At 45.1% G+C, this 72,089-nt stretch overlaps 1 protein-coding gene across 1 annotated transcript; it reads left to right on the top strand.

Annotated features, from left to right (window-relative positions):
• The first annotated feature begins 12,736 nt into the window (after nucleotides 1-12,736).
• Nucleotides 12,737-61,011, top strand: UNC45A (unc-45 myosin chaperone A). The gene is made up of 20 exons (XM_082253222.1): nucleotides 12,737-12,885; nucleotides 20,355-20,513; nucleotides 23,293-23,329; nucleotides 24,127-24,302; nucleotides 30,233-30,325; nucleotides 34,608-34,775; nucleotides 35,242-35,410; nucleotides 35,494-35,664; nucleotides 38,715-38,886; nucleotides 43,238-43,538; nucleotides 43,647-43,741; nucleotides 43,854-43,995; nucleotides 46,968-47,108; nucleotides 47,406-47,533; nucleotides 50,294-50,360; nucleotides 52,796-52,909; nucleotides 56,629-56,744; nucleotides 57,453-57,570; nucleotides 59,258-59,413; nucleotides 60,592-61,011. The coding sequence occupies exons 1-20, from the start codon at nucleotides 12,862-12,864 to the stop codon at nucleotides 60,865-60,867; spliced, it is 2,823 nt and encodes a 940-aa protein (XP_082109348.1). The 5' UTR covers nucleotides 12,737-12,861; the 3' UTR covers nucleotides 60,868-61,011.
• The last annotated feature ends 11,078 nt before the right edge of the window (nucleotides 61,012-72,089 follow it).

Raw genomic sequence — 72,089 nt, 5'->3', positions numbered from 1 at the left:
TCCTTGGGGACCCCCAGGTCACCAGAACTAGTGTCCCCATTGGAAGACTTCATCACACCCATAGACTTGCTCTGGACATGAGGATGTTAGGAACAGCCCACCACTGGACTGTTGAGAGCATTTTTGACTTTTGGTTTGACCTTACCAGCAATTTATGTTGCTTTATGGGCAATGCCCTTAAGGTAAATTCTGGGGTCTAATGCCTGGCTGGCACTGATAGTAAGGACAGGCCTCTTAGAATATGTGGATTTATGTTATTCGCATGCTCACTGTATAACTGTGAGGGTCCATTCGAACTAGCGCGACTTGTCAGGCGACTTGGTCGCCTGACAAGTCGCGGTCGGTCGCTCGCCATTGAATAGTACGGTACCCGTTCTAATAGGAGCGACACAAGTCGCTCCGACTTAGAAAAAGGGTCCTGTACTACTTTGGGGCGACCTGGAGGCGACTTGCATTGACTTCAATTATATGAAGTCCCTGCAAGTCGCGCCGAGGTCACGGTGAATGCTGTGCACCGCGACTTCACAGGTCGCCCCAGCAAGTCGTGTCGCGCCAGTGTGAATGGACCCTTACTGGTATTGCTGTTTGGTACATTTGTAAAGTTGTTACATTTGGAAAGTTCTATAAAGCTCCAACTTAATCAGCTCCCGTATCTTTTTGGGGCAGCAAGGTTTTGCTTATTAGTAGGTCATAAATGAGCATATGCTTCTCAGTAGTCAAGACCGCACGTTACAAAGTACTCTCTGCAACACTCAGTGGCAGCTTGGCATGACATCAACATTTCACATGCCTCCCTTCTGTTTCTGTGGATGGGGGGGCATTGGGAGCCAAATACTGTCCCACTCCCAGGGGGCACCTAGCACCAGACTGCCCAGGTACTGAATCATTGCAGAAGTGTTCAAGATTGCATCACTTTCCTGGAGGATCCAGCAAATTTAGCAATTTTGCCACACCCAATATGCTGTGCTGTATTCTGCATACTCTTGGCCACACTACTGTATATATGCTGTGCTGTGCATTGCAATCCCTGGACAACCACACTCTATATGCTGGGTTGTATGCGGCAATTACAGGACAGCCACACTCTATATGTTGTGCTATATGTTGCATACCCTGAAAAGCCACGCTCTATATGATGTGCTGTATGTTGCATACCTTGGAAAGCCATGTGCTGTATGATGTGTTGTATGTTGCATACCCTGGACAGCCACACTCTATACCACATATGTCAAACAAAAGGCCTGCAGGCCAAATACGAATCTTGCCATCTGGTCCTCACACCCAATTTTGCAGCTGGAATGTGGCGGAACTCCATTCTGCCACCTCCAACTTTCAACCTCAGCTTCCACTGCAAGGTGAAGTAAAGGGAGGTACTAGAGCCAGGCAAGGTAAGAGAGAGATGAAAGGAAGCTTCAGGGAGGGGGTTGGGGTTGCACACTGTGCATAGTGCACCCCTAAACCCTACACTCTGTACACAGCACACCCCTGAACTTTGTACGTAACGCACTCCTGAACCCTGCAATCTATGCATAGCGCATTCCTGAACCCTGCACTCTTTACACAGTGCACTCCTGAGCTTTGCACTCTGTACAAAGCATAATCCTGAGTTCTGCACTCTGTACGTAACGTACTCCTAAACCCAGCACTTTTTACGTATCGCACCCCAGATACAACCGGCCCTTCTTGGGCAACCATACTGCTAATGCGGCCCACGATTAAATGGATTTTGACACCCCTGCTCAATACTCTGCGCTATGTTGCATAACCTGTGTGGCCATACTCTATATGCTGTGTTGTGCATTGTAATCCCTGGACAGCCACACTCTATATGCTGGTCTGTGTGTGCAATCCTTGGACAGCCACACTCTATATGCTGGGCTGTGTGTGCAATCCTTGGACAGCCACACTCTATATGTTGAGCTGTGCATTGCAATCTCTGGACAACCACACTCTATATGCTGTGCTGTACCTTGCATAACCTGGAAGGCCACGCTCTATATGATGTGCTGTATGTTGCATACCCTGGACAGCCACACTCTATACCCTGCACTAGGTTGCATAACCTAGATGGCCACACTCTATATGCTGCAAGAAATGGGCAATTTGGGACTTTATGTGAGAACTGGCGAGCAATGCTCAGTGTCTCCATCCCTGTGAATAGTCAATTGAAAAGCAAGATGGGATAAATGAAGGTGTGTGAAAAACAGCCGGTCCCTAGTTTGAAATACTTACCCACCAGTCTGCTTACAAACCAAAATAAACCTGTCTAACAATAAAAGTTAAAAGCAGGAGTTTAGTTAACACATATTTGCAAATGCATGCGGAAGCTGCAAGGCCGACGACAAGGCATCCTGCGTTACTGGCAGAACCTAACACTAAATAACACTACTCAACCTGAGTGTCCAAGTGTCTTCACAAAGGGAAGTACATGCTTGCTAATAGATGGATGGGACTATTCACAGGGATGGAGACACTGAGCAGTGCTCGCCAGTTCTCACATAAAGTCCCAAATTGCCCATTTCTTGTATCTTACTAGGGATGGAGACGCTTGCTTTACAGGCGGGTGTCTCACTCAAAGTCCCCATTTGCCTATAACATCTTCATTAAAGGGATGGGGGTGTGTGTCTCCCAGCTGATCACATTTAGTTTGCACCCCATGATTTTTTTATACAGCCATGCGTTTTTCATTGCCAGTCATGGATTGGAGCAGGTGGGGGAGGATTGGGCGGTCTCCAATCCCATCTGTTTCCCATCCATCTATTAGCAAGCATGTACTTCCCTTTGTGAAGACACTTGGACACTCAGGTTGAGTAGTGTTATTTAGTGTTAGGTTCTGCAAGTAACGCAGGATGCCTGTAACGCTCCTGCGTTTTATGTATGTTGTGGATTTACAGCTGCAGAAATATTCCACATCGGTAGTCATGTAGAGAAACGCTGAGACACCAATCCCAACTCCCAAAGACTCATCATGTGTGGATGATCTCAATTCAGCAAGTAAATACACACACACTCAATAAGATGTTCCTAGAGTGACTTATGTATATAGTAACTCAGTGATGATAGGCTGAAGAGACAGGTTGGGTAGAGATGGTAGATGACAGACACTTGAAAGGAAATGTTCTTGAAAGTAAGATAGTAGCAGATGGGATGCAGATAGGTTAGCAATCATGTATGGTAGCAGATGATAGAGTAGCAGGTGAACATACAGGAGAGACCAACCCAGTGCAAGAGCAGATGGTAGTAGGCTCAAGAGCTAGCAATCTTAGATAATGCAGATGTAATAATAGTCCTTAGTATGCAGAGCTAGATAGTGTAAGCTTTAGTATGAAGGTTATAGAGGTTTCCCCTGTGGGGTACTTATCACTAGTAGCAATGTAGCAGAGGAGAGGTTCGGCAAGAGCAGATGATCCGGTAGCGGGATACAGGGATCAGCGCAGCGTGGTTCCGACAGCGAGGTATGCTTGCAAGCATGAGAGCTTCAAGACAGGTTAGCATCAAGGCACAAAGCAGGTTGAACGAACACATGTGAGTGAAAGCTGCTGATTTAAATAGCTGTTCAGTCCGGCGCCTCATGATGATGTCAGCACTCTTAAAGGGAAACACACCTATATGTGCTTCATCTATCTAGGTAGATGGAACGCACCCGGAAATGATGTGATAGGAGGCACTGAGAGTGCCAGAACCTTACAGTACCCCCCCGTAAGGCCGGCTCCGGAAGGCCTCTAAGGCTGGTTGTCGATATAAGAATCGGAAAAAGCTGGTTGCCGATGTGAGAATCGAAAAAGACTGGTTGCCGATACGAGAATCGGATAACACTGGTTGCCGATACGAGAATCGGATAATACTGGTTGCCGATACGAGAATCGGATAAGACTGGTTGCCCATACGAGAATCGGATAAGACTGGTTGCCGATACGAGAATCGGATAAGACTGGTTGCCGATACGAGAATCGGATAAGACTGGTTGCCGATACGAGAATCGGATAAGGCTGGTTGCCGATACGAGAATCGGATAAGGCTGGTTGCCGATACGAGAATCGGATAAGACTGGTTGCCGATACGAGAATCGGATAAGATTGGTTGCCGATATGAGAATCGGATAGGACTTGTTGCCGATATGAAAATCGGATCAGGTTGGTAACCGATGCGAGAATCGGATCACTTGTTACCGATACAAGAATCGGATCAGGTTGGTAACCGATGTGAGAATCGGATCACTTGCTGCCGATATGAGAATCGGATCAGGTTGGTAACCGATGCGAGAATCGGATCACTTGTTGCCGATACGAGAATCGGATCAGGTTGGTAACCGATGTGAGAATCCGATCACTTGTTGCCGATATGAAAATCGGATCAGGTTGGTAACCGATGTGAGAATCCGATCACTTGTTGCCGATATGAAAATCGGATCAGGTTGGTAACCGATGTGAGAATCGGATCACTTGTTGCCGATATGAGAATCGGATCACTTGTTGTTAGGGTGTCTGCTACATGAACCCCTCACTAGAATCGGACGCATAACCATCCGAAGTAATCCTAGCAACCAATGCTTCTTCAAACATCCTCAGATCCTTCCTACATACCACCGTGCCATTAGAAGCGCGTACGCAGTCAGGTGCAAGAATCTCAATGTTTTCATTGGAAGCTAGAAATGTACTTGCAAAAATAGGAGTATCTATACCAACATCTGCCAATTTCTGGGTGTCCTTTTCTGATATAGAACGGGGACAGGGCTGGCAACAGCCTTGGTAATTTCCAGGCTGTTTTTCAGGGAAGACAGTTCGGATTCGCCTGGCCTCCATTGGGAGAGCCTTAGGCCTATGGGGTCGGGTTGGGCAGGATGTAATGAAATGTCCCCCTTCTCCACAATAAAAACAAAGGCCACAGATTCTCCTGTGATCTTTTTTTTTTTTGTAAGGACAACTTAGTATGTACGGCACCAATCTCCATAGGCTCCTCATCCATCTCTGTAGGATCAGGGTTCAAATGAGATGTGTCAGAGTGACAAGGCTGACTGTTTAAGGCAGGCTTGGACCATGACCAGGCAGGATCACCATATTCATTTGGTTTCCTTTTTTCCCTAGGTAGCCGGGGTCTGCGGTTACCTGGAGCAGGTTTAGGAGTAGATTTTTGGGAGGGGAGACACTGGGAGTGCATCGCAATTGCAAATGATTCCCAATTGTCTAGGAATCTGACTTTTTTCTTGCAGTTTCTGGTATGCCCACGTTTTCATTTTGCCAGAAAGCAAATTAATGGCAGCATGCACTTTAATAAAGTCATTATGATAGGTCCTAGGCTTAAGGATAAATAGGAGCTCACAATCCATACGAAAAAAAAGAAAAGAGGAACGGGAACCATCAAACCTGTCTGGTAGAAGGACAAGAGGTTCTGGGGGTTGAGCAGCAGTAGGCTGTGTCAGTCTGGCCACCTGCTGCGTCAGAGCCTGATTGTCTTCTTTTAATTCAGTAAGTGCGTGTATTAACGCAGTTACTTGTTGTGTTAACTGTGTCACCTGAGTGGTCATTTCTGCTGAATCCATTTTATCTGGTTCGTTCAATCTGTACCGCTCCTGCGTTTTATGTATGATGTGGATTTACAGCTGCAGAAATATTCCACTTCAGTAGTCATGTAGAGAAACGCTGAGACACCAATCCCAACTCCCAAAGACTCATCATGTGTGGATGATCTCAATTCAGCAAGTAAATACACACACTCAATAAGATGTTCCTAGAGTGACTTATGTATATAGTAACTCAGTGATGATAGGCTGAAGAGACAGGTTGGGTAGAGATGGTAGCTGACAGACACTTGAAAGGAAATGTTCTTGAAAGTAAGATAGTAGCAGATGGGATGCAGATAGGTTAGCAATCATGTATGGTAGCAGATGATAGAGTAGCAGGTGAACATACAGGAGAGACCAACCCAGTGCAAGAGCAGATGGTAGTAGGCTCAAGAGCTAGCAATCTTAGATAATGCAGATGTAATAATAGTCCTTAGTATGTAGAGCTAGATAGTGTAAGCTTTAGTATGAAGGTTATAGAGGTTTCCCCTGTGGGGTACTTATCACTAGTAGCAATGTAGCAGAGGAGAGGTTCGGCAAGAGCGGATGATCCGGTAGCGGGATACAGGGATCAGCGCAGCGTGGTTCCGACAGCGAGGTATGCTTGCAAGCATGAGAGCTTCAAGACAGGTTAGCATCAAGGCACAAAGCAGGTTGAACGAACACATGTGAGTGAAAGCTGCTGATTTAAATAGCTGTTCAGTCCGGCGCCTCATGATGATGTCAGCACTCTTAAAGGGAAACACACCTATATGTGCTTCATCTATCTAGGTAGATGGAACGCACCCGGAAATGATGTGATAGGAGGCACTGAGAGTGCCAGAACCTTACAATGCCTTGTCGTCGGCCTTGCAGCTTCCGCATGCATTTGCAAATATGTGTTAACTAAACTCCTGCTTTTAACTTTTATTGTTAGACAGGTTTATTTTGGTTTGTTAGCAGACTGGTGGGTAAGTATTTCAAACTAGGGACCGGCTGTTTTTCACACACCTTCATTTATCCCATCTTGCTTTTCAATTGATACTCTATATGCTGTGCTGTATGTTGCATACTCTGAAAGGCCACGCTCTATATGATGTGCCATATGTTGCATACCCTGGATAGCCACACTCTATACCACATGTCAAACACAAGACCCGCGGGCCAAATCCAGCCCTTCAGGCCTTCTCATGTGGCCCTCACACCTAGTTATCCTGCGCAGTACATTGCATATTCTGGATGGCCAACTTTACATGCTGTGCTGTATGTTGCATGCTTTGCAAGGCCTACTCTATATGCTGTGCTGTACCTTGTATACCCTGGATGGCCCACTCAATACTATACTATATGTCACATGCCCCGGACAGCCACTGTTATATGCTGTGCTGTATGTTGTAATCTTTGGGTGCCCGCAATAGACAACAAATAGGCTTGGCGTTTTCCCCACCCTAGGAGACACAGATGCTGCTTAACAGCTTGCCATACAAGTTAATGGCTGTACATGGCCAAACTCCTGTAAACACCAATGCTCCTGGGCATGGGCATCTATCCATGCATGAGCATACGACGCAAAACATCCGTATGCAGAAAATACATTGTACACGCATGCACAGAGGGACACCGAAGCATCGCATTTACAAGAGTACAGCCATGTACAGCTGTAGGCTGTATGCTGCGCCTGCAGCTCCTCGGGTACTAGAAAATGCCTTTCATGCCCGCACTGTCCATGTTTATGAGGCCTGCATTGTTATCAACTAGATTTGGGACAACTTCCTGTTCAGGGTGCTCATTCACATGTGTGTAGTGTGTATGTTCTGCACATTCTTGCTGGCAGACCTAGTAGAAGATCCACGCACCTAAAGTACTTGCATTGAGATGCACCCAATTCTTCTAAAGGCTCACACCCGTGTGAGGGCTGTTTTAGCCGCATAGGATGTGTAATAGAACCGCGACCCACACTGTACTTGTGGACTTCCGTCAGTATACGGCTTCCTTCAGTCTTGAACGTAGATATCAAATATTCCAACCGCCCCCATACAAAGCTAGCCGACAACTTAGCTTGTTCTGTAACCTTCTCCTTTATTGAACAGTAACACAGAATTTATATACAGCATGGACATCCCCCTCCTGATCAGATTACCCCATCAGGTCAGGGGTTACTTTATCATATGCAGATGAAATTGTATACAGAAATAGAATTAACCTGAACTTATTTTTTAGCCATCTGGATGGAAATAATATGGGAGTTCATTAACAATTAACAATGGGACAGACAGGCTTAACAGAATACACATCACACCTCAATACACAGACAATAGGAGGAGCCTGCCAGTGACAGATTGTCTATCTCTGACATTGAAGTACAATACACATTATCAGAAGTGTAAACACAGAACCCATTTGAAGCAATCCAAACCATATTCTCAGTTATCCATTAACATAGTTGCCAACATTTGAAAACAATTTCCAGGGACACTTTGCAGCACAGCTATCAATTACCACACCCACTTCCCTAAAGCTCCACCCACTCCACATAATCCCCGCCTACTTATCAGATTATAGGGTCTATTCAATATAGAGAGAATTACAGGAAACTATTTAGCAGAGCTTAAAATAAAAGGAAAAAGCAACCAATTTAAAAAATAGAATGTGTTTCCTCTGTATCTTTAAAAAAAAAAAAAAAAAAAACTTCTTAATAAAAAAGCTTAATCTGATTATATGGTCTTTTTAACCCCTTCACAACCTCCCGCGTCAGATTTAATGCGGCAGGCAGCGGCTCCTGGGCAAACCAACGTAGCTCTACGTCGCTCGCTCTCAGGAGGCTAGGTAACGTCGGTCGGGTCCGTAGGTGCTAAGCAGCAGGCGACTGAAAAGGCTGGTGCTGAGTGCGTGCCGGTGACGGTCTGATAATGCGAGGGCGGGGCCCGGCTCCAAACCGACAACCACGCATGCGCCACCCACGCTACGCTACTGGACAGGCACAGAGGCCAACCCCCGTCATGTTCGCCCAATCACAGGGTGCCATCCTGAGCCTGAAGATCATGGCGGCTGAAGCGCAGGGAGACATTAGGAAATAAAAAGGTCAGACGGCCCCTCCAGCCTCCCCCATGCTCCCCCACTGGCCAGGACAAGTCCCGGCACAGTAAGTTAGCCGGGACAAGGTCCTATTTGGCGGGACTGTCCTGTAAAAAAGGAGACAGTTGGCAGCTATGAAATATACGGTGGGCGGTCCGGAAGTGGTTAACAATAAATGTCTCTAGCTTGCTTCCTTTTGTTGTATCTGTGTGATAAGAGCAAAAAATACTCCTTGATCCTGCCAGAAATCCAGATCTGTCCTGTGCAGTGTTATTTCAAGCAATATTATCAGTCCTACCTCTGTGAATTGCAGAACAGATTTTCCCCTGTGTTATGGTGATGAGGAGATAGGGAGGTGTTCTATAGTTCTGTTCAACATTGCTCTTCCATACCAGGAAAAAAAAATAAAGAATTAAAATTAAAAAAAAAAAAAAAAAAAGAAGAAATGCAGACACCTTTCTTCCTCTTCCTCCCCCTGCGGCCGCGGCCCGCGCCGTCACTTCCTCCTTGCATTGATTCCTGGGAGCTGAACGTCATCGCTCTCAAGAAGCAAATGCACTGCACTGCAGCTGTGCAGGGATGACGCGCCTGCCCCGGAAGTGATGAGCGGGGCCGGTGCAGTGCATTGTGGGACCGAAAAGGATGCAGAAGCAGACGCGCTGGATTCAGCTGCCCACACCTGAGATGGCAGTGCTGGAGAAGAAATTTTCAAGGTAAGTATTTCTTCTAAAAGGTAAGTGTGACCTGGGACAGTTCAGAGGCTATCCATTGTGGAATGTACTAGCCCTGACTGTCCCGGGGGTATTTTTATTAAAAAATCATTTCCGAGGCCGGAACTCCGCTTTAAGTTTACAAACACTGCTAAATAGTATAGGAATTGCAAAGTGGCCACAGCGTGCCCCCTTCAATACAGAGCGCCCACAGCATGCCCCCTTCAATACAGAGATGCCCACAGTGTGCCCCCTTCAATGCAGAGACGCCCACAGCGTGCCCCCTTCAATGCAGAGTGACCACAGCGTGCCCCCTTCAATGCAGAGCGCCCACAGTGTGCCCCTTCAATGCAGAGCGCCCACAGCATGCCCCCTTCAATGCAGAGCGCCCACAGCGTGCCCCCCTTCAATGCAGAGACACCCACAGCGTGCCCCCTTCAATGCAGAGATGCCCACAGCGTGCCCCCTCCAATGCAGAGTGCCCACAGCGTGCCCCCTTTAATGCAGAGCGCCCACAGCGTGCCCCCCTCAATGCAGAGCACCCACAGCGTGCCCCCTTCAATGCAGAGCACCCACAGCATGCCCCCTTCAATGCAGAGATGCTCACAGCGTGCCCCCATCAATGTAGAGTGTCCACAACGTGTCCCCTTCGATGCAGAGCGCCCACAGCGTGCCCCCTTCAATGCAGAGCACCCAAAGCATGCCCCCTTCAATGCAGAGATGCCCACAGCGTGCCCCCATCAATGTAGAGTGCCCACAGCGTGCCCCCTTCAATGCAGAGATGCCCACAGCATGCCCCATCAATGTAGAGTGCTCACAGCGTGCCCCCTTCAATGCAGAACACCCACAGTGTGCCCCCTTCAATGCAGAGCGCCCACAGCGTGCCCCCTTCAATGCAGAGATGCCCACAGCGTGCCCCCATCAATGTAGAGTGCCCACAGCGTGCCCCCTTCAATGCAGAGATGCCCCAGCATGCCCCCATCAATGTAGAGTGCCGACAGCGTGCCCCCTTCAATGCAGAACACCCACAGTGTGCCCCCTTCAATGCAGAGCGCCCACAGCGTGCCCCCTTCAATGCAGAGATGCCCACAGCGTGCCCCCATCAATGTAGAGTGCCCACAGCGTGCCCCCTTCAATGCAGAGATGCCCACAGCATGCCCCCATCAATGTAGAGTGCCCACAGCGTGCCCCCTTCAATGCAGAGCGCCCACAGTGTGCCCCCTTCAATGCAGAGCACCCACAGCGTGCCCCCTTCAATGCAGAATGCCCACAGCGTGCCCCTCTCAATGCAGAGCGCCCACAGCGTGCCCCCTTCAATGCAGAGCACTCACAGAGTGCCCCCTTCAATGCAGAGTGCCCATAGCGTGCCCCCTTTAATGCAGAGCGCCCACAGCGCCCCCCCCAATGCAGAGTGCCCACACCGTCCCTCCTTCAATGCAGAGTGCCCACAGCGTGCCCCCTTCAATGCAGAGATGCCCACAGTGTGCCCCCATCAATGCAGAGCGCCCACAGCGTGCCCCCTTCAATGCAGAGATGCCCACAGCGTGCCCCCTTCAATGCAGAGCGCCCACAGTGTGTCCCTTCAATGCAGAGCGCCCACAGCATGCCCCCTTCAATGCAGAGCGCCCACAGCGTGCCCCCCTTCAATGCAGAGACACCCACAGCGTGCCCCCTTCAATGCAGAGATGCCCACAGCGTGCCCCCTTCAATGCAGAGTGCCCACAGCGTGCCCCCTTTAATGCAGAGTGCCCACAGCGTGCCCCCCTCAATGCAGAGCACCCACAGCGTGCCCCCTTCAATGCAGAGCACCCACAGCATGCCCCCTTCAATGCAGAGCGCCCACAGCGTGCCCCCTTCAATGCAGAGATGCCCACAGTGTGCCCCCATCAATGCAGAGCGCCCACAGCGTGCCCCCTTCAATGCAGAGATGCCCACAGCGTGCCCCCTTCAATGCAGAGATGCCCACAGCGTGCCCCATCAATGCAGAGTGCCCACAGCGTGCCCCCTTCAATGCAGAGATGCCCACAGCGTGCCCCATCAATGCAGAGCGCCCACAGCGTGCCCCCTTCAATGCAGAGCGCCTACAGCGTGCCCCCTTCAATGCAGAGATGCCCACAGCGTGCCCCAATCAATGTAGAGTGCCCACAGTGTGTCCCCTTCAATGCAGAGCGCCCACAGCGTACCCCTTCAATGCAGAGCGCCCACAGCGTGCCCCCTTCAATGCAAAGATGCCCACAGCGTGCCCCAATCAATGTAGAGTGCCCACAGTGTGTCCCCTTCAATGCAGAGCGCCCACAGCGTACCCCTTCAATGCAGAGCGCCCACAGCGTGCCCCCCTCAATGCAGAGTGCCCACAGCGTGCAGAGAGACCAGTGCACTTACCTGATGCAGCAAGTGGCGGCTTCTCCTCAGTTCTCTGCGTCTCCTGAGTCCTCCTCCTCCTCGGCCAATCGGCAAATTTCGCCTTTCGGCCAAACAGGAAACGGGTCTCAGACCCGCTTCCTGATTGGCCAGGAGGAGGATCTGTGTGACAATCGCGAATATTCATTCGCGATTGTCACACAATGGGTGGGCTCAGGGCGCACTGCTCTGCGCCCCGGGTCCACCCTCCAAACCACCACCTATTGGACAGGCACAGAGGCCAGCCCCCGCCACAGTTCTCCCAATCACAGGGCGCCCACCGGCCATACTGAACATGAAGTTAATGGTGGTTGGAGAGCAGGGAGAAATAAAAGGTAAGACGGCCCCTCCTGCTCCTCCACTGGCCGGGACAAGTCCTGGTAGAGTAAATTAGCTGGGACAAGGTCCTACTTGGCGGGACACATTCACATCAATGGAAAGGGTCAGGGACATTTTTAAATGCAAAACGTAGCTTTTTTTGTTCAATGGAGAAGCTGCAGAAAAGCTTGTAGTGCATTTTTACTGCGATTTGTGTTTTTAGGTCGCACAAGTGTGAAAGAGGCCTAAGTGTTTTTGGTCCACTCGTCACTTCCAATGCACAATCTGGGATGGGTAGCGGCATTCTGATAGAACACCAGTTCACACCACATGCAGTCCAGTGCAATTTTTTTCTGCATCAAAAACGCATGGATAGTAGATAGTAGGATATCGTTTCCACAGTTTCAGGAAAAGAAAAAGTAGAACATGCTGCACTTTTCCTGCACTGGAACACGGTAAAGCGTGTCAAAAATGTGCAAGCAGAAACGCATGCGGACTGCATTTCCATGGCGTAAAGCAGTCCTTAGTCGCCTGTGTGAATGATCCCCAATAGAAACATTGAATGGCTGCTTGTGTGTGAAATGTGACTGGAATTGGGATTTGTCCCCGTGTATATACCGGAGCTGGGCCCTCTCTGTATTATACACACATATCACACACACACACACTGCCATATTAGGTATAGGCTGAGCCTTCCCGCATCATCAGTGGGCGGAGCCAGCCGAGGAATGCTGCCAGCACAGCCGGGCACACTGCACTGTAAGGCGGAGGCGGCAGCTGGGAAACACCGCGGCTTGGGTTGAGGCCTTCGTAGTGGAAATGGGAGAGTCCAGCGCCGAGAAGGTCAGCACTAAAATCTGGCTGGGTTATGAGAAGGGATGTTGCGGGTGTGAGGGGGGCCGGAGTATTATACGTTCTATACGGTGCTGGCAGGGAAATGCGATGCTTGTGTGTCTGGTGGTGGAAGCCAGGAGGCCTGAATGAATGAAAAGGGGTCACGTGTCCCCATATTTGGGTTAGCACAGAGCTTTTTTTCTGAGGGAAGAAGTGTGATAACAGTCTCTGTCCAGACACAAAACTTCTCGGGGGGGGGAGTTTTTTATTGCAGTCTGTGTCCCCATTTGGGAGATTTCTCTTCACTTCCTGTCTCAGTTACTGAGATTGGGGGGGCTCAGCAGGACAGGAGGTGAAGGCAGATCTTCCCAATGGACATATTAACCACTTGACCTCCGAAAGATTTACCCCCCCCGTTATGATCAGGCCATTTTTTTGCAAACCGGCACTGCGTTACTTTAACGGACAATTGCGCGTTTGCGCAACGCTGTGTACAAATAAAACCGATCTCCTTTTGTCCCCACAAATAGAGCTTTAGTTTGGTGGTGTTTGATCACCTCTGCAGCTTTTTAATTTTTGCGCTATAAACAAAAAAATTACTGACAATTTTGAAAAAAAAAACAATATTTTTTACTTTCTGCTAAAAACAAATCCAATAAAAAATATGTAAAAAAATTAAATTTCTTCATCAATTTAGGCCAATATGTATTGTACCTATTTTTGGTAAAATAAATCCCAATAAGCGTATATTGATTGGGTTGCACAGAAGTTATAGTGTCTACAAACTATGGGATATTTTTATTTATTTTTTTACTAGTAATGACAGCGATCAGCGACTACTATAACTGACAATTGCGCGGTTGTGCGACACTGTACCCAAACAAATGCTTGTCCTTTTTTTCCCCACAAATAGAGCTGTCTTGTGGTGGTATTTGATCACCTCTGCAGTTTTATATTTTTTTTTTTTTTTGAGCTTTAACCACTTGCCGAACGGTCACATTGACTGTACTGCAGCAAAGTGTCTCGTTCCCGTCCAGCGACGTAGACCTACGTCGCTGGACTCCTCCCCTTGTGGGCGGCGCGCGTGCTGCCAGAGGCTCGCTCCCGCTGTATTCAGTCACAGCAGGAGTCGGGCCAGGGGAGGAGCGGTGGTGATCACCGCCGCTCTTCCCCGATCGTCGGGGAATCGAGTGTGGAGAGCTCCTAAATGACAGACAGGGTCAGATTGCAGGGTTCAGCATAGCTGAACCTGCGATCTGTCCCTGTGTCACTCAGTCACCTCCCCCCACACACGTAAGTAAGCACCAGGCATACATTAACCCCTCCCTCTCCAATAAAATTAACCCCTTCCCTGCCAGTGTCATTTTTACAGTAACAGTGCATATTTATAGCACTGATTAGTGTAGTAATGTCACTGGTACCCCCAAAAGTGTCAAAAATGTCAGTCAAGGGTCCGATCTGTCCGCCGCAATGTGCAGTCCCGCAAAAAAAATCGCAGATCGCCGCCATTACTCGTTGGAACATGTCCCTGTAGATAGGTCTGCTAATGCATTTCAGGAGACAAGCTCCCTTCATCATAGCTCTGGCTTGCCTTGGGTGCCCCCATAGCAAGCTGCTTACTGTGGGGGCACTCAACTAAAGGAGGGGGCTAGGAGCTGCAAAGAGGGACCTGAGAAGAGGAGGATCTGGGCTGCTCTGTGCAAATCAAACAAGACTTTACAATCACTTTAAAGCATGTCATGCATTAACTGCTTGCCGACCGTATATGGCGGCAAAGCAGCTCCTCTGCGTAGAATCACATACCTGTACATGATCCTGCACTTCCAGGTCTGGGGTGCGCACACATGCCGCCGTCGACCCGCTCCTACTGTGATTAGATCCAGCGGGTCCTGCGGACGCGATATCTGCCGGGACCCGACGATCGTTCCCGAGAGAGATAGAATGGTGATCTGCCAATGTAAAAAGCAAAGCAGGAACACTAGTCTCTGTCTTCCCACAGTATAAGCACCACCCACACAGTTAGCAAGCACTCCCTAGGAACACATTTAACCCTTGATCGCCCCTGATGTCAACCCCTTCCCTGCCAGTGTCATTAGTACAGTGACAGTGCATATGTTTAGCACTGATCACTGTATTGGTGTCACTTAGTGTCCAATGTTGCAGTCCCATTATAAGTCCCTGATCGCTGCCATTACTTATAAAACTTCAACTTTAACTCCTTGATTAACTCAGAAGATCCAGGACTGTAGTAACACTTGACTCTTGACACTCTGTCTGGCTCAAAAGTCCTGTGAATGGCTCCCTCCAGCCCTTCACTGACTGAGGTAGCTCCTTGTAACTGCTTGTGCTGCTGCAACCCTTAACACTGTAGACTGCACATTCTGTACTTTACTCTTCAGGGCCCAACCACCGGCGCCCCCTCTTACACTTCAGGGTCCTCTCTCTAAGCACCCCCTTTACACTAGCTGGCTCCTTGATCCCTGGGACCTTCACCGGAGTGGTCCCCTCTACACTACGTAGACCCCAGGGGCAATTCAGAGTACTCACTAACTTGGAATGCTTTCCTGGAACTGAACCCCTCTTCCTCCACTGGTCCTCGGTACACCGGATCCTCTCTGCAGCTCAGCTCTCTGTACTCTCAGGCAACCGCCCGAGACACCCAATCCTTCTGACAGGAGGAGAGACAGCCGTACTCTCCCTCCTGGGACTCTGCTTCACACCAAAGACGCTGCGTCATGCGTTCCCTTCAAACCTTTACCCACTCCCAGAATCCTCTGCGGCAGGATCTGCCTTCTGGGGTAGATACAGGCCTGAATGTGCCTCTGATTGGGTTTCCTCCACTGTCCAATGAGAATCCTCTCATGGAGTGGGGAGATTCCCCTCTCAGCAGCCACATCTGGGAGACATGACAGCCAGCTGAAATCATGGCCCTGCTGTTAGGCAGCCAAGGCTTACTATACTTTTGCCTAGCACCTAGATTGTAGGGTGCTACAATTGTATTATTGACCATTTTCAGCCAATCCATTACCAAGGGTGGCCTAGGCTTTATCCTCTTCGAAGTAATCCCCTTCCTAGCCTGGTATAAACATCTCAGAACTGCGACTCGTTTGGACGCTGATCCCACATTTTGCTCCATATATCCCAATATACAAAGTATTGGGTCCATTAGTAGATCTACCGTAATTTAAATACAAAGTTTGTTTTGCTTAATACCCCTTCCAGACCAGAGAACACACCAAATCTTTTTATAATATCCATTTCTGCAGTTAGCAAGTGATTTGCATCTCCTAGGAATAGAAGGATATCGTCCGCATATAGCGAAATCTTTTCCCCATCCACCCCTCTCCTAAAGCCTCTTACTTGTCTCCCGCCATTCTTATAGCTATGGCCAAAGGTTCCACTTCAAGGGCAAAAAGCAGGGTTGACAATGGGCACCCCTGCCTTGTGGCCCAGGACAGTGAAAAGCATTCCGAAATCCTTTCATTAATCTTTACTTTCGCCCTTGGGTTATTGTGTAACAATTTCATCCATTTTGTAAAAACAGGACCTATATTAAAGGCTGCCAGCACCAACCACAAACAGTGCCACTCGATGCTGTCAAATGCTTTGACCGCATCGAGGGACAATATGATTCTTGATCCCATCTTCTCGACTGGTATTTGTAAATTTAAAAATAATCTCCTTATGTTCAGTGCTGGTGACCTACCAGGAAGAAATCCACACTGATCAGGGTGGATTATGGTATGGAATATTTTACTCCACCTATTAGCTAGAACCTTTGCCAGTAGTTTAACATCTGCACAAAGCAGGGAAATTGGTCTATAGCACATGTGTCAAACACAAGGCCCCTGGGCCGAGTCCAGCCCTCCAGGCCATTTTTTGTGGCCCTCGCACCTCTCCTAGAGCTGCAGTAGAGCTCCAGCCCACCTTTGGGCCTCCTCCAGACCCTGCAATTTCTGCTTCCTAGCTCTGCCCCCAGCTTCTTCCCAGCAGCAACACAAGGTAAGGGGGTGCACGCACGTTAATGTAAGGAAGGGTGGGGGAGGGGACTCTTGACATCTGATGTAAGGGGGTTGGAATACTGTGGACATCTAGTATTTTAGATACAACCGGCCCTTTGAGGGCAATCATAATGCTGATGCGGCCCTTGATAAGTTGAGTTTAACACCCCTGGTCTATAGGATACAGGTTGAAGAGGATATTTCCCTTCTTTTGGTATTATTATAATAATTGCTTCTGTCATAGATACTGGTAATTTTTCCTTTTCCATTGCCTCATTTAATACCCGCAATAACTCTGGTAGCATTATCTACCCATATTCCTTATAGATTTCATTTGGTAATCCATATGGCCCTGGTGCTTTATGACTAGCTGAATTCAATGCTGCCTCCTGTAGTTCTCCAATAGTAATGGGCGATTCCAAGAATGCCTTATCTTCCTCTGAGAGGTGTGGAATAGTTAGATCCTGAAAGAACTCTCCCATTTCTCTATCTTGCAGGAACATTGTGGTGGCTGGCTAGCTTGCAGGAACATTGTGGTGGCTGGCTAGCTTGCAGGAACATTGTGGTGGGTGACTGGCTTGCTGGAACACTGTGATAGGGGGGCTGGCTTGGGGTCATCCTGTTGTGTGGGTGGCTGGCTTGGTGTCACTCACCCTGGCCTGTTGTGGTGGGTAGTTGGCTTGCTGGAACACTGGTCACGGTGTCGGGTGGCTGGCTTGGTGTCATCTGGGTGGCTGGTTGCTTGCTCGCTTGGCTGGCACCCTGTTGTGGTGGATGGCTGAGGCCAGGGCCTGTGGGTGCATGGATGGCTGGCAGCGTGAACAGACTGCAGCTGGGTGTGTGAGGCGTGGGAGGCGGTCTTAAGTACAGCACGCACTGTGAAATGGCGTCACGTACGGGCCACGCACGCGTGGGAGGCGGTGTTAGAAGGCATAACGTGTGCGTGCAACATATGGAATGACGTCACGAAAATATCGGCAATACCGGCAAATCAAAAGGCAGATTCCGATATATCGGGGAAAGTGCATATCGGCCCCGGATATATCGGTGTTGCCGATAATTGGTCGATCTCTAGTGGAGATCTTCACAAAGAAAGTTTACAAAGTTCAAGATCATTCAGATTAATAGGAGGTGTAGCGGCCGCCCCGATGGAAAGAGGGGTTCCGCCGCCAGAGGTGTTCTCTTCCCCCAAGTGGGAGGGATGCTGTAGAGTAGAGCAGGAACCGCTCTTATAAAAGCTAGTGATTTAGCGATCCAAGCAGAGGAGCAAGAGAGCTGGTATAGCCTTCTCCCACAAACATGAGATGAGACTCTATGTTAAGGGTAAGCAGGAACTGTTTATTGAACCCACTCACACACATTATATACACTATCAGGTCAGGTGAGTCTGATTACATTATCATATGCAGATGAAATTGTGTACAGAAATAGAATTAACATCTGGACAGAACATATCTGGACAGAAACAATATGTGAGTTCATTAACAATGGGACAGACAGGCTTAACAGAATCCACATCACACCTCAATACACAGACAATAGGAAGTGACCGCCTCTGACATTGAAGTACAATACACATTATCAGAAGTGTAAACACAGAACCCCCAATAGATAACAGGTGAGTATTAGTATTAGCATATTCAACGATGTGTGGAAGACAGGTGGTCGAGCTGATGATATTAGCAATCTGCTAGTGGTCCCACTGTTTGGTTGTTTGTTTGTTTGGTAGATGAATAAAGTGAAAATAAAATGAAATAGAAGGCAATGTCCCGAACTCTTCGGAGAATGAAATTAAAAATTAAAATCCAGGGACAGGGTGATCTGTCACAGGAGGAGTCTGGAAATACAATGTAGAGATTCATTTATGATTTTACATTTTGACCATAGATAATGTTTAAAAAGGAAGTAAAGTCTTATTTTTTACTTGTATAAAAAAGCTTACCTGTAGGTACTGTGAATATCTCCTAAACTTGCACAGTTTAGGAGATATTCGGAGTGCATGCAGCCGATGAAATCATCAGTGCATGTGCTCTGAAGGTCTGGCTTACCGTTGCGGACCTTCAGACCCCGTGCCGTAAATGGCCGGTCCCGCGTGCATGCGCGTAAGTGATGTCATCACGGAAGAAACACAGGGGAACGTGTCAGCTGTCTCAGCGGTGTGCGGGCGCTGCTGGAGGGCTGCGTTCTAAGGTAAGTATTTGATAATGAGCTAGTATGCAATGCACACTAGCTCATTATGTCTTTGTCCTACTGTTTATTTATTTTCATTCCCAGGGTTTACAACCGCTTTACAATTTCTGTTCTGGCTGGAGGAAGGTCTTCAGATGTGTGGCGGGAGAAATCTCGGCTTCTGCCATTGCTGACCTCCTCTGTCAATGCTGGATGTCTGCTGTCATGCTGACACCCGTCTTCAATAATTAGTTTCACTGATCTGGAACAAGTATGCAAATCAGCAAAGTCAAAAGCCCTTATCATCATACTTGTGGCTGGAATTATTAATGCTGGGGTTTTAGCAAGACAGCCAGAAAAGTACAGCAGCATTTGTAATAGCAGAGGTCAGCAATGATTGCCTGTATGTTAAATGCATGACAGTTGCTATTACAGTTTTCACTTGCAAGGAGAGCCACATCGTTTTTAGTAGAGCATTTATCACACCCGCACACCTTTGCTATGTATTTCAGCAGTAAGCTCCACTGTTAAGAGAGGAGCTGATCTATTTGGATGTAACAGACCCCTGGTTCTCAACTGCTATTGAAAACTTGACTGACGGCATGCTGACAGCTGCCTTCTGGCATCACTTCCAGAGTCTGATTGTGACCGTTATGATTGAATTTTATATGGCCAACGGTGTCTTTAGTTTTATTTATATATATATATATATATATATATATATATATAATATATATATATATATATATATATATATATATATATATATATATATATATATATATATATATAATATATATAATATCTCAAATATGGGTGGAGAATAATCCTCTTCACCTTTTTCAGGAATCATTTGAAATATGTATTTAAACAAACCTGTCACTAATCTGGGTGGCTCAAACAAATAGATTTAATGCAATTAACCTCCAGTATGAAGATAATTAAATCAGAGCATCCTCTTCCACATTGCAGTATTCTGTCTGTACACCATCTGAGATTCACTACCTCGGTCTGAAATGGCATTTCCTGCCAGCAAAATGTATATTACCGCACATCACAGTTTTTTTTTTAATGCCATATGATTTATTAAAATACATAAAAATACATACTGTATTTTCTGGTGTATAAGACTACTTTTGAACCTCAAAAAAATCCCCCAAAAATGGGAGGTCGTCTTATACGCCAGTATAATATCTCCAAGGTAACCTAAGTATAAGTATTACCGGTAGATCATGTAATAGGGGGGGGGTCGTCTTATACGCCGGAAAATACGGTAATATGTTTAATACATTTTTTTTCCTTTTGCAGATGAATTCAGAGAATCTAAGAGAGGATGGCAACAAGCACTTTAAATCTGGGGACTATGAAGCAGCAATTGTGTGTTATACAAAAGCAATCAAAATATCTCCCGACACGCAGGATAAAGCAGTGCTACACCGAAACCGAGCCGCCTGCTACCTGAAATTGGTGAGTTCAGAAAACGGCGGATTTTTTTAATGCATCCTTTTATTGATATACATTTTCTCCAAACTTTTTCTTGTAACTTGTTTATGCCAAGCTTGCACATATATGCAGCGACACAGAAGTGGGTGGTCTTCCGAAGCGCCGCATACAGTGTATATAAAAAGTCTACACACCCCTGTTAAAATGTCAGGTTTCTGTGATGTAAAAAAATTAGACAAAGAAAAATAATTGCAGAACTTTTTCCACCTTTAATGTGACCTATAAACTGTACAACTCAATTGAAAAATAAACTGAAATATTTTAGGGGAGAGGGAGTTGAAATAAAAAACTAAAAAAATGTGGTTGCATAAGTGTGCACACCCTCTTATAACTGGGGATGTAGCTGTGTTCAGCATTAAGCAATCACATTCAAACTTATGTTAAATAGGAGTCAGTGCACACCTGTCATCATTTAAAGTGCCTCAGATTAACCCCAAATAAAGTTCAGTTTTTCTAGTAGGTCTTTCTTGACATTTTCTTAGTCGCATCGAACAGCAAAAGCCATGGTCTACAGAGAGCTTCCAAAGCCTCAGAGGGATCTCATTGTTAAAAGGTATCAGTCAGGAGAAGGGTACAAAAGAATTTCCAAGGCATTAGATATACTATTGAACACAGGGAAGACCGTCATCATCAAGTGGAGAAAATATGGCACAACAGTACAACTTTTGTTGTCATCTGTGGTGTCTGTGGGACGAATAGTGCCCTGTTGTTGGTATCAGGGGGAGGATTAGTTCCCCATCGTTGGTGTCTGTGGGACGAATAGTGCCCCATCATTGGTGTCTGTGGGAGGATTAGTGCCCCTTCGTTGGTGTCTGTGGTAGGATTAGTGCCCCTTCCCTGGTGTCTGTGGGAGGATTAGTGCCCCTTCCCTGGTGTCTGTGGGAGGATTAGTGCCCCTTCCCTGGTGTCTGTGGGAGGATTAGTGCCCCTTCGCTGGTGTCTGTGGTAGGATTAGTGCCCCATCGCTGGTGTCTGTGGTAGGATTAGTGCCCCATCGCTGGTGTCTGTGGTAGGATTAGTGCCCCATCGCTGGTGTCTGTGGTAGGATTAGTGCCCCATCGCTGGTGTCTGTGGTAGGATTAGTGCCCCATCGCTGGTGTCTGTGGGAGGATTAGTGCCCCATCGCTGGTGTCAGTAGGAGGATTAGTGCCCCGTCATTGGCGTCTGTGGGACGAATAGTGCCCCGTTGTTGGTGTCTGTGGGACGAATAGTGCCCTGTCGTTGGTGTCCGTGGGGCGAATAGTGCCCTGTCGTTGGTGTCTGTAGGAGGATTAGTGCCCCTTCGCTGGTGCCTGTGGGACGAATCGTGCCCCGTCGTTGGTGTCTGTGGGACGAATAGGGCCCCCTCGTTGGTGTCTGTGGGACGAATAGTGCCCCCTCGTTGGTGTCTGTGGGACGAATAGTGCCCCCTCGTTGGTGTCTGTGGGACGAATAGTGCCCTGTCGTTGGTGTCCGTGGGACAAATAGTGCCCCATCGTTGGTGTCTGTGGGACGAATAGTGCCCCGTCGTTGGTGTCCATGGGACGAATAGTGCCCTATCGTTGGTGTCTGTAGGAGGATTAGTGCCCCTTCGCTGGTGCCTGTGGGACGAATAGTGCCCTGTTGTTGGTGTCTGTGGGACGAATAGTGCCCCGTCGTTGGTGTCTGTGGGACGAATAGTGCCCCCTCGTTGGTGTCTGTGGGAGGAATAGTGCCCCGTCGTTGGTGTCTGTGGGAGGATTAGTGCCCCCTCGCTGGTGTCTGTGGGAGGAATAGTGCCCCTTCACTGGTGTCTGTGGGAGGAATAGTGACTTATATCATTGGAAGGAAAGCAAAGGGCCTTAAGTTTGGAGACCCCAGTCCTAGAGTATGCTTTAGCAGGTTCCCGTTCTCAGTCATTCACAGTAGCTATCTCCCTTGCTGTAGTGCGGTTGTCAAAGCTGAACTCTAAAGAGTCCACACAAGGCTGACATACGCTGATAGATTTATTTATTTATTTTCAATCAGCCTGCAGGCCGAAAGGAAAAGTCTTAACAAATTCCTCCATGCACTGTGTACAGCATAAATGGACAAATCAACCTGTTGGGCTATTGTGTAATATATGGAGGCCACTGTCAGTATAGCTGAACAGCGCTTTCATTTTTTTGAATGCAGCCATTGTTTGACTGACAATTTCTTCAGGTATTTAATCGAAGAATGTTGGGCAGGAGGGGGCTGACGGGGCCACCCACCGAACCAATTTTAACTGATTTTCAGGAATCTGATGAAATTCACACACTTAATGGCCAGCTTAATGGCCCGTACACACGATCCGAAAATCGGACGAAAAATAACGCTTGTGAAAGGATCGGACGATAATCTGATCGTTAGTACACAGCTTACGAGAGGCGATCAGGACAGTTCGCCCGATATTATCCGGTCGTGCAAGCATAAAAATTTTGATCATATTATAACACATCGTACGATAATCGTATTATCAGTATGTTGTTCGTCCGAAAAAAATGGTGAGCAGTAGACAGCGCATGATCAGTAGACATCATTTTCCCCTCACACGATACAGCGTGGTTACGCATACCGGAAGCTTTTGAATCATCGTCCGAGAAAATTTGTATCGTAAGTAACCTCTCCCATTTGCGAATATAATTGAGAGTTCCTAGCAACCAAACAAAAACGGACGGAGAGTCGTCCGATTTTCGGATCGTGTGTACTGGGCATAAGATGAAAATGAGTTATCATTTTATTAAAATTTTGTTATCTATTGCAGGAAAACTACACAAAAGCAGAAGAAGATGCATCAAAAGGTAAATGGGTATCTGCTGACTTAATCTGAAACTATCAGTACTTGGGAGTTGGAGGATAAATTTAAGTCACTGGTATGGGTTGACCAGGGCCAGATTATCATTACAGAATCCTGTCGGCAACAAAACTTTTGCCGGCTAGGAAGACTTCTTTTGCATAGAACTTTTTACATAGAAAAATGCCTCTTTGTCTCTATTGTCTATAGCTCTGGTGCCCAACCTGTGGCCCAGGCCCTGCACTTTTGTGCAGACCTCAGGGTCCCTGCAGACACTAATCTGTGTTTCCCTATCGCCCTGTTATTGTAGTATTTTGTAGCCGACTCATGTAATGTGTCTCCAGTACACTTTCTCCTGAAGCATGTCCCCAGTCTCCACAATTCCTATAGCATTTTCACAGTCTCTGACAGTTTCCTGCAGCATGTTAACAGTCTCTGATCATCGTCATGTCTGCAGTCTCTGACCAGCTCCTGTACCATGCCTATAGTCTTTGACTATATCCTGTTGTGTCTCTGATATTGAACTTTACGTGTGGCCCTTTGGTGATTTCGGGAGCCAAACTTAAGGCCCCTCATAAAAAGGAAGTTGACCACCACTTTAGACAAAAACTAAATATACAATTTCTTTTCCTCTCTATTTTTATTTTCCTATATTACTTCTATTGTGATAAAAATAATTACTGGTAGGATAGCTATTCATGATGTCCAGATTTTGTATTACTTGTCAGGGGTGCTCTTGTGCTGTAGAAACAGATCACACAGAGAAAAAACATTTTTTATGGCTTTTTTTTTTTCAATCTACAGCTATAGAGGTTGATGGGGGTGATGTGAAAGCCCTATTCAGGCGCAGTCAGGCTTTGGAGAAACTGGGACAATTAGACCAGGCAATACTTGATCTCCGCAGGTGTTTGACGCTGGAACCTAAAAATAAAGTATTTCAGGAGACTGTGAGAAATCTGGGAGTCCGGGCACAAGAAAAGGTATGTCCGGGAAACATTCATTCAGTGTATATGAAATCTGTGTAAACAAGAACTTAAAGTACATGTACGCAGCAAACCAATAACCAAGGTTAGATTATTAGAGGATTAAAGAGGTTGTACACTCGTTTAAAATTTTTTTTTTTTTTTTACAACCTGCAAGAGAAACGCATAATGAGCTAGTATGCATCGCATACTAGCTCATTATGAAATACTTACCTTAGAACGAGCCCCCGCCGTGCCGCTCACTCACCTGTATGACGAGCGACATGTTCAGTCGCCCGTCTTCCGGGATCGCGGCATCCGGCTATCTGATTAGCCGGAGCCGCGGTGACGTCACTCCCGCGCACGTGCGCGGGAGCCGATGGTCACGGCATGGGGCTCTGAAGGAATGGCACGATCAGCCGTTCCTTCAGAGCGCATGCGCCAGTGACGTCACTGGCTGCATTAAAGGTAAATATCTCCTAAACGGTACATGTTTAGGAGATATTTACAGTACCTATAGGTAAGCCTTATCATAGGCTTACCTATAGGTACAACTTCCCGAGAAGGGTTTACTTCCTCTTTAAAACCGGCCATAGGAACCAGCCACAGGAACCCGACGAGATTCGAACCATGTATGGGCAGGCTGAACGTAACCAAGCTGATTGATCAATCAACTTGGGTACAACCAGCCTACCCAATTTTAGATGCGATTATTGCAAACGGCTTTTATGGCCACTATCAATAATGACAGTCTTCTCCCTAGAAGGGGGGGTTGTGGCTTCCCCCCTGCCAGGAGAACACAATGGGGTTGATTTACAAAAGTGAATCAGACTGCACTCTGCTAGAGCAGTTGCTCCAGAGCTTAGTAAATGAGCAGAAACTCTGCTGACTTTCATCATGTGTGTTTCTCTATCGTTCATCGACAGACACAGCTCCTTCTCTTCATGACTCATAGGGTTATGCTCCTCCTTCTAAGAATAGGCACTAGGCAGGAAAAAAATGTAACCAGGCCTATGAGGGCTGTCCCTGCAGGCATAACCCCACAGACTCTATCATCACCGTTGGTTCTGCCTAGTGTTAGGAATAGGACCTAGCTCCCTGTTGGGACTTTGGTCTTAGCTGTAACAGGGAAAGTTTGTGATTTTTTTTTTTTTTTTTTTTAACTAGTTAGTTCCTGAGGACCAAGATCCAGAGGAACTACAAGCAACAGCCGGCTGTGGTTTCGCACTGGATAATTTAGCTCCTTAAGGTCTCCCAGCCTGGCCAGTGAGCGTGAGCAGGTTATAGTCCATAACTAGGCCTTGCCACGACAGTGCCCCGATGGATGAGGACGAGCCTGCGAGTGGACAGTCTCGCTGGGACCCATCGACCTGGAGTCGCAGCTTCCCCTTGGCTGAAAGCACCCCCATCCCCAGTGGGAGGTGATCTGTTTCGAAGTGGCGCTCATCTGGTACCGTGGTATGGTGAGTAAAATTGTCCCCCCCCCAAACACCCTTGGCGGTCGCAGGGCGGGCCCCTCCCTGGAATGGTTGGACCTTAGGGGCTCCCTCGGTTCCCTGGCACCCCGGAGGACTAATCTGGTGTACCCCTTGGTATTCCCCTACCCCTAGCAGGTTTTACTTTTGGAGGGGAGGGGGTGGTGGTAATAATGCGGCCGTTATGGCGCTTATTTGAGGGGGGAGGGTCCCTGGCTAGAGACCTTTAGATGCCTATTGTTCTGGGACCCCTTTGGGGGGTCCTGGAGACCGCATAGTGCACCATGGGGGGCCGCCATTTTGCTGTGGTTCATGATTTCTGTGTTCAGGGAATAATCCGAGATTGTGAATCCGAAGTAATAGCAGTGGGACCACATTTTTCAGGTTCTTAAAGGGACATTGCACAAATCACCAGGGGGGCACCAAGAGTGTCTTGGCTACCAAGGAGGTGGCCGAGATTCTGGCCTGGGCAGAAAGCTTTATTCCGGCCCTCTCTGCTGTACACATTCCAGGTGTGGAAAACTGTCAGGCAGATTACCTGAGTCGTCAGGTGTTGGATCAAGGGGAGTGGTCCCTACACCCGGAGGTGTTCCGCCTCCTGTGTGTTTGGTGGGGGACTCCCGAGGTCGATCTGTTTGCCTCTTGCCTCAACAAGAAGGTGCAGAGATTCATAGCCAGGTCCCGAGATCCTCTAGCCGACGCCACGGACGCACTGGTGGCTCCTTGGGGTGCCTCATGCATTTCCCCCATTGAAACTCCTGCCAAGGCTTCTGCGCTGGATAGAGGTGGACAACATTCCAGTCATTCTGGTGGCTCCAGACTGGCCTCGCTGGTCTTGGTACACAGCCCTGATAAGGCTGGTCGCCGATACCCCTTGGAGACTTCCTCTTAGGGAAGATCTGCTGTCTCAAGGTCCGATCTTCCATCCTGCTTTACAGTCGCTGGCTTTAACGGCATGGCTGTTGAAAGTCAGGTGTTGAGGGATAAGGGTCTTTCTGGCTCTGATTCCTACACTCTTGAAGGCTAGGAAGTCAACCTCCAGGAAGATCTACCATCGTACGTGGAAATCATACATTTCATGGTGTGAATCGCTGAAGGTGCACCCTCGCTTGTTTTCGATCGCTAGGGTTTTGGCCTTTTTGCAAATAGGGGTTGAACAGCAGTTGGCTTTGGGTACTATCAAAGGCCAAGTTTCGGCTTTGGCTATATATTTTCAATGCCCGTTACCACGCATGTCCTAATCCGTACTTTTATCCAGGGAGTGCGCCATATGGCTCCTCCAAGGCGATCCCTGTTACCTCCGTGGGATTTAAATCTGGTGTTATCTGTTCGTTAAAAGCCTCCTTTTTAAAAAAAAAATTGAGAGATTTCGCTGTTTTCTTTGTCTCAGAAGGTTGCCTTCTTAGTGGGGATCACTTCTGCCAGCAGGGTATCTGAATTGGCGGGGTTGTCTTGCCGCTCACCTTATCTGGTGGTCCACAAGGATAAGGTGGTACTTTTGACTTAATCAGTCATTTCTTCCTAAGGTGGTTTCTGATTTTCATCTGAATGAAGACATTGTGTTGCCCTCACTTTGCCCTAAACATCAGCATCCTAAGGAGTATGCCTTGCATTCTTTGGATGTGGTTCAGGCGATCAGGGTTTATTTAGAGAGACGCTCTTTTTGTTCTTACTGGTGGACCGCGTAAGGGATTGGCTGCGTCTGCTGTGACCATTTCCAAATGGATTAGGCAGACGGTGGTACAGGTTCCTCCTTTCCCAGTGAAGGCTCATTCTACAAGAGCGCTGAGTGCCTCCTGGGCTTTTTGCAATCAGGCGTCGGTGCTACAAGTTTGCAAGGTGGTAACTTGGTCGTCTGTGCATATGTTCACAGAATTCTACAAGGTAGATGTGTTGGCATCCGTGGATCCTTCTTTTGGCCGCAAGGTTTTGCAGGCTGCAGTTTAAAAGAGAACTCTGTTTTAGTTTCTCTTTTGAGGGTTCAGTTTTTTCCAGGTGAGCTCCAGTTGTTCCTGGTTAAGCACCATGTTACCTGGTTGGCTAAGTTTAGCCATTGGGGACTTACGTTTTGTTTCCGCATTGTTTCCCACCCCTCATGATGATTATACTGCTTTGGGACATCCCTATGCGACATGAAGATAAGGAGCTGCGTCTGTCGATGAACGATAGAGAAAACTGGATTTTTGTAAGAACTTACCGTAAAATCCTTTTCTCTGAAGTTCATCGACAGACGCAGCACCCGCCCCTCTACTTCTGAGGTATGGGGATTTTTATCTTCTAAACACTGCTTGCAACTAAACTGTTTGACAATAGCAGAGTCTGAGGGGTTATGCCTGCAGGGAAAGCCCACATAGGCGTGGTTACATTTTTTTCCTGCCTAGTGCCTATTCCTGAAAGGAGGAGCATAACCCTCTGAGTCATTAAGATAAGGAGCTGCGTCTGTTGATGAACTTCAGAGAAAAGTATTTTACGGTAAATTCTTACAAAAATCCAGTTTTTGTATTTTCCTAGCATGTGAGTGGGTATTCTTTGCAAAGTAAAGCTTTACCTCACTTACTAAGCTCTAGAGCAATTGCACTCTGCAAAGTGCACAGTTTAGTTGCCTTTAGTAAATCAACCCCAATGGCTCGGCAGGAGGGATTCCCCTGTCAACAGTGTGTTGATGGGGAAATCAAGTAAATTTCTTTCCTGCAAGCCATGCTTGCAGTAAAGAAATTCACTTCGTCTGTGGCTAGATTAACACACATTTTTTGTATTTGGCTCTGACATCAATATTAAAGCCAAACGTTGGCAGGGATTATTGTATAGTGTGGTTTTATGTTTTTCATGCACATTTCCTTACATACATCATTCATCCTTATGAAATGAAATAAATTATATCCTAGCCAGATTATTTTCTGAAGAAAGTGTGGGCAGATGCTTCAAACACAGGCAGTTGTTTCATTGTTCTGTAGTAAATCAAAGTAACCAGCTTTCAATCGATCACAGCAGTTAAAACTACAAGACACAAGCAAGAAAAACAAAAAAGGGAAGATAAACACATCGGAAGGTATCCTCTATCAGAGGATACCTCAGGGTGTGCTTATCTTCCCTTTTTTGTTTTTCTTGCTTGTATGCTTATTTATGCTTGGTAAAGCTACAAGACAACTTCTGACTGGTTGCTGTTTTTTGTTTTTCAAGGTATGCTCTTAAAGGGGGCCTAAACTCAGAATAGTGATGATTTGCTGTTTTATAATAGTCCATATTCCCATCGCACACGTTCCTGGAATGGGCTCTAATGTACTGGGTGCTGCGTTTACCACCAGCTGGATACTGCAACTTGCACGACACTGTAAATATTTGTCAGCACACCATGGATCGTCAGGATAAGTCTGACTTTTTTTTTTTAATGAATATAGATCACATCACAAACCAAAAAGTTGCAACTTTTTTGAAGTCGCACAGGACTCCTTCGTCGGGCATGAACTTTTTTGTTTGTAATGTGACCCTTCTTCAATCAAAAAACGTTTGAACTTATCCTGAAGATCCGTGATATGGCAAATAATTACAATTTGTCTTGTGTCTTTTTAGCAACATCTAGAAATGTGAATTGTGCCTAAGCAGTACCCTAAAAAATATACCTTTTTGGCTTGCATTCCCCCTGAAAAAAGCAATGCACATCCTGATATGTGACTTGAACTCAACACTCCTGTTCTGTAGCCTAATGGCTGCAAATTTGCAGTATGAGATCATCTCATGCACTGCTGCCTGTGATTCTTTAGTTTAATCAGATTAGGAGTAAGATTTGGCAATGCCACTACGTCTTTGCCCATTGCTCTCTGGTGGAAAGGAAGCCAATACCCGAGAACCTGCAGTGCATGCCACTGTCTATTTTTGCTTCATGCATTTTGTGGATCTGTGCTTTTTGCAGCTCTTCAGTTACGTTCTGAGTATTCCCCCACCAGTCATCAGATCACTATTCTTTAGGGGGGAGGGGGTACATCCCTGACATGAGGAAACAAGCCTTCTACTCTTTTAGGATGCCAGCCTCCACACAGATAGACAGTGTAGAACAAGGCATGTAATGGGGAAAAGATCTGCTGCAGGGAGCTTACAAGCAAAACGCTAGACTAGTCCTTCACCCTCTGCTTGCCTTTTTTGGGCAGACCTCCTACAGTACAGGTCCACTTTACATTTTAATATTGTAAAAAATACACATTTTTTTTTTAAATTAAAAAAAGAATATAGAAAATATTATAAGGTGATTCTTTTCTTCAAAAAGCACATAGTATAATGAGAAAAAGAGTATCTTTAATCTCATTATCTCTGCATGAATTTGCTATTTACAGTGTATCAATTTTAATTTAATTGAACTGGCAAATCACATTAATTTATAATATTGAAATTATTTAACTGTTCTTTTTAGGAAGAAGCAATACATGCTTGGTGATTTTTACTCCTGCACTCCATATAACTGTATTTTTCTTCTGACAGGTGCAGCTCATGTCCTCCACAGATTCCCGGGTGGACCAAATGTTTCGCATCTTGCTTGACCCTGATGAGAAAGATGTTGAAAAGCAGCAGAAGGTACTTGCTAATTGGCACAGACGTGCTGCTGGGTTAAAGTTGCTAAATATCAGATTCCTCACTGAGCTGCTGGATTTTACATCCTCCATTTATAATGCTCTGATCCTGTCAGACACAAAGCAATTTTTGGGACAAAATCCTTCGGACCGGATCACAGGCATGAATATCTCTTATGTGACCCTAGCCTATAGCAGCTTTGGAACTTTAGACTTCTTTGCGCCCTTATGAGAACCCTACTGCTGTTGCTCTGGACACAAAAACTACTAGAATAATGACATCTGCAGTGTGTTTTTTGGGTCACTTGCCTTTCCCCCAGTTCTGTCTGCCCAGTTGCTCTTTACTGTTTTCTCTTTCGTTCATTGACGGGCACAGCTCCTGATCTTCATAACCATTTGGTTTACTGCCCACTACAAGAGTAGAACACAAGGCAGAACCCAAGAATCTGGCTATGCCTATGGGCTGTCCCAGGGGGTATACTCCCCATCCCTGCAGTTTTTTCCTGCCTAGTCAGGAGTAAGGACCTATTTCCTTGCTGGGATCTCTGGTCCTGGCAACTTTTTTTTTTTTTTTTTAATCAAGAACAATTTTATTGAGATGCCAACAACAATACATTTAAAACAGGTGCATACATACCTAATGTTACAAAAATACTATTCATTATACAAAATTGCAAACATATAGCTCCTATCGCCTCTGCAGTTCCGCCTAAGTGACATTATAAATGCCATTATTGGCACAGCAATCTATCCAGTACCAAGTCCGCAGGGGCCAGACCCGGAGTAGCCAACCATCTACCCCACACCTTCTCAAATTTGTAAGGGGAGCCCCTATGTTGATATATAAGTTTTTCAATACGCAATGTATTACCCAACTGTTCAAGCCACATCCCATGCGTAGGATGTTCAGATGCAATCCAGTTTACTAACCACAGTCTACGTGCCTGAAACAGGGCTCTCGCTCCCGCCTCCCCAATACATCTGTCCTGGGTGACAGTATCAAGCATGCCCAACAAGCATTGTCTAGGATCCAAAGGGACCACTACACCTAAAGCATTGTTTACTGTGGTCACAACCTTGGACCAATAGCGGTGCAATTTGGGACATCTCCACAACAAATGGATAAGGGTACCCGTCTCCCCCCTGCATTTACCACATAATGTATTTGGCCTCATCCCCCATCTGATGTAATTTAAGCGGAGTATAGTGAACTCTGAATAGGATATATAGTTGGGGGACTCTCTAAGAGGCATTAAATGAGCAAGTCATGACAGCCTCCAATGCCCCTCCCATTGTTCCCTGATATTTCTCCCACGTCTCTCGCCCATTTTTCATGGGCATTACTAGGAAATTTCTCCATATAGATCCCCAAAAGAAGCGCATAGCAGCCTGAAATAAATCCCTTAGTTATAGCCATGTGTTGCATAAAGGAAAACACAGGAGTTGGGGAGAGCTCAATACCCTCCAGTGCTGTCTGGGCTCTTATAGCATGCTGTAGTTAAATACAAGGGAATTTCATATTTAGTGAAATATTAAATTTAGCCTGCAGTTGAGCAAACAAAAAAAATTTGCCGCCTTCAAAAATGTGATAGAGGTGTGTCACCCCCACAGCTCTCCACTGGGCCGCGCATTGTAATTTTAAAAGCTCAGAGTAGGAATAATTATTCCATATCGGGCTATATTTTGTGAACCCAGATACGCCTTGTAACTGCTTGGTTTTATCCCATATTTTTTGGACAAGTCTATACGTGGGGAATGATTTATTAGATTTAGTAAAAATAATTGCGCCTCCAGGCCCTCCGCCAAAGACTTTGCACCACTATATTGAAGCATAACACATAATGATGAGGCCACTGGTCCAGGCGCCAGTCCCCCCACCAGATGCTGTAACTGTGAAGCTATATAATACAGCCAGGGATTCGGGAGGGCAAGCCCTCCCCCCTCCTTAGGCTTCTGAAGTTGTTCCAGCCTTATCCTAGCAGTGCTTCCCTTCCTGCAGATTCTTTTTCTGCCTAGTGTCCTACTCCTGTAGGGGGCAGTATAAGCCAATGGTTATGAAGATCAGGAGCTGTGTTAGTCAATGAACATCAGAGAAATTAATTTTATGGCAAGTCAAAAATCCAATTTTTCTACAGTGTATTTAGCAGTCAGGATGTCTGTGATGACCCAACCAATGTAACAGCAGGAAGAGGGATGCATTTTGGAAGAACAGAGCAAGGGAAATCCAGCATGGCTTCAAAATTAATTACATATTTAGTTTTTTTTTTTTTGTATCAATATCAGAAGAGCAGGTTTTAAAGGAACCTGTGCTGCAAGAAAAGGGATGAGGAAAGTGGAAGGATAACCCTGGACCCGATGGGTTATCTTACTGGTATTGATATCTTAAGGTATTGTTGTTGGGGTAAATGATTTGGATTCCTAGGCAGGCAGCTTCTACACTCCTGAGGATCTCCATGGTCTCCTTGGCTTGTAGTGTATTGTAACGAGAATTTAAATTGAAGTGCCACACCACTGCTAAGAGGTCCAGATACAACTTTGTTCCATTAACCTTCCTAGCGGTATTCCCGAGTGTGACTCGGGGTAAAATTTTAGAGCCAAAAGCGGTAACCCCGAGTCACACTCGGGGTAGCGCTAAGAAGATCGCTGGATGCTGGAGGAGGTTTTACTTACCTTTTCTCCGGGATCCAGCGAAGACTGCGAGCGGTGTGCGGCGGCGGAGCTTCCTCCCGATCGTCTGCGAGCCCCGGCTTCCGTCCCCGGCGACGTGACGTCCGCCGGGGGGTGGAACCGGCGGCAAATTCAAATGTAAAATGCACCAAACACACTGATACCGTTCAAAATAAAATCACATTACATTGCCCCCCAGTGCCCTTTCCTGCAGTTTTACTGTACTTTTTATGTAAATATATGTATATGTGTGTGTGTGTGTGTATATATATATATATATATATATATATATATATATATATATATATATATATATATATATATATATATATATATATATATATATATATATAATAAATGTATACAGTTGGTTTGGGCTGCTCATTCACAAGAATTGCATGCAAAATAATGGTACCGCTTTCAGCACCTAAAATCCAAAAGAATCATACCGCCAGGGAGGTTAAAAGTCAGAGGTACAATCCAAAAAAGTAGCCAATGTTTTCGGGGCCAAGCATCCCTCTTCATCAGGGCTTGACTGACCACAATGTGAACAAGCGAGAAGTGAGATGAACCTACAGTGGTATTTTTTCCAGTGTGAAATACAAGCACATGCCTTATCAGCAGCTTGTTTGGCAGCAAGAAATAGGATGTCAAGGCTGGCAAGTAAATATCTATGTTCTTGTCAGATGTATATTCTTGGTAATATTGATTCAAAAGGTATTGAAACCATTGGATCATGAGGACAGTCATAGAATACAGAAATATATGACAGATGCTGGACCAGCGCTATTAAACCCACAGTGTGAGGGGAAAATTATAAAAATGAATGTAAACAATAGATATAAAAGCAGATATAAAGAATCAAAAAATATCAAAAAATATTGATAAAAAACACAATGATAAATGTTTCAGGTGTATATAGATACAAAGTCCACGGAGTAGAGTCTATGTACAGATGGATGGCTGGGTGGCCGCCGGCTCTATCAGAGTTAGGAGGAGACTCTGTGCATGGTAGATAAATAAAAGAGAGAGAACAGAGCAGCGCCACCTGAGTGTAGTATTAAAACAATACTTTATTGGCATAAAAGGTAATGCACTCACATGAGTGATAGGAAAGCAGGCTTTACAGCAATTCATCCGATCCACTGCAGGGGAGGCAGGAGAAGTGTAGACAGCCCTGGGTCCTGGCTGTGTCAGTGGCTTCTGGCACTTCCTGGTGTCCTGTTGGCGTCACAGCTTCTCCCTCATCACATCCGGTGGAAGCGAGGTGGTGCTAGCGTTCGAGGCATGCATGCCCCTTCGTCAGGCATACTGAGGACAGTCAACTAGCAATTTTAGAAGGAAAGATCAGCTATGGCACCTGAAATGTTTCTCACAGCACTGGACTCTCTAGAAAGGTTTCTTATCTCCAATACTAAAATATGATACAGCATTCACATGTTGTGTTACACTTTAAATTCATTTCAGATTGCACTTTATCGGACAGCAATAGCAAAATAAATGTTCTGACAGTTGACTGCAATATTATAGGAGCCATAAAGGTTCCCAAAGAATTATGATGAGGAAAAAGGTAGGAACACCAAGTTAAGTTTGAATGCTTTATCTATCTTTATTTGCAGGCGGCACAGAATTTGGTGGTCTTGGCTCGAGAAGATGCTGGAGCAGAGAAGATTTTCCAGAGTGACGGGGTCCGTCTCCTGGTACGACTATTGGACACTAAGAAAGCAGACATGATGTTGGCTGCTCTGAGGACCTTAGTTGGTCTCTGCACTGGTCATCAGCCTCGAGTAAGTTTACACTCCCATTAGGGTTATTTTTTTGGTTCTTTATTACTAGTTAAACAGCATTGCAAGTTTCAAAATTGCCATAGATCAATGGAGATGGAGCTCTCTAGAATAGCCTTTCTCATCCTTTTGAACACAGAGGAATCTTAAAATAACTTTCCAGTGTCAGGGAACCCCTGCTAATAATTACTACAGCTACAACTCCTGATCATTCGTGTGATCGTCAGTGGGAAGAATGCTGTTCACACTTGTGGACATTGGGAATAATCACTCCTTTACAGATAGCTAAAAGAATCCATGGTGTTAGTGGGAATTGAGACAGAAATTGCCCATCGCTCAAGGATTCTCTAGCAAGCTCTGGGTGAACCCTAGGGTTCCCTGGTTGAGATCTGGTTGAAGAATTCTGCTGAAGAGATAAATAAAACTGAAAATTGCCTTCTGTTACAGACCTGTTTATGTATTTCTGTAGACACTGGCTATCCTTAATGCAGTGGGCATGGAAAAGTTTTGTGCAGTGATGGCAATGAATGATGAGTCAATCTCTCTTGCTGCTTGCACTGTCCTGAATACCATGTTTGATACCCTGAAAGAAGATATGAGGAAAGATATCCGAGCAAAGGAAGGAGCAGTTGTTCTAGGTAAGCTTCTTAGCGTAATGCAGCAAAACAAATAGGGAGGTCATCTTAGGAAAATTTTACATCTGTGTTTTCTGCCTTTCAAGATCCTTCCAAGGAGCTGAAGTCAATGATTCATCATCTGCTTGAGATGCTTACTCAGTCAAATGTGTCCTCACATGGCAGAGAGAATTCTCTCAATCTTCTCATCAAAGTTGTTCCACGAAAGTCATTGCGTGATGCCAACAATGGGATGACCTTGTGGGTAATTGATCAAGGTAAGCCAATGACTGGCCAATGAAGGTCCATTTTTTGGTACATCTCCTTTTTTTTTTTTTTTTTTTTCAGGACACTCTCATAATTCTTAAACCAAAATTGATAAATGCTTTCATCCTTTCCTTTTGTTGCAGCTATTCATTTAATATAGTTATATGGTATTTGGATCATATGCATTTACAAACGTGCCGGATTTAGCCTTTGTTGCAGTTTGTTATTTAGCCTTTGATGCAGACACACCTTACCAGTGGCAGCTTTTTTTGTAAATACGGTTTATTGCCTTCTAATTAAACAGTTTTTTTTCTTTACTTTTCGGGAAGAATTTTTGAATAACATTTATGATGATGATTAGCGCATATTTTGTAAAGTTTTTGCCTTCAAGGACATAAAATTGATATTAAAGGATAAGTTCACTTTTTCAAAAATACATCAGCGGATCATGGGTGCAATGCCGAGCTCCTGCAGGCTCTCAGTATAGCTGTGTGCCAATACCTCCTATTTGGGCAGGAAGAATCAATGAGCTACCAGAGCGCTCATTGGCAACCTTGCAGTTCATTGAGAACTACAAGCTGTTTGTCGCATATACAGACGGTACTTGGTATTTTATTCACAGAACTCTGTGAATTAATGTTGCGGCAATGAGTCACAATGGGGGGGGGGGGAGTAGGTGGTGCAAGGGCAGGTTGCTAAACATGTTACTTGTTACACCCTAAATACAGTGTGTAACACTTCCAGAAAGGTGAACCTATCCTTTAACCATGAGGAATGAAGATCACTGAATAAACTTTATAGCAGGGCTGTAGATACTTTCAGTCATTCCTTTTTTTTTTTTCCTGAAGAAACACCTCTGAGATGTGTGGCCCATGTGCGCATTCTCACTTTGGGTAATTGCAGAGTGTGATATCTAAAAGACTGGATGGAGCCCATAGAAGAGGATACATCTGATCTATAGTTTAACTACATAAGCATCTTGTACCGCCTAGCTATCTTAACAAAAATGTGTTTGAGAACTGGTTACAGCTACCAGCCAAGTGAGCTGAGTGGTTTGTCCCAAGTGCTTAAGGTACTACTAAAGGCAAAACTTTTCTTTTTTTTTCATTTGGGATAGAGTGAGTTTAGGGTTCTAACCCCTGTCAATTTTTTTTTTTTTTAGCCATCTGTGTCCCACTGGGGAGATTTCCCTTCATTTCCTTTCCCATAGCCAAAGCCGGAAGTGAGAGGGAATCCCAATGTGTCTCCAGATCTAATGTCCCCTGTGGACGATTTCCCCTATGTTAGTGTTCTTATTTCAACCCAAAACTTGGGATTTCCTTTTATTTTCACTTTTGATGTTAAGCGAAAACTGGACAAATAGAGTAAATCTCTCTTACCAGGGGCACAGACCGCAATAAAAATGGACAGGAGTTCTATTCCCTATCCATTTGCGCCCTAGGCAAGAGCAGCTACTTGCACTAGAACCCCCCAGGAGGGAGGCCAGCAGAGCTGCAGGGAGGACAAAGGGGGACGGGAGAGAGGAAACAGCGGGGTCGGGAGATCACAGTGGGGCCTGAATAAGAGGGGCGGCATATGGAGAAACTGATCGCCACCATTTCCCTCCTGCAGCCGCTGAATGCCTGCGGGAGGGGTAGGAAGAGAGGGGATTCGTTTCTGTACATTCTACTGTTTTGTTTGGACATGCCGTGGCTGCCTAGTTCACCTAGTGGTAGCACTGGCCCTTATTCTTAAAAAATAAAATAAAAAAGGAAGAAAAGCCCTTTTTTGACACTATAGAATAAATTGGTGGGAGTTGCAATTTTTAGTGAATGTCACACAGTATTTGTGCAGCTGTTTTTCAAACGCAATTGTTTTGGAAAAAAATACACTTTTACTAATTTTAATTAAAAAAAACACATTACATAACCCAATTTAATTGTCAAATATAAAAGATAATGTTATGCCGAGTAAAAAGATACTAAACAGGTCAGGCTTTAAAATTGCGCACGCCTGCGCAGCAGCGACAAACTATGTAAATTGTGCTATCCTTGGCCGATGATTTAAAAGCCTTTACAGGTTACCACTTTAGATGTACAGAGGAGGTACAGTGCTAGAATGACTGCCCATGATCTGACGTTCGCGGTGATACCTCACATGTGTAGGATGATTGCTGTTTTCATGCGTGCGGGCAGTGTGGCTGCAGGTATCATCGCGGTATAACCACCAAAAGTCCAGCAGCGAATGGGTACGTCGCTGGTCTTTAAATATGTGCTTTTCCCATGTGAGACATACTCATACTTATCGCTTCTGCCTGGCTACTCCCTCACCCTGGACTTATAATTTTTCATTTTTGATTCATTGTATGGGACTTATTTGATATCCGTTTGATTCACATATATCACTATATTGATTCAGGAGGTGTGCTCAGGTTATCACTATTCATCCCATGCACATTAATGTGAACATTCCCAGTTCACAGATTCACGTTAGCGCTGCACTTTTATTTACTTTTATTTTTCACAACTTTTATTGTCAGTTTTTTGTGCCAGCAGCTCACCTTAGATAGCGCGGTGTTTACACTTTTTACTTATTCAAGAAGCAGCATTAGCAGGTGTAGGCAGCTGCCACAGTATAGGTATGTGATTTTCATTTAGCCCACAAAGCCTGCTGATATGTGATTCATTTATCCCACAAAGCCTGCTGAATTATGAACAGCTTGATTACAGGCAGCACACAGACATTGTAAAGGTCAGTGTGATGCTACACAACATACTAATTATTTGTAAAATGTTCCTAAAAGATTTTCAAACAAACACAAAAAAAATATAGAAAAAACGTGTTCTGTAAGTGAATTAACTCCATCGTACATAGAGCTGGCACAAGAATTAGAATTTTTATGTTACATGTGATTACCATGGGTTGGCTGGAATCTAGGGGACCAGTGCTGCTATTCCTAATTTAGATTTGAAAGATCTACTGTTAGAACAATGCTTTAAAATGTATGTGTGATATATAAAGTTATTATTCCTCTGTTGCAGTGCTGCTGGAAATATTCTATTTATGATGCTATTTTTGTTAGGTTTGAAGAAAATCCTTGAAATAGGAGGCTCCCTAGTGGAGATCCCGGGCAGCCTGTCAGTTACAGAGACCACCAGGATGAGCGCCTCTGTGCTGCTAAATAAGCTCTTTGATGATCTCAAGTGTGACGCAGAGCGCGAAAATTTCCACAAGCTTTGCGAAGATTATGTTCGGTAAGAAGACTTTAAAGGGGACCTTTCATCTTTCAACAATGAAGATCTGTTTAGAGGCAGATCTAAAACTGGGTATAATGTGTTTTTTTTTTCTCTATTATTTATCTGTTGCAGTATCCCTAAAGCAAGCAGTAACCCAGTCTTGTCACCTACTAACTAGTTGTGGGTTTAAGACATGCATCTTCAGTTCACTGTTTGCATGTTTTACTAACTCAGTGGCTGTGTATGATGCTTCCTTTTTCTGTAAATTACAGCAGTATTCTAGCCAAACACACAAATTTAATATGTTGCAGGTTACCAATTCTTAAAGAGTAACTCCACTTTCGTGGGGAACAAATAGCAAATAAAGAAAAAATAATATAGCGTATACAATTGCGACACATCATTGTAAATTAATGTTATTAAAAAAAAACCTTTCCTTTTCAATCTGCAGCCACTGTAATTTTCTGAAAATGCAATATGGCTACCTGGAGCTGTTCTTTACACAGAATGTATACTGACCACACCCCAGAAACATAATTTCCTGCTTGTGTGATTGGCTCACCAATTTTCCCAAAAGTCTGCACTAAGATACAAGTCCGATTTCAGGCATCCCCTGCAACAAAAATGTTATTTCTTTATCCTACATCACGGGGACAAAGAACAGCTATATTCATTACTATCTGGGTTATACGCCCCCTATAGGTGAATGGACACTGGCAACCAACAAGACAGAAAGTCCCCCTCTATATAACCCCTCCCATACAGGAAGAGTACCTCAGTTTTTTCACCAGTGTCTTAGAGGTGATGGTCATGTTCGGAGAAGCTCTCCAGATTTTTTTTAAAGAAGAAGAAAAAAGATTGTGTTCTAATCCGAGTTAAGATCTCTGGATCCAAGGGGATTGGTAAACGGATCCATCCAAATGCGGAAGACTAAAAGGATGATAACTGAGCCTCGGTAAAGGAAAAACATTGTATTGCCTGCAATGAAACCTTCTTTGGTGCTGAACCCTGGGATCTGGACCTTTGGTAAGACCAACCCCAAAGGTGTTCCGGCAGGGTGCTCTACAGGTCCAAGGGAGTGGCCCCATAAACTAAGGGGCCCAGTCCTTGATGGTCAACAAGTGACAGGACCGCCGTGATGGGTGAAGATTGGATTCTTGTTATAGACAGAATCCTGCGGTGGGAATGGTAATTTCACTTTAAATTATGTTGCACTGTCACCTTCTGATTTAACAGATGCCGGGTGCCATGTTTCATGTCTCCACTAGGGGCAGTGTATGTATTCACTGTGACAAGCGTAACTTTGATGTTACCTGATGCCTCCCGCCTGCGCATTTCGCTCTCCTTTGTGGCAGAAGGTCAGAAGCATGGCAAATTCAGTGTTTCTTTGAGTAGCAGGTTGATCGCGCAAGTTTTGCTTCTTTTATATGCACGAGCGTGCACGTTGAGCTGGGAAGGGTCGTGTCCGTGACGCGTTGGCGTACACGTGGCTTGTGGGTATGCGCGTAGCACGTCGCACATGCGCAGTAAGCAGCACAAATGGCGCATCATTTGAGGAGTGTTCCCGGCGTCGCGAGCTTCTGTCAGAATCTTGATGGGACACAGAGCAGCGGCAACTGGGTGCGTGAGTCACTGTGGGTGCATGCTTACAGGCACTATCAGGTTCTGCTACTTGGGGGATAACTGTGCTGTGTGTGATAAGCTATTCAGCTTGGCACAAGCCTTGAGTACACTAAAGTTAGTACCTCAAGTTTTTTCTTGCATAAAACAATATTGTCCTGTAAGAGGAGTGGGGGGGGGGCACAGCAGGAAGGGGAACAATTGTGCCGCCATCAGGATTGGAAGATCCTAGCCGTGCTTCCTCTGTGTTTACCTCCCCCTGAGAGGGCGACAATCATTACTGTTGTCAGGCATAGTAGCCACATCTAGTGCTTCTGTCTCAGCCTTTGTCACTAAGGACGATTTGGCATCGGCTTTGAGGGTAAGATTGCAGGCATGATTGCTTCAGCGTCACAAGGAGGAAACCTGATAGATCCCGCTCACCCCAGGCCTCCCCTCTGTTTTAGTTCAGGATGGGGCAGAGGATGTGGAAGAAGTAGCTGTAAATGGCTTAGAAGTAGGCCAAGCAGATTGATACACTTCTGGGGAGTCAGGGTCTGAGGAGCCATTCTCGGCATCTCAATCCCAGAGATTAATTCTCTCGCTGAAATGGTCCGGTCCGGGATTAACTTACCTCCCTTAGAGATTTCTGTAGTCTCTTTTTCCTCATGTAGCACCCTCCTAGATAGGTGCTAGTGAGAGAGTATAGTTTTTGGCTCTGTCTGCCTATCAGAGGAGCAGCAGGGAAATCTATATTGCTTTCTGCCTACCAGAGAGCAGGATCTGTGAGTTAGGTCTGCTCAGTGTGTGACTCATCTTGTCTAGGGAGTGTTTCACACTAGTCCAATAGGGAGGCATATTGGACAGTGGAGGAAATTTGACCAATGAGTACACAGGCTTTGATACAGCCCCAGTGATTGGCACAGACTGGCTGTCTCAGTGCTTTGTGGAGTGTGGTATCAAAGCCAGGAGCACATGTGGTGCGAGGTCTTTGGCTGGTGAGCAGAGTCCCAGAGGGAGGGTGGCGGCTGCCTCCTCCTCTGTAGCAGTGGCACACGGTTACAGGCAGTTACGGCCTGGGGACCAGAAGGAAGGAGCTGAACCCAGAGGTCCATGAGAGCTGACTGAAGGGGTAGAGACACTGGAGACCCTCGATAAACATTATCATGAGTATAGGAGATTGTGTCTAGGGGCCTGACCTGGGGGGGCCACCCCAGTGTCGGATAGTCAGAGGACGGGTGTCAGCAGGTGGAGTGAAAGGGGGTACCAGGTGTGTATCCCGCAGATAATTCATCCTAACAAGTTATCTCCATAGAGACTTAATCCTAAATTCATCTAGTGGCAAGGTGAATCTGCAGCCTGGCTGCATCCTCAGACAGGAGTCCTCATCTACTGTGAATAGTTCAAGTTGGAGTATCCCACTCTTCCCTTCTCCGATCCCTAATTTAAATAAAACCACAAAAACAACTACATCCCCTAGAATGTTCATTGACTGAGCCAAAGAGTAAAGAGTTAAATTGTGCATGTTGCAGTTGCTATTGGTAACCCAGGGGGAACCCAATGTGAACAATCCAGCAGTCCTCAAGGGGGCAGTGCTACACTCATTAGGCTCATTACGCTCTCCTCACAATCCTCAGGCTTTTCCCTCACATGCGTTCTTAGAGCAGATAATAAATGCTGATTGGGATCATCCTGATAGGATTTTTTTTCCCCGCAAAGGGTTTTCTTTATTGTATCCTATGGAGGAAAAGTTCACAAGAAAATGGAGTGTACCTACAGTGGATGCTGCTTGTCCTGTAGATAATGCCCAGGTTTTTAAAGATCCAGCTGATAAGAAATTGGAATCTTTGATAAAAGCTTCCTTTGCTATTGCAGGATCTGCAATACAACCGGCAGTGGCAGCTATAGGTGTTTGTCAGTCTTTGAAAGACTGTATTAAACTAGTATCCAGGACTGTTCCTTCTAAAGGAGTCTGTTGAAGATTTGGCAGATCCAATGACGCGGATTAGCACACACAGGTCTAGCATGCAACCACCATGCAACTGCAAACAGCAAAGAGAGGGCATGCTAGACCTGTGTGTACTAATCGGGATCATTGGTGGAGCTGTGCCTCCCATAGGGGCCAGATTTGGGCTCCATCTGTCTCCTTGCTCCCACAGGGAGACAAAGCTGTATTTTATGTGACTTGGAGTCCTGCCTTAGCACTGGTCTCCAGACACAGAAATATCAGTAGTATTCTACTGTCCAGCATCCCCCTGAAGAAGACTTGGATATGTTGAAACGCGTTGGGGCTTTGGACAAGAACCAATGTGACCGTACCCTGCTGTACACTAACACTGTCAGGCCCATGCTGTGATGTGCTACATGGGTTTGATTGTTTAGGTGGTTGTTTTAACTATTTGTCTTTTGAGTCCCACTTTGTGGGGATGTTTTAACTAATGTTAATAAATGTATAATCTTTTATATAACATTGTTCCGATTGATTACATGGTTTCTGGCATTCAAAGTCCCACTTCTTCCCCTTCTGGCCTATTTGGCAATTTTGGACATAAATTTTATTTGGATACAATGCTGCACGACCGCGCAATTGTCAATTAAAGTAACGCAGTGCCGTATCGCAAAAAATGGCCTGTTCACGAAAGGGGGTAAATCTTCCGCAGCTAAAGTAGTTAAACATGTTTGGGACAAACCTAAATCTATAGTATTTTTTTTCCTTCTTGTTGGCAGCCTTGTTTCTTAATTTACTTATTTATTAACTTCTTATTTGCAGGAGTTGGTTTGAAGGACACGGTATGGATGGGAAGCTGCGTGCTATACAAACTGTCTCCTGCTTATTGCAGGGCCCATCTGAGGCTGGGAATCGGACTCTTGAACTTGCAGGCATAATGGAGAGTATTCTAGCTCTGTGCTCTTCACAGCGGGAGATTGATCAGCAGGTGGCAGTGGAGGCATTGATCCATGCAGCTGGCAAAGCTAAGCGAGCCACCTTCATCACTGCCAATGGGGTGACCTTACTCAAAGACATATACAAGAAAAATGAAAATGATGCCATCCGTATAAGAGCCTTGGTGGTATGCCACTGTCTTATGTGTGATTGTGTTACAAATCCATTTAATAATTTTGTTCTGTTTATATCTTCGATGTCTAGTCATCAAATCTCTATCTATAATATTGTGCAGGGTTTGTGTAAGCTGGGATCAGCGGGTGGCACAGACTTCAGCATGAAACAGTTTGCAGAAGGATCTACTCTCAAGCTAGCTAAACAGTGTCGCAAGTAAGTTACTCATCGTGTTTATAGTGGAATATTAGTACCCTGACCTTGAGGTATGTGTCAAAGTTAAATGTTACGTCATGTCACTTGAGACCATCTGCTTTTTGCTTTGTAGGTGGTTGTGCAATGAGAGTATTCAGGCAAGCACCCGCCGCTGGGCTGTGGAAGGCTTGGCCTATCTAACATTTGACGCTGATGTTAAGGAGGAATTTGTAGAAGATAAAGCAGCGTTACAGGCAATGTTCAAATTAGCAAAGGTACAATTTTTTCATAACATTGTTATTCGTTTGTAATTCTGCCAATTGTAGTTCTACAGTAATACAAGGGCGTAATGTACATACAGTGGAACTGAAGGCCAAGGTATATAAAATCAATGGGAGTGCCAACACTTCTGACATGTACAAATAACAAAGTCCAAGTAAGGCCATGTCACTTTAGTGATCCTGTGGCCGCTGGCAACTAACCAGTGGCACGATCTATAGAGAGAGACCACTTACCTGCTCCTATGGCATTGCTCTCTCATTGGGGTTGAATTAATAAAGGCAAATAGACTGTGCACTTTGCAAAGTGCAGTAGCACTGTGCAAGTGCAGTTGCTCCAGAGCTTAGTAAATGAGCAGAAGCTCTGCTGACTTCCATCACCCAATCGTGTGCAAGCAAAAAAGCTGTTTTTTTTTTTTATTTTCCTTGCATGTGATTGGGTACTCTTTGCAAAGTGAAGTTTTACCTCATTTACTAAGCTCTGGAACAACTGCACTTGCGGTGGGGAAACTGCACTTTGCATAGTGCTCTGTCTTCTTTTCTTTAGTAAATCAACCCCATTGGCTCAACCAGCAGGGTGTTGCATGTCAGCAAGGGAGAATCAATAGAGCAACATTCAGCAGCATTTTGGCTAGTAAGGGAGCGATGCTGCAGGGGCAGATGATCTGTTGCTGGTGAGTGGCAGCCAGTGTGTATGATTGTCTATGTACTGTGCAGTTCTAGCCTTATCTTTAGAGAACAATAGAATTGTCTAGGAAAACAAAACCCTAATTATACATTTATTACGTAGTATGAGGCTGGATACACACGTGCCAAAAATGGTCAGTACAGCAGGAACCGGATGATTTTCAGTCCGTGTGTACAGCTCCCTGTCCGAAAGAAGCCAGTCTCACTACCGGCTTTGGTCGAACGGGCATGCTGGAAAACCAGCATCCCATCACCGCTTGCAGCCAATGTGTTCTGATAGGGAGGGAGGGGACAGTCCCCCTGTCAGAACACAATACCACAGCAGGGGAAGATCGCTCACTAACCTCACTTGTTACAGTGATCATTCTAAGCAGGCTGAACGAACAAAAATGCATAGTGTGTACCCTGCTTAGGGCTGGACATAGATTACTTGTTTTGTTTCAGTCAGCCAGAGGGCTTATAATAAAAAAAACAAAAAAGAACAAACAGATTCCCCCATCAACACAAACGAGGTGCATGGAGGAATCCTCCCCACTGTGCTATTGTATTCTGAAGTGGAGATTTCTCTGCTGTCAGAATACACTGATCAGCGCCAAAGCCGATTGGTTGCAGCTGCTGATCAAATGAAAGTTTCCAACAGTCCTGTTCGATAAAAGTCGATCTTTGGATAGATTTCTGTTAAGCGGGATTGGCCAAAGATGGATCAAAATTTGGCTGTTTCAGCAAGGACTGAGACTAAGACTTTGACTGGAATTTCAAAGAGTGCCCATAGACAATCAGCTGCCTTTCTATATGACTGTACCTGGCATTGAAAATATCAAGGACCTGTAATCCATCTTCCACCATTATATTGAGCGCAGGAGATTGCTGCTGTTCTTACTGTACCTGATCTATCTGAACAAAGGTCTTCTCATGCCCTACAAGTGTTTTAGCCTTATATTTTAAAATTCAAGCCACCAGAGTGCAAGGTAGGTCAGGTGGCCCATTTATCTACTTATGGCCAGCATTAGACTAGCCATGGGCATAAAATGACAGCTGAAATACAGTAGCTGACTGTTGAAAGCTTTTTCAGTAAACACGCACAGTTGTTTAAGACCAGGGGTCTCCAAACTTTCTAAACAAAGGGCCCTTCAGACTTTAGGGGGGCTGGACAGTGGTAGTAGAAAATATCCTGGCTTCCAGTGGGAGTAAACAATACCTTATCTTTGATGTCAGTAAGAGTACTAGTGCCTGATCATTGATGTCAATGTAATGCGTAGTGCCCCATTGGAGGAATAGTGCCAAATCGTTGGTGTCAATGGAATGAGTAGTGCCCCATTGGAGGAATAGTGCCCAATCGTTGGTGTTAATGGGAGGAGTTGTGCCCTTTTGATGGTGTCAGTGGGAGGAATAGTGCCCCATTGTTAGTGTCGGCAACAGGAATAGTTCCCCAAGGGCTGAGTAAAGACAAGCAAAGGGCCGTAGATTGGAAACCGCTGCTTTAGATGATTGTACCTATTTATGCAGTCGGCAGACGCACCTTGTGCCAGGGGAAATGAAAATGTTCATTAGGGAAGCATCAATACCGATTTTTTTTTTTTTTTTTTTTTTTTTTTTATCAGTGAGTATGATTACTGCTACTTGTGCTCAAGTACGGCCGATAATGAGTACCAATACCTTTGTGCATGCGATTTTGCACAGGATTGTGGTGCGATTCCTGTCCTGAAGTCCCCATGACAAGCCTGCATTCACACAGAAGCGACAGGGAAACGGCATGCGATTCGGACAGGAATCGTACCGCATTCCTGTTCAAATCACATACGATTCCTTGCAGTATGATCTGAGCACATTCATTTTGTATGGGCTCAAATCACACTGCAAATGTATCAGTTGAGGTATCGGAGCATTTACATGAGTACAAGTACTTGTGCAAATGCTCAGTATCGGGACTGATATTGGTATTGGTGCAACCGTAGTATTTATTTGTGAAACCCCATTGCAGGCAATTCATTCCCTCCTCCCAACCAAGCATTAACATCTACATTGCTGCACATATATTCCAATGAAAGGTGGAACACATTAATAGAAAGCTAGGCAACAATACATCCACAACACAAAGAAGAAGGTTTGGTGGACGGTTTCCTGCTACTGATTATTGTGTTTATAATTATGTTTCTTATATTAAAATATCCAGTCCTATATCCTATTGATATGACCCACAATGTTTAAGTATGCTAGTTTCTTTTTGAATAGTAATAATTCTGACTAGTCATTAAACAGGTTGTTGCTTTTATTCCTTCTAGTCACAAGACAAGACGGTCCTCTTTGCAGTTGCATCTACCCTGGTAAATTGTACAAACAGCTATGACCGTGAAGAAATAGACCCACAGATGTTAGAACTGGCAAAGTATGCCAAGCAGCATGTTCCTGAGGAGCACCCAAAGGTGAGAGGCCATCTGGTCTATATTGAAGATGCTGGAATTGTATTTTTTGACAGCGACTATGGGGTTGATTTACTAAAACTGGAGGGTGCAAAATTTGGCGCAGCTCTGCATAGAAACCAGTCAGCTTCCAGGTTTTATTGTAAAAGCATAACTGAACAAGCTGAAGTTAGAAGCTGATTGGCTACCACGCACAGCTGCACCCGATTTTGCTCTCTCCGGTGTTAGTAAATCAAGCCCTTTGTGTTTTTCACTGCACACTCAGCCATATTTATGGTTCTATGGTGTTATTAACTGTAGGATAAGAAAGAATTTGTTGAGGCGCGGATGCAGAAGCTACTGACTGCAGGAGTGGTGTCTGCTTTGGCATGCATGATGAAAAATGAGAGTCCAGCACTAACTGATTCCTCAAGAGAACTGATATCCAGGTAATTATTTCTTTTTCTTTTACAAAGATTTTATTAAAAATTTCAGCAGGGACAATACAAAAAAACGGTTGACCTTGTCTGAAATTCAGAGCTTACCTGTGCAAACTCTCTGTGCTATCCTATACAGGCTTTTTAGCCTTGCCAGTTCTTGGAATATACAAGATGATTGTTATTTAATGTTGTGAAGATCTGAGAGTGTGAATGGTTGCATTTTTTAGGTAAAACACTGGGCAGGGCTGACCACACGCAGTCCACAAAAAATCTGTGTTAAGCCTACAACAGGACTTAAAAGCTAAGTGGATTTCTGTCAGAGCAACACGTACTTCACTGTACTTAAAGAGTCTTTAAAGTGATAAAACATGGGGAAATGTATAGTACATCTATTACATGTATTGTAATTTTGTCTTTGACGTATGCTTTATCTACAGTGGAAAAAATAGTTATTTGAATCCCCTGCAGATTATGAAGGTTACCCACTTCCAAAAAAATGAAGGGTCTATAATTGTCATAGGTGTATTTTAAATGATAGAGACAGAATATCAAACATAAATCCAGAAAAAACACATGATACCATTTTTATAAATTGAGTTGCAGTTCAGTGAGTAAAATTAGTATTTGATCCCCAAGCAAAACATGACTTAGTACTTGGTGGAGAAACCCTTGTTGGCAAGCACAGAGGTAACACGTTTCTAGTAGTTAGTGACCAGGTTTGCACACATCTCAGGAGGGATTTTGGTCCACTCTTCTTTACAGACCTTCTCTAAATCCCTAAGGTTTCTTGGCTGTTGCTTGGCAACTCAGTGTCAGCTCCCTCCATAAATTTTCTATAGAATTAGGGTCTGGAAAATGGCTAGGCCACTCAATGACCTTAATGTGTTTCTACTTGAGCTACTGTCTTCTTTGGTCATTGACATGCTGAAAGACTTATCCGTGACCCATCTTCAGTGTTCTGGCTGAGGGAAGAAGGATCTCATCCAAGATTTTACAATATATGGCCCCATCCATTGGCCCCTCAATGCGGCAAAGTCGTCTGTACCTTTAACAGAGAAACAGCCCCAAAGCATAATGTTTCCACCTCCATGCTTGAATATAGGGATGGTGTTCTTGGGGTCATAGTCACTCCGCATTTTTCTTCCTCCAAACACGGCAAGCCCCCCTCCTCAAGAAGGCACATGTACAGTCATGCCAATAAATATCTGAATGATTCAGAGAAGGATTTGGAGAAGGTGCTGTGGTCAGCTGAAACCAAAATTGAGCTCTTTGGCACTCGACTCTCCGTGTTTGGAGTAAAATACTGACTATGACGCTAAGAACACCATCCCTACAGTCAAGCAAGGAGGTGGAAACATGATGATTTGGGGCTTTTTCTCTGCTAAAAGTACAGACCGACTTTGCCATATTGAGGGGCCAATGGACAGGGCCATGTATTGTAAAATCTTGGATAAGAACCTTGAAGATGGGTCGTGGATGGGTCTTCCAGCATGACAATGACCCAAAAACATACCACCAAGGCAACAAAGGAGTGGCTCAACAAGAAACACATTACGGTCATGGAGTGGCCTAGTCAGTTTCCAGACCTTAATCCTAAAAAAAAATTATGGAGGGAGCTGAAACTTCGAGTTGCCAGGAGACAGCCAAAAAACCTTAAGGGTTTTAAAAATATCTGTGACGAAGAGTGGACCAAAATCCCTCCTGAGATGTGTGCAAACCAGGTAACCAACTACAGGAAACGTCTTACCTCTGTGCTTGCCAACAAGGGTTTCTCCACCAAGTACTAAGTCATGTTTTGTTTGTGGATCAAATACTAATTTTACTCACTGAACTTGTTTTATGTGTTTTTTTCTGGATTTTAGGTTGATATTCTGTCTCTATCATTTAAAATGCACCTATGATAAAAATTATAGACCCTTCATTTCTTTGTAAGTGGGCAAACTTACAAAATCTGCAGGGGATCAAATAATAATTTTCCCCACTGTAGGTGTAAAAGTCACTATAGTGGGATCCTATTCTGTGCTGTGCACCTCAGCTCATTACCTTGCATAGACTGCCGATGTCTGTTTGTGGTCCATAGCGGGCTCACTCATTCCCTTTCCTGAGACAGAGTGGTTGCTTGGGACAGGCCAACCTCCATAGATAAACATTTATTTCAATTATTGAAATGGGAAGTGTGGGCTGCTTGGAATTACCATGTATGAAGGGTGGCATTACTGAGCTCTCTAAAAAATAAAATGACTGTAATGTAATCCATTTGTTTTAGTACTTTCTAAGTCACTGGCTGGTGCAAAGATTCAGATTATGTATGTCGTTTGACAAGCATTCTGAACTTGCTCGCAGCAATACCTCATGTGTGGCTCAATTTTAGGTTTTCATACATGTGTATGCCCTACCCTGCATGTTTGCATTGGTGTATGGAGGTCATGGGGGTCCTTTTTATTTATTTATTTAGTTATTTATTTTTAATTCTAATTTTACTTTTCATTTACCTTTATTGCTATTACAAGGGGACTAACAAGCCCCCTATGTGATATAGAGCTATCGGGGGTCTCTACTTTGAATACCAAGACGTCTATAAACCAAGACATATATAAAGCTACTCTGGTAGTGATTACTACCCCTTTGAGCTACTCTCTCAAAGGGGTTAAAGACCAATTTAAGGCATATAGGTCCTTTTTTTTTTTTTTTTTTTTTTTTTTTGCACCTATTTTCACAGATATTTCTAACTGATATCACAACACTTTCCAATTTTGTTCTTTTTTCTAGAGTCTTTTTGGCCTTGGTTGAAAAACCAGAAGAACGAGGAAACGTTGTAGCTCAAGGAGGAGGAAAAGTAATACATGTTCTGATTTTTAGATTGTAATAAGCCTTCAGTTAATTATGTTTGATAACTGATGGTAACTTTTCTAATTCAAACTGAAGTTGAAGCTAGAATATTTGCATCTTCTGTATCAGTCTTAGGCCCAAAAGCGGAACTTTACCCATAACCACTTGATGAAAAATAATGTTCTTTAGCAAGGAACATACTTTCCACATTATTAATTATGCTACCAAAATTAGTTTGTGCTGTAAATTGCCTCCAGCATTGCTCCTGTTTCTTCTTGCTGGAGGCTGCCATTTTGCTGAAGCCCAGAGCCTCTGAGCAGCAGTAAACCATAAAGCAGAACTAAAGCGGTGTTATATTAAAAGTCAGCAGCTACAAATACTGTAGCTGCTGACTTTTAATAAGTAGACACTTACCTGTCCAGTGAGCCCGCGATGTCTTCTCTCCAGTCGCTTTTCAGATCGGCTGCTGGGTACTGTCGCCGCCATTCCTCGTAAGGGAAACCGGCAGTGATGCCTTTCAGCTTTAAAGCCAGTTCCCTACTGCGCATGCGCGAAGCGCACTGTGCTCTCTATTTGGCTCGGCGATGAGGGAAGGAGGGGAAAATGTGGCACCAGAGGCGGGGAGGAAGCAGATCAGCGGAAGTTCCACTTTTGGGTAGAACTCTGCAGCCTCCGCTTAAATTCATCAATGTAACTGTTTCAAAAAAAAGTTAGCAATCCTGGCATTCCAGGAATGTAACTGCCACATTTGCTTGTGGCCTCAACCAAACTGTCAAACCATCAAATGGCTGGTGTCATAAATGATCACATGTGCAGTACCTTGGCAGTTTCATATCAAGCAGAAGCAGCTTCCTTGGCTGTAAAGGATAGGAGAGTTTAATTCTGCATTAAGACTGTTAGCAAATCGCCCTCTACAAATTCAGAATTGCCTAAAAATAAAGAGCAAATGAGCATGTGCAGAGCGGGGTAAAACCATGTATTATTGGATTGTAAACAGTATAGGCATTTTTTTGTAATGTTTTACTCAACTAAACCTGCAAAAGGGGCCAGCCTGAAGTGATCTAGCAGAACTTAATTTTCTGACTAAAGTTCCACTTTAAGGACCATGATACAATTTGGTATTAAACTTATGGCAGCAAAGACTGGTACTACCAGGATGTAAGATGAAGGTAGAGGGATGACTTGGCTAAATACACTTGGGAAAGGTGCAGACCACTGCAATGCATCACCTGATAAATGGCATTGTGTTTCTCGTACTTCTAGAGAGTACAGCCAACATAACCCATTCAAGGCAGGCTGGGGGGAAATTACTTGAATATAATAAAACTCTGTATTTGATACAGGGGGTTTCATAAAGTTGCACTGCAGCACATAGCCTGATTTTATGTCTTTTTATTAGTGAAATGATGGTATTTTGGTGGAAATGTTATTCGTTACCCCCACATACATACCACTTGAAGTCTTGACATAGCTTTGTAAAATTCTTTGTTACAGAACTCTATAACTTCTAAATGTTTATCCAGACCTGGGGTGTATATTGAACAGTATTTTAGAAGACTAACTAGAAGGTTTAAAGTGGCTTTAAACCCTCTCTTGGAACTTGTACCTATAGGTAAGCCTTTAATAAGGCTTACCTATAGGTACTGTAAATATCTCCTAAACATGCACCGTTTAGGAGATATTTACTTTTAATGCAGCTGATGACGTCATGGGCGCATGCGCTCTGAAGGAACGGCCACCTGTGCCGTTCCTTCAGAGCCCTGTGCCGTGAACAGGGAGTGATGTTATCGTGCCTCTGGCCAATGAGATGGCCAGAGAATGCGAACCAGGAAGCAGGACGGCCGAACATTTCGGCCGTCATGTCGCTGAGCAGGCGACACTGTAAGGTAAGTATTTCAATAATGAGCTAGTATGTGATGCATACTAGCTCATTATGCCTTTGCCTTACAGGGTTTTTTTTTTTTTTTTTCATTTTTTTGGGGAGGATTTACTTCTTCCTCTTTAACAATCACTATTTACAGCAAGCAGGACCAAATAGAGCTGAAAATAGGGTAATGAGAAGATAGTACTACTGAAACAGAGGACATTGATTAAAGAGCAGCCGATAATCTGGGTTCCTATTTCAGTAAGGACTACGTTCCAGTAGGTGTATTCTGCATCTCTGGCTTCTTCCGGGTGCCCTTTTTCAGCCATCTTGAATGGCTAATGCGTGATGACATCACTTCCAATCATGCATGGGAGTCATTAATCCTGTTGTACTGGTACATTGGCTGAAATGTAAATTGAACTGCACATGCGCAGCTCAGTGAACATTCTGCAGAGGATTTGTAACATGCAGGTAAGTTTAGAGCCTGCTCGTTCGTAAATTTTGTTTATTATTTTTCTGCCACCTTTATAACTAGATGACATTAAAAATGAATGTACATATATGTTTTGCTGTAGGCTTTAATACCACTGGCATTAGAAGGAACTGAGGTGGGGAAAACCAAAGCAGCACAAGCGCTGGCCAAAATAACCATCACATCAAACCCTGAAATTGCCTTTCCAGGTGAAAGGGTAAGATCGTAAAGTCTGGAAGACTGACTACTGTATGGATTTATTATAACAAATGAGTGTGGACATTTTTGCACAGCTTTTTAGCACCATTTATTTGGTTCTATGTATACACAGAGCAACTTTTCACCACACAGATTTCTGAATATTACATTTTTGGGCATGATAGTATTATTGCTTTGACTGGTATTTATTGCTGTGATAAATATAGTATTTACTTATGTACATTTATTAAAATAAAAAGGTGTTAAGGTTTTACAGTTTTCTTTAAAAAGTAGCTGCAGCCTTAGTAGAAAGGCTCTGTGTGGGAGAAGTGGTCTGTAAACAGAGGTTAGAGCTAGAGCTGTCCAATCATTTGCGATCATGCACTTTGCCGATTGGAGAGCTGTAGCTCTGACTTGGCAGGGAAGGCATGTTTCTCTGTAGAGAAACCACTGCTTCCATACACAGAACAAGGATCCTTCTTTACAGGCTTTTCTGACTGTTTTCTAAAGAAACTAACTGTAAGGCTTTGCACATCTTTTGTTTAGTTGCACTTGGTATGTACACTGCTCAAAAAAAATGAAAGGAACACTTTTAATCAGAGTATAGCATTAAGTCAGTAAAACTCCTGGGATATTGATCTGGGGGGCTTGTTAATCAGTTTCAGCTGCTTTGGTATTAAAGCGGTTGTATCCCGCTTTTTGACACTTTTACCTACAGGTAAGCCTATAATAAGGCTTACCTGTAGGTACAAATAATATCTCCTAAACCGGCACGGTTTAGGAGATATTTACAGTGCATGCAGCCGCTCGCGCGAGCGGCGCATGCGCTCTGAAGGTCTGGGGGGACCTTCAATTAACTTGCCGGGAGCTTGCCGGAAAAATCACTCCCGCACGCATGCGCGGGAGTGACGTCATCGCGGCTCCGGCCAATCAGCGCGCTGGAGCCGTCTCTTCCGGCCAATCAGCGCGCCGGAGCCGCCAAACCCGGAAGAGACGACGAGGGATCATGGCAGCGCCCGCATCGATGTCCGGGGGTCCGTGTCGGGGCTTCGTTTTAAGGTAAGTTAAACATAATGGGCTAGTATGCGATGCATACTAGCTCATTATGCCTTTGTCTTGCAGGTTTTTTTTTTTTTTTTTTTTTTTTTTTTTTTATATAGGGTTTACAACCGCTTTAATGAAATTAACAAGTGCACTAGATGGGCAACAATGAGACGACCTCCAAAACAGGAATTGTGTTACAGGTGGAGGCCACGGACATTTTTTTTTCCCCTTCTCCATCTTTTCTGCCTGTTTTTCACTAGTTTTGCATTTGGCTAGGGTCAGTGTCACTACTGGTAGCATGAGGCGATACCTGGACCCTATAGAGGTTGCACAGGCAGTCCAACTCCTCCAGGATGGTACATCAATACGTGCCATTGCCAGAAGGTTTGCTGTGTCTCCCAGCACCATCTCAAGAGCATGGAGGAGATCCCAGGAGACAGGCGAGACTCTAGGAGAGCTGGACAGGGCTGTAGAAGGTCCTTAACCCATCAGCAAGACCGGTATCTGCTCCTATGTGCAAGGAGGAACAGGATGAGCACTGCCGGAGCCATACAAAATGACCTCAAGGAGGCCACTGGTGTGAATGTCTCAGACCAAACAATCGGAAATAGACTTCCTGAGGATGGCCTGAGGGCCCAATGTCCTCTAGGGGGCCCTGTGCTCACTGCCCGACACCGTGGTGCTTTAGTGGCTTTTGCCATTGAACACCAGAATTGGCAGGTCCTCCACTTGCACCCTGTGCTTTTCACAGATGAGAGCAGGTTCACCCTGAACGCATGTGACAGACGTGAAAGGGTCTGGAGAAGCCATGGAGAACGTTGTGCTGCCTGTAACATCATTCAGCATGACCGGTTTGTTGGTGGGTCAGTGATGGTATGGGGAGGCATATCCATGGAGGGATGCACAGACCTCTTATAGGTTAGACAATGGCACCCTGACTGCCATTAGGTATCGGGATAAAATCCTTGGACCCATTGTCAGATCCTACCCTGGTGCAGTGGGTCCTGGGTTTCTCCTGGTGCACAACAATGCCCGGCCTCATGTGACAAGAGTATGCAGACAGTTCCTGGAGGATGAAGGAATTGATACCAAAAAAATCATCACATAGGGGACTTTTTTGTCCCATATGTAATGAAAAAAAAAATTAGGTGAAAAAAAAAATGTAAATAATAAAAAATTATATTTTTACTTCATATTTTTTGTTTAGTAAAAAATTAAAGTTACACCCAAGCACATAAACCCCACCTCCCCCCCAAAAAAAATGTTGTGACTCCCACCTCCACATATACGCAGGTACAAACGTAAACACCCGTCGGGGACGCTTACGCATGAAAACGTCAATGTTGATACACCTTACATATCGACATGCATGAATAGGAGCAAAATTTTTAGCACCAATGGTAACACTAAACGGATGGCCTATAGTCTTTTATTTATTGTATTTTTTATTTATTTTTTTTAATTTAACTTTATTGCTATCACAAGGAGGCTCTTTACAGCACTATAAAAGTGTTAGAGCCACCTTAATCGCTTTTACAAAACAGCAGATCGCCAGCTGAAGAAAACAGTACCAAGATCATGGCTGCAGCCATGATCTAATATTAAGCACTTGCTGACAGGATGTTTATACACATACTTTGGTCAGCAAGTGCTCAATTGATGTTCTGGTAAATGCACCAGGAGGGGTGAGACAGACTCCAACGAAAGCTGACATGTGACTCAAACCACCAGACTGCAACTGTAATTTAAAATATCGCCTTTCCCTTTAGTGCACTATTTTATTAGTTCTGCACCTTATATCTGCAATCATCCTTTTAATTATTTTACTGCTGCAGTGTCGGCTTTTTTTCTTTTTGCTGTGTGTAGCAGGCAGGAGCAGTGCAGTGATAGTGTCAGTTAATGAGGGGGGTTAGGGGGCAGCATTAGGATTCATTCACGTGGGAGCTCAGCCCCGTGCAGCCAGAAGAGCCATGTATTTACTTTTATTTACTACTGCTGAGCTGCGTGCAGACAGTGAATGGGTATGCATTGGCTGTACAGACTCACTTGCACAGCTGAGTTTGACAGAGCCTGTGCGTCCGGGTCTGTGCACCTGTCCCTGCACACCTGTTAAACTTGGCTGTGAGGGTGAGTCTGTACAGCCAATGCATACCCATTCATTGTCTATGGGCTGCCTGCACACAGCTCAGCAGTTGTGATAAAATAAAAAAGTAAACAAATGACTTTTCAGCTTCACAGGGTTGGGTGGCTGCGTGAATGAGCCCTTAATAAGGGAGTTGTGTTCAATCAATAATGGGTTTGAACTGCTAAAACTGGAGAGGGCAAAATCTGGTGCAGCTGTGTATAGAAACCAATCAACTTCCATTTTTTTTTTTTTCCGTCAAAACTTAATTGAACAAGCTGAAGTTAGAAGCTGATTGATTTCTATGTACATCTGCACCAGATTTTGCACTCTCCAGTTTTAGTAAATCCACCCCAATGTCTTCACTTTATAGAAACATAGTTACAGTTGCATGAGCCATAACAGCCGTAACAAACAAATTAATCTAAAATGCAACAGACATGCGGCCTAAAAAGTTGCCCACTATTAAACTGAACATTTCTGGTTCATATTTAATGGAAAGGGTTCTTTAGTGATAGACTAAGCATTTAACCAGTGATATTTTGCAAACTTCTGTTTCGCTGCTTTCACAGATATACGAGGTTGTCCGGCCGTTGGTCAGCCTTCTTCATCTTAACAGGACTGGCCTGCAGAACTTTGAGTCACTAATGGCATTAACAAACCTAGCAGGAATCAGTGAGCAGTTGAGGTGAGTCACTTTATCAAACCTCAGTTTGGCTTTAACGTTAGATTGTCAAATGTCAGATGAAACCATACATTTATAGAAACCAGTGGTGTATTTTGGTTTTGTGCTGCCCTAGGCAAGACTAAAATTGGGCGCCCCCTCCCCCTCCTATGTAAATTTGCCCCATTCCTTCCTTTTTAACGGATGTGACTCCCTCCAAAATTTAAGGACTACAGGTCCCAGTATGAACCCCTGAGATCTCACGAGAGGGGGGTGGGTGAGGGAGGTGTGAGAGAGAGGGGGGGAGAGAGAGAGAGAGGGGGGTGAGAGAGAGAGAGAGAGAGGGGGGGATGAGGGAGAGATAGGGGGGATGAGAGAGAGGGGGGATGAGAGAGAGAAAGGGGGGAAGAGAGAGAGGGGGATGAGAGAGAGAGAGGGGGGATGGGGGATGAGAGAGAGGGGGGATGGGGGATGAGAGAGAGGGGGGATGGGAGAGAGAGTGGGAATGAGAGAGAGGGAAGAGGGGGGGGGTGAGAAAGAGAGGAGGGGGGTGCGAGAGGCAGCTCTAGCAACCACTGGCCAAAAATATTATCAGGTGGAGGGGGGGGGGGGGCTTTTCTGCTGCCCCCCTGCAAAGTGCTGCCCTAGGCCTGGGCCTTGTTGGCCTAGGCCAAAATACAGCACTGATAGAAACCACAGAATTTCTTAAAGACCTTATATTGTGCCTTGCAGGGGTAAAATCATCAAGGAGAAGGCAGTGCCCATGATTGAGGGCTATATGTTTGAAGAGCATGAACTGATACGAGCAGCGGCCGCTGAATGTATGTGCAACATGGCCATGAGTGAAGAGGTGAGGCTGAAGTGTAAACAACAAAATGGTACTCTGTACTATTATTTTTTAAATGTTTTATTATCCTGTAAATGTACTATTATCCTAGAAATGTACTATTACTCTGGAAATTAACGTATTCATTTTTTGTGCCTCACTGGCAACTGTAAATTTTCAACCAAGTTGTTATAGAAGGCATATTTTACAACTATACACTTTGCATTTATTCACTAGTTTCCTAGCCCAGTATCTATTCAGTATGGACATTGGGGCTGGTTTATTTCCAAATTTGAAAAAAAGTCTATGCTCAAATTCAGCCAGTATGTATACAGTATACCTGCATCTCATAGGAGATGCTACAGGGATGTGTGTACGTATACTAAAACTGGAGAGTAAAAAATCTGGTGCAGCTCTGCATAGAAACCAATCAGCTTCCAGGTTTTATTGTCAAAGCTTAATTGAACAAGCTGATGTTAAAAGCTGATTGGCTACCATGCACAGCTGCATCAGATTTTGCACTCTCCAGTTTTAGTAAATTAACCCCACTGTCTTCATTATGTTTCACTACATCAATACACAAGTCATAAATTCTGTTTTGTTTCACAGCATCCGGAAACCTTATTGTGAAACAAAACAGAATGCACATAGAGGAACCCTTCCAGGATCAGGGAACCCCTGCTAAAAAATGACTATATTTACAACACCTGGTACATTAGTGTGATGGTCAGTGGGTATAATGCTCCTTACACTTGTCATTAGGATGAATTGCCCCCTTACAGATAGCTTAGAAGATTATTGGTTTCATTGGGAAAGAAGGCAGAAATCGTTCATTGTTCTAGGAACTGTTGGCAACCTCTGGCAGAGCCCTCGTTGAGAAACCCTGGTGTAAGGAAACAGTTATGGCACAGAAAACAGGGTACATAGAGGTGTGAGCGTTAGAGGGATGTACCAGAGCACAGTAAGGTAAAACATATACAGGAGCTTGGTAACAAAAACTGTAAAATAAAGAGAGCTCCATGGTTTGGGTGAAAGGTGGAGGTATAATGGTTCTGGTATAACCATTTGTGTGCATCTCTACAAAGACTGGGAGAAGGGAGGGTGCCAAATAATATATAGGAGTAGGGAGAGAAAAGGTGGGGGGGGATGCAGGGAGAAACGATGATTGCAAAGGAAGAAATCAGAGAGATACGAAAATATAGGAGAGGCAAAGGGGGGGGGTTTGCCTGGGGTGGGAAAAGAGAGGGAGAAGAGGAAAGGAAGAGGGGGTAGGGTCAAGAGATAGTCCCAGGTGGGCCAGTGGCCAGGAGGCGGAAGAACATCAATGAGTGGCATGAAAGCATAAGCAGAGTCCGGTCAATATTAGTGTTGGTGGGCGTTATAGGACAAATTCTGTTTTTATACAAAGTCTCCTAAAGTTGTGTATGGGGGTATAGCAGAGGATTACCTGAGAATATTAACAACTTTTTTTTTTTTTTTTAAGTTCTGGCATTGCACAACTGGATACCATGTTTTGTCTAGCACTAGGAAGGAAGGGGTCTGATTGACTGCTAAGTTTTGGTAGTGAACTTTAATATTTTAATCATACCTGTAGGGGCTCTTTGTAGGGGAGCAGCTAGCTGTCACATTTTGAACTGGAGACAGACCTACCATGTGCTGATGAGGTTGTTCAAGGACCAGGGCTAGAGTAAGATTGCTTCTCTCTCTGCAGGTGCAAGAACTGTTCATGGCAGAGGGAACAGATCGCCTGAAGCTAGTTGTTTTATACAGCGGAGAGGATGACCCCCGTCTACGTCGTGCAGCTGCTGGGACTGTTGCCATGCTGACCTCCCTGCAGCCCAAGATTTGTCAAAAGATTCCTCAAGCGGTAAGAGATCCTGTTTTTCCATTTCTGTTTTGGAAAAATGAACAGCTTTGTATTGTAACAAACTGTGACAGCTTCTAAGGGCAATTTCACATGGACATTCCGATCAGGTCTGCCTATCTGTTATTCAGGTGGATCACATCGGAAAGCTCCATGTGGTCTATGAGTAGGCTGATGTAAATGGACTTATGTCTGTTGACACCCACTTACCTCAGGATCCATCCAGGTCTGGGAAAAAAAAACAGAAAAGGACTGCATTCTTTTCCGTTTTTCTTGACCTTAATGTGACGGATAAGAGATAGCATGATGTAAACATACACAAGTCTACATCCTCCTGCCGGTAGGACCATCATGGGTCCACTCCTGTCTGCTGTGAAAATGTGGACACAAACTGAACAGACACCGATCTCAAAAAGCTGTCATCTGTGCCGTTCATCTCCAATTCAGCAGGGGATTCTCTTACGTATCCCCAGCGGAATGTAGCAAAGTGGCTCCGTGTGAAAGAGCCCTGATACTAACTCAGTGGGCAGTTCAGAGATATTGCATCAAAATTATTTTCAAGCAGAGAATAACATCTAAAGTTGAAATCCAATGATGGTCTGTTAATAATCTTGTTGAAAGTGACAGTATCACAGATATCGCCAACAGTTGGTGCTCCCAAACTTTGGTGGAGCCATATCAATGGTTAGTGTTGTCATTGTAGAAGCAATTGTTCTACAGTGGCTGGACCAGTGATAGTAGGGAGAGATAATGTGTTCTTGTATTATTCTACTTTTGCAGGTTCATAATGTTTTGTTCTACAGTTGTGCTTTTCTCATAATAGGCTTGAACCAAAGTGTTTGCTACAGTAATACAGGATATATGCAAAATTAAAATATTTGCTACATTTGGATGTCCCCTTTTGTACATGCATTGCAGTTTGCTTAGCCTATCACAAGCATGAAAAGTCAACAGTGAGACTGAATAGAGCCGATCATTTTAGCTCAGACAGCCTTATTTGCTCTGTAAGACTGTAAACCATAGCGGATATGTAAAAGCTCCAAAAAATTTTATGAAAACGATCAGTTATTAAATTTTTATTGGAACGTTTGCTGCTATTCTCTTTAAATTATGATAATAGTTATATGCTATAGTCCAGTATGTCGTATATATTTATTATATATATTATTATATCTTTGCAGACTGCTCACTGGCTGGAAATTTTGCAGTCTCTGCTTCTCAGTGAGAACATAGAACTGCAGCATCGAGGTGCTGTCATTGTCCTGAACATGATGACTGCAGACAAGGAGCTGGCACAAAAGCTGATGGAAAGTGAAACGTTTGAGATCCTGACTGTCCTTGCAAAGAATGAGGAAGATGAAAAGAAAAGGGCAGTAGGACAAGTTGCACAAAAGAGTCTGACCAAAGCTGTAGAGTATGAATTAATTAAACCCAATGTGTCTGCACAGTCTGAATAGGGATTGCGGATTGTTACATTCTGTGTATGATACTCCCATTGGCAGACTGTAACAAAACTGCTTATAAAGAGCTTTTTGGACCAAAACAACCCAGCTTCAGGACTGAATCTAGACTAAATTCTGTTTGATACATGATAAAGATTGACAAAATATAAAATGATCAATTGTTTGCACTGTAGGAACCCTAGCTGTGTCACATGAGTACCTAGCAACCTGGGGTAGCCAACGCATTAGCCTGCGGTTGTCCCAACTAAACCAATGGGCCATACACATGGGCCGAATATAGGGTGGTGTCGGCCAGTTCAATAGAAACCGCATGTACGGCAGTCAGTCCGATAGAAGTCTGACGTCCGGCCAGCTTCTATCAAAGTGGTATGATCATCTATTTGTGTCCTAAAGCAGAGATTTCCCTTCACTTCCTTTCCCACAGCCAAAATCCCTGCAAATTAAGGGAATGCCTTGGAGACCCCCAGGTCACCAGAACTAGTGTCCCCAATGGAAGATTTCCCCTCTTACTTTTCTGGGGATAACCCAAAATTTGGAATTTGTTTCACTTTCAATGATATTGGTAAGCATTGTAAGCACAGACAGCAATAAAAACTGACAGGGGGTCTAATCCATCTCCACTTTTTCCAAAACTAAAAAAAGTTTTGCCTTTAGTTATACTTTAATAGCAGCAAATCGTAAACTTTTGTTTGTGCATTGGAATCTTCCAAGCCAGTTGTTCTGATTTACAGTGTGAGGTTTTCAGTAAGAACGGTAAATCACTCCCAAGTCCTATTCACTGCTCATATGGAAGGTTGATAATGCACAAACCTTGATTGCTGATGTTTTGTTGTAAGAAGATTGTTTTATCACTATTTAATTACTCTTTAAAAGCATTTTACCAATATATACAGATGGATGGCTGAAATACCGTAACCTGACCTTCTAAAGTCTTATTTTATTATTTGTACCTTTTGACATTCCTCCTTTGAATTGATGCTAAGATGTACATCCATATAATTTAATAGCAGCAATTTCTGGCACATAAGGGCAGCTTATGCTGCTGAAGGCACAGAGTGATTCATCAAAAATCATCAAATTGCCTGTAATAACAGGCTTTGTTATGAATTGAATATTTAAATAACTTGTATGTACTTCAGAAAAAAATTACTGTGCTTTTGGTTTGCAAGAAAGTGCCCAGTCTGTGCAAATATGTCATTTTAGATATTACGCCCTTGCAGAGAATAGGAGGGGGGAGATTTAGTTTAACTACACATCGGGAAAAGTGCTGTCTAACCTAAAAACTTTAGTTTACAATTATCCTTTAAGCAACTATGTGTTCCATGTGGGCTCCATACCAGGGACCTACGTAGGGATTAGTGAGTATAAGACTTTGGTGGGGGAGAGGTGAGGCTCTTTAAAGAATAATTGATTTTCTTATTTATTGAGGGAGACGTGAAGTCTTCATATTTGGGTTATACTGCTGTCTACAGGAGGATTGGCAGCATGCCTCCATTTTATTTTTTTTAATGCTACTGTACTAGAAGAATTGATGACTCCATGAGTAGACCCATCAGGCCAAGCTTTAGGAGCAACCTCATTTACATAGGTTGCTAGGGGCCTTTAATTTCTCTGCTTTCTGCTGGTTTCCACTTCAGAAAGGATTAATGTTGTGGGACTGGGTGCTGATGTCATTCATTGAGTGGGAGTGTCATACACAATATCGCATCAAGGAAGCATCTCCCACTGCTGCTTGCAAAGAGTCACATGGAACTCCAATCTTTGGCCTGCTCCTGCTGCCTGCCTACAGTGGCTTTGGTCACCTAAGGCCATTCGACCCTCATCTAGTACCAGTTGTAAATTGCAGGAATAATTGCCTTGTACCCGGACCTTAAGTTACCTTACTGCCATGCAGTTGAAACATGTCTGGGTCAGACATAAGGAGTACAGTACTTTGCAATGGGTGCAACCAGCTCACTCTAATAAACTGTTCTAAGGCCTGTTTGCAACATGCCTACTGAGGGTATTGATGTCTGCTGCCTGGATGTTGCTCTCTGCTCCCACTTTTCTTTACCTTCATCGGCTGAGATTTACACTATGTAAGACTGTATGCAGACTTTTCTTTTTTTTTTTACTGCAGAGGCCTTTCTATTGCATCTGCTTTTCAAACACCCAGACAAGCTGTTTGTTCCCCCAGATGCTTATTAACCTTACCCATCTGGGGAGGACGTTGTACAAAAGTAGACTTTTCTCACTGTGGATTTGGCAGTGCCATGCCTTAACAAAGGAACCACCATGCCAGGAGGATACATCTGTTTTTAGGGACCCAACTGATAAGCAGTTAGAAACCATTTCTAGAACATTGTTCTTGCTGGAGGGTCCTGCTCTTCACCCCACCTAGGCTGTGACTTTACTTTGCCAGACCATTACTGACTGATTAATCCTTTAAAATGGACCTTATCACTGCTGCAATCGACTCTCACCTATAGAACACATGGAACCAATGGCTGTAGCTTTAATATTCACTTGTGACAGCTTGACGGAGGCTTCCCTGTCTCCTGCATGGGTCTCATATCAGCACACATGCATAAAAAATCTGACCTATCTGGGCTGCATGGCCTTGGAGGGACATCTCTTTGGATCTACTCTTGATACAAATATGGAGGCTGCTACAGCTGGCAAAGTAGCACCCATGCAAAGTGTTCTCTCTTATCTGTTAAGAAATGTTCATTTAGTTTCTCTATCCCCACACCCTCTTTATCAAGATCCCCAAGCTTTGCTCCCAATCCACCCACAAGGTGTGGGGCTCAAGGTCTGCCAAATACTCGGACAAGATTCCTTCCACATGAAAGTGTGCCCCCACTTTCCAGTGTAGAGGGGACTTTTTTAAATCTTTGCATATTTTGGACCACTTGCATCTCAAATGTTTGTTTTAATGCAGGAGGTGGTATCTTTGGGCTACAAACTGGAGTTTTGTTTCCTATCCCCTTCTTAGTTTTTTCACCTCAACCCTTCCTGTGTCTCTGCACAGATTAATAGATCTCCATTGAGTCCTCTAGGCTCTTTTTGACCAAGGTTTCATTGACTCAGTTCCTGTGGCAGAAGAGTTTCAAGAATTGTACTCCAATTTTTTTTAATCATTCCTAAACCCAAAGGGAGCATCCAGCCCAGCTCTTATTGTCTTCATTTACGTATGCAAATTCCGCCTAGAATCCACCAGCTCTGTCATGGCCTCACTTCACCAGGCAGGATTTCTGGCATCTGTAGGCATAAGGGATGCATAATACCTGTGTGTATGTTTCTATCTTCATAGAGCATCAACATTTCCTACATATTGCTGGGGGGCACCTTCACTACCAATTTGTGAGCCTGCCTCTTGGCCTACCATCAGCACCTCGGGTGTTTAGCAAGGTGCTGGCCCCAGTACTAGCTCTGCTGTGCTCTCATAGAATCCCCACTGTGGGATACTTAGACCACCTTCCTTTGAGGAAACATTTGATGCTAGACAAAGTGGCTCAGACTGTCTAGACATTACATCCATTCAGATTGATACTGAAACTTCAGAAATCATCACTGGAACTCATAGTTTGTAGGATCTGGGTCTACTGAGAAACTTCAGACTATCTGAATCGCAGATTCAAGCTCTCCAGCCCTAATTGTAGCCTACTTCCAGGCAGTCACATTTGCCCAGTTTTAATCCAGCCCTCTATAAAATGCAACATTTTGTCATCATGGGATAAGTCAATCAAATCCATGGACAGACCCATTTGTTTGGCATCTGCTTGTCCCTTGTTTGGTTGGGCATGAATCTGTCTCTTGAATCAGTAATGTCTTTCCTTCCCAAGTGTCCTAAGATGCTCTTTATCCATGTGGGGGGCTTGGTCGTCAGAGGTGTCTCACCTCCCAATTAAGGCCGGCCATACACGGTTCGAATCTCAGCCGGTTCCTGCTGAACCAGCTGAGATTCGAACTATTAATGGGCAGGCTGAATGTACCAAGTTGATCGATCAATCAACTTGTGTACAACCAGCCTGCCAGGTTTTCTGACGATTATTGCTAGAGGCTGCTATAGCTTCCAGCAATAATTACTGTGTTCTCCCGGTGTGGGCAGCTTTCTCCGCCGGTAGCAGACAATAGGTCGGCAGGAGGGATTCCTTTGTCAGCAATCTTTGTGTTGATGGGGGAATAGTGAAAATTTCTTTCCTCCATATTGCACCGTGTATGGCCAACTTCTTGGAGGTTTTGGGTGTCTCTGCAACATTGGACCTTCATGCTGGAGGGTTATCCAGTCTGGCAGCAGCAAGATAGGTAGATTAGTTCCTGTCCTGTGCTGAACTTCACATTACAGCCCTGCCCAGCATGTACATTCCAATTGTAGACTGTAGGTAGGTAAGCAAACTTCCTCAGCCAACAGCAGCTTTGCAGGAGAATGGTCCCTATACCTGGAAATGTTCCAGGTTGGTGATAACGGATATGGACCTTCTGGCCTCCAGGTTCAACAACAAACTATACAGCTTTATCTTCAGGTACAATGTAGGATCCTTTAGCAGAAGCAGTATGCTCTCTGGCAGCTTTGTGGCAACAGTACATTCTAATCCATGCCTTTCTTTCCTTGAAGCATCTTTCTATGTGGTGCATCAACCTGGTAAGATTCCTGGTGGACACTCTTTGGGCTCTGCCAGATAGTACGAATCTTCTGTGTCAAGGACCGATATGCCATCCTTTTTCATGGTCGCTAGCTTTATAGGCATGGCTGTTGGAGCCCAGGCTTTGCGGAATCTCTGATTCCTACAATGCTAAAAGATAGGCTTCTTCCCACAACATCTATCCTCAAACATGGAAGTCATACTTCACTTGGAGTTATTCTACAAGGGCCACAAAATATAGCCTAAATTAATGGTCCTTCACTCCACCCTTACCATAGGATCTTTATTTACTGCGAGTCTAAGTTATGTTCTTAGTATCATCTGTAAATGGCTGTGTGCACCAACAGACCTCCAAAAGAGGAAATGTTAGTGCCTGTTGAATAGTAGGGAATTAAAATGCTGCATCAAAATATTATAAAAAGCAAAAAAACATCTGTAGTATTCTAAACATCATACACATTTGCAATACACAATTATTTTAATCAAAACCATGACATTTCCTGAGCGTGTTCATGAATCAATTTATGTTTAATTGTATAAAGAGATCATCAATATGTAAAAATGTACTTTATTTCGTTTTATTTACTCTTAAGAGTAAAACGATGATAATTTATTTAATCTTTTTTTTTTTAAACATATCCAAAACAATTTTCACATTTTACGTGCCTTAAAGTAAGTGTCAAGTAGTGGAAGTGTACTGACAATCTGCTGAGCAGTAATTTTAGATGACAATGAAAACATTGCTGCTAGTGAAGGTATTTTGCTATGGCAGCGTATCTGTCACTGATGTGTTTGTAAGATATGCACAGACACTGGATGATGGGTCAGTTGTTGGATAATGACCGAGCAGCTCATAAATCTACAAATATACTGTACAGGTTTGTGTCCTTCTGTAATATAATGGGTTAAGCAGTTGCATGATTGTGAGGTTGGACAATATATATATATATATATATATATATATATATATATATACACACATAAATAAAAAAAAAAAATATATATATATATATGTATATGTATGTATAAGGCTATCAGCTGCTAGGATGTATGACTTTGCTGCCAGCGATCCTGCTGATGGCGATTTGTCCCAATCGGCAGTTTCAGGATTGCTAAGAGCCTGTCCGTTTGTCCCTGTGGAATCACTCTGAGGAAGCAATTTGTCACTACCATTGCGAACATTCAAGTTTAGCAGCGTTTCGAGCAACAAACTGCTGCGATTGAGGAAGGACACATGGGCGGCTTCTTAGTGATCCTCAAACTGGTGATTTTATAGCTCATGTGTCACCCAAGGTTTTCAGCTGCAGCCTTTTATTTCCTAATGACCATCCAGATGTTATCCGAACCCGCTGAGATGACAAATGTCAGATAAAACATGTTTTATATTATATTGCATTGTTTCTTTATAAATGGTACATTCCTTTTTATTTTTTTATTTTTTTTTTTTTTTTATCACAGTTCACATGTACTGCTGAATGTCATTCCATTGTTTTCTTATCTTTCTTTTTATGACAAGCTAAACAAAGAAGAGCACAAAGCAATGCAAATCATTTATCAGCCCTTTAAAAAATAAAAGAATAAAGGAACAGAGTTTTGTTTTGTTTTTTACAAAGGTTGTGTTGGGCAAAAAGATTTGATTAAAGCCCTGTTCACACCTATGCTAATCTTTTCATGCTGTACTCGGTAAGCACATTACTGTGCCTTGCTTTTCATTTTCAATGGCATCTCAACAAGGTTACATTGCATTAGGAAAGACACACCTGCTTCTCAGTGCACTGTAGGACATACAATAAAGAACATATGGATTTGCCTTGTGGTGTGCTGGAAATAAAATGTAAGCAGTTGCATTTTTTTGGCTCGTTTAGGGTATATCGGGAACAAATGGGCAACACACCACAATGCACATCAATATGCCTTAAACCACATGTCAACATATAACATTTAAAATGGGCTTAAAACTACAAAATGATGTGGTATCTGAACCCAGAATGCTTGATACAGAATTATGGGAAAAAAAACGGAATTTTTGTAAAATCTTACCTGTAAAATTCCTTTCTCTGAGTCCTCCGACAGTCGCCGCCTCTTCATATTCGTCACATATGGGGTATTAGACTTTGCTCCGAAGGAGTAGCTAGGCAACAGAATATGTTAACATTAAAGCTTTTAACATATCCCACCCTCAAGGGGTGGTCCCCTCAGTCAATACCCTCCTACTTCCTGCAACCATATCTCAGTTTTAGTGGAATAGCAGTAGAGTATACAACCAAACCCCAAAAGAGGGGCGGGGGCGGCGACTGTCGGAGGACTCAGAGAAAGGAATTTTACAGGTAAGATTTTACAAAAATTCCGTTTTCTCTTACGTCCTCCGACAGTCGCCGCCTCTTCATATTCGTCGCATATGGGGACGTCCCAAAGCAGTGCAAACATGAGGGGTGGGAAACGCATGCGCGCCGAAAGGCAACGCAGTCTCCGCATCAAAGAAAGGAACCTTACCAAAGGAAGGAACCCAGCTGGGCAACAGGAAAAAACAGGTGCTCAACAGGAGCAACAACCCAGGAAAAGACAAATAACCAGGGGATAAAAAACTTATCCCAACAGCCAGTGGTCCCTACAAGGGGCCCTAGGGAATCGCCGCACTAAGAACCTTGCGGCCAAAGGAAGCATCTGCCGATGCCTGAACATCTACTTTGTAGAATTTTGTGAAAGTGTGCACGGTCGACCAAGTCGCCGCCTTACACACCTGGGCTACAGAAGCCCCATGACGACAGGCCCAAGACGTACTCGGAGATCTAGTAGAGTGCGCCTTCACAGGCACAGGGGGAACCTTCCCCTGCAAAGCATAGGCCTGTTCAATGGTCTGCCTGATCCATTTGGCGATGGTAGAGGCCGACGCCGCCATGCCCTTCCGGGGACCCTCTGGAAGAACAAACAAGGAATCCGTCTTACGAAAAGACTCAGTCGATCTAAGGTAAACCCTTATCGCCCGAACAACATCCAAAGAATGTAATCTCACCTCCTTTGGATGTTTAGGCTTCGCGCACAGCGAAGGCAAGACAATATCCTCATTAGGATGGAATTCCGAAACTCGTTTCGGAAGAAAAGAAGGATTAGGTCGCAAGACCACCTTATCCAAATGAACAACCAGATACGGAGACTTGCAGGACAAAGCTGCCAGCTCCGACACTCTGTGAGCCGAAGTGATCGCCACCAAAAAAGCGACCTTTTTGGACAACATAGACAACGAGATCTCCCTGATCTGTTCAAAAGGAGCACGTTGCAACACAGATAGAACGAGATTCAAGTCCCAAGGGGGCAGAGGATCCCTCCTAGGAGGAACCAGATGCCGCACACCCTGAACAAAAGTGCCAACCAAGGAGTTGGAAGCCACGGGACGTTGAAACAGAACGGCCAGCGCAGACACCTGACCCTTTATCGTAGCCAGCGCCAAACGCTGATCGACACCCGTTTGAAGGAAGGACAGCACTCGGGAAACCGAGTATGTGCGGGGAGAAAATCCCCTGGACTCACACCAAGCAAAATAGGCCTTCCAAGTACGGTAATAAACCTTCCCCGAGGAAGACTTCCTCGCGTTGATCAAGGTATGAACGACCTCTGGGGAGAGACCCTTCTCCCTCAGGACCTCGGTCTCAACAGCCAGGCCGTCAAAGCCAGCGACTGTAAAGCAGGATGGTATATTGGTCCTTGAGACAGGAGATCGTCTCGAAGAGGCAGACGCCACGGGGCGTCGACCGCCAGATTCACGAGGTCTGCGTACCAGGACCGGCGAGGCCAGTCCGGTGCCACAAGAATCACCGTGCTGCGTTCCGAGTGTAACCTGCGAAGGAACCTGGATAGCAACTGAATTGGTGGAAACGCGTACATCAGCCTGTACTGATGCCACGGGGCCACTAACGCGTCCGACGCGTCTGCCCGAGGGTCGCGCGTCCTTGCCACGAACCTTCTCACCTTGTTGTTGAGACGAGACGCGAACAGGTCCACATCTGGAAGACCCCACTTCGCGCACAACATCTGGAAGACAGCCGGGTGGAGAGACCACTCCCCCTGATCCAGGGTCTGGCGACTCAGATAGTCCGCCTGCCAGTTCTCCACCCCCGGAATGTGAACCGCCGTTATCGCCGGGACATGAGTCTCGGCCCAAGTCAGAATGTCGGCCACTTCTCGAGCCGCTCGGGCACTCCTGGTGCCCCCTTGGTGGTTGATGTAGGCCACCGCCGTGGCATTGTCCGTCTGCACCCGAACCGGGCAGCCCCGCAGCCGGTCCGTCCAGCGATGAAGACAGAGATTTATCGCACGCAATTCCAGAATGTTGATCGGAAGGGAGGACTCCCCCTCCGACCAAGTCCCCTGGGCGGACAGAACGCCCAGAACACCACCCCAGCCCGACAGGCTGGCATCCGTGGTGATTACCGTCCACGAGATAGGACGAAACGACTTGCCCCCGGACACCATCGGGGACTGGAGCCACCACAGAAGGTCTCTTCTGGTGCGATGACTCAACGAGATTTGAAAATCCAGAGACTGAGGTCGCCCGTCCCACATGGACAGGATCTCCGCTTGGAGACCCCGCGTGTGAAACTGGGCGAAGGGAATCGCCTCGAAGGCCGAGACCATCAATCCCAGACATCTCATGCACGTCCTTAGAGACGAGTGCGGAACGTCCCTGAGGGACCTGACATCCTCCTGAAGAGTTCTGAGTTTGTCTTCCGGCAGGAAGACCTTCGCCTGTACCGAGTCCAGAATCATTCCCAGGTAGGGAAGACGAACCGACGGACTCAGCGTCGACTTTGGAAAATTTATCGTCCAACCAAACTCCTGTAGAGTTTGCATCGTGACAGACAGGTCCTCCTCCAGACCCTGGCTGGTCGCAGACCGAACCAGAATGTCGTCCAGATATCCCAGGACAGAAATGCCCTGGGCCCTCAACAATGCCAGAACCGGTGCAAGCACCTTGGTGAAGACCCGCGGAGCCGAGGCGAGACCAAAAGGCAACGCCACGAACTGGTAGTGATCCTCCGCAATGGCAAATCGAAGGTACCTCTGGTGACCCTCGAAAATGGGGATGTGAAGATACGCATCCTTCAAATCGATGGAGGCCATGAATTCCCCCGGAACCAGGGCAGCCACCACCGACCGCAGGGATTCCATGCGGAACTTGCGAACCCGCACAGAGCGGTTCAGAGCCTTCAAGTCCAGAATTGGACGAACCTTGCCCTCCTTTCTGGGCACGGTGAACAGATTGGAATAAAACCCCCAAAATCTGTCCCGATGAGGCACCGGAACCACCACTCCCTGAGCCCTCAGGTCCCGCACCGCCAGGTGTAGGTCCCGCAAACGCTCTGGAGACAGTTGGAGATTTGAGGGAAAAAATCTGCTCTCCGGTCGAGAGAGAAACTCGATCTTGTAACCAGATCGAACGATCTCCTGAACCCATCTGTCCCGCACACGGGCCAACCAGGGCTGAAGAAAACCGAGCAAGCGTCCCCCCACCCCAAAACTGGGTGAGGGCGCCCCTTCAGGCCGCACTGTTATGGGCTGCGGATCCGGATTGACCGGACTTCTGTTTACCAGACCAGGGCTTCTTCTGAGAGCCTTGACCTTTGAACGGCTTGCCCTTGTAGTGCGGCCGAAAGGCACGAAAGGACCCCTGAGGGGGTCGAAAATTAGCATGCTTCTTCCCAGAAGCCCCCTTAGCCTTGGGGAAATGGGGCAAGAGAGTGCTCTTACCACCGGTGATCCCCTTAATCAACACATCCAAGGACTCCCCAAAAAGGCGAGACCCATCATAAGGCAGGTTGGCTAAGGTCTTATGTGAAGACTGGTCCACCGACCAACATTTCAACCAAACCAGGCGGCGAGACAACACCGCCACGCTGTGCACACGTGCAGCCAACGGAACCAGGTCCAGGTCCGCATCACACAGATACATGACACCCTGGTGGATTTGATCCACCATATCCAGGGTCGCCGGCGAGGCCGAATCGGCCACTAGGACGCGCCTAAGCATCTGCATCCAACTTGCGATCGCCTGGGCCGCCATGAGAGAAGCAAACAGAGCCTTAAGCATAGAACCCGTAACAGAATAAGTATGACGGGCAAGAGACTCCAATCTCCTATCCGTGGCATCACGGAACACAGGGGAATCCTCTGCAGGAATCGCAGTGGATTTGTTTAAAACCGCAATTGCGTGATCCACTGGGGGTGGCACACACCACCTTTCATCAGTGGAAGGCGAGAAAGGATAACGCAGCTTGAACCTACTTGGTACAGCAAAAGGTTTGCGCAGATTGCGCCATTGTTCCTTAACAGCGCGCTGAAAATCATCATTGCAGGGAAAAACCTGCGGCGTCCTGCGTTTTCTCTGCGTCCCATAAGCCGCCAAGGCAGCGGGGGGACACACTTCATCCTGCAAACGCAGCGTTTGCTTTATGGAAGCAATCAATTCATCCATGATTGCAAGCTCTTCAGGCGAGCCAGGGGGAGAATTATCAACCCCTTCAACTTCAGCCTCCACCTCGGACCCCACTAGATCCAGGGAGGAGCGGGACCCCGATAAGGAGGCCCCCGCCATAA

The sequence above is a fragment of the Pelophylax lessonae genome, assembly GCF_965119305.1.
Source record: "Pelophylax lessonae genome assembly, chromosome: 4".
Lineage (NCBI taxonomy): Eukaryota > Metazoa > Chordata > Amphibia > Anura > Ranidae > Pelophylax > Pelophylax lessonae.
The sequence above is the reverse complement of the archived record's forward strand: the minus strand, read 5'-3'. Positions and strand labels throughout refer to the sequence as shown.

Excerpts from the sequence above, each read along its gene's own strand:
- UNC45A (XM_082253222.1), top strand. The coding sequence starts at position 12,862 with ATGGGAGAGTCCAGCGCCGAGAAG. Across the intron at positions 24,303-30,232 it reads GAGTCCGGGCACAAGAAAAG|GTGCAGCTCATGTCCTCCAC; the intron begins GTATGTCCGGGA and ends TTCTTCTGACAG. Across the intron at positions 35,665-38,714 it reads CTTGTGGGTAATTGATCAAG|GTTTGAAGAAAATCCTTGAA; the intron begins GTAAGCCAATGA and ends TATTTTTGTTAG.